Source organism: Nothoprocta perdicaria, unplaced genomic scaffold (assembly GCF_003342845.1).
Source record: "Nothoprocta perdicaria isolate Ctin4 unplaced genomic scaffold, notPer1 scaffold_35, whole genome shotgun sequence".
Taxonomy (NCBI): domain Eukaryota; kingdom Metazoa; phylum Chordata; class Aves; order Tinamiformes; family Tinamidae; genus Nothoprocta; species Nothoprocta perdicaria.
Genome location: NW_020455588.1, coordinates 4925922 through 4998010, shown reverse-complemented (window position 1 = coordinate 4998010; position 72089 = coordinate 4925922).

Here is a 72089-nt window from a genome sequence, read left to right as displayed (position 1 = left end):
AAGTATGATTTTGTCAGTAGGAAAAAGGAGCAGGCTTGCTATCTGGTGTTAACTTTGATTATATGACTGCTTGCTCTAGTTTTTGTGCATTATATATCACATCATCATTTCAGATCAAGTATTGCTCTGCTGATTACTTCCATTATTTCGAAAGCAAATTCGTAGCTCTATGCAGACTACTTTGTTGTGCTCTTTTTGTCTTTTTTCTTTAACAGAATTTAGTTTCAGGCTGCCATCATTCAATCTGAAAATGGAGAGATACTGTATTTCCAATAAAAGTAATTAACATGTTCATTTATAGAGAAAAATGAGTAAAAGACTGGAATGAAAATAAGACCTTCAGCTTCTTGTGAATGTTATTCTTTTGATTTAGAGAGCCATCATCTTCACTAGTTTCAGTCAGTAAACAGTCAATTACAGTGTATACATGTACAAATTCCATATAAGAGGGAAGATATTCTCCAGCTTTGGAAAGGTTGGGAATGGTCGAGCACTTCTTTATACTAGAGTGTAAAGACGAGTTGCCAAAGATAATGTTGTTAATGGATGACAGCAGGGCCAGCCTGTGGCTGACTTCTGCAAGAAATGGAAAGGAGAAGAAACATATATAAAAAGTTTTATTTTAACCTCCTTAATCATTATAAGGAAGGGAAGGCTGAGATTAGTGGGGGCACAGTCTCTCCTGTCTCTTCAACACAGAGGCCGTTTCCTGATTGCAGTATTTCTCAGTTACCCAAAAGGCAAGGAAGGAGTGAGAGCTCCTTGCTCTTCCTCTTTGTATTGGCTGGCCACTCTGCCTGCCTGCTGAGGCTTCTGGGCTAAAATTGAAAAAAAGTAAAAGGAGTCTGGAAATCCAGCTGGAGAAGGATAACTGTCTAGAATTTGGCTAAAACTTTTATCTGCTAAACCATCCAAAGGTTTGAAATTAGTTCATCATAGACACTACACATTGTGCGATCTGCCTTTGCTTAGAAACTCTTGAAATTACTTTAACAGTGTACACGATGCTCTCTTGCTAGTTGTGTCATTACAAGATAAATCTATTTAGCAAATTTATAAAAATATTATACTGTGAAGTGATAAGGATTAGCATTCACCTGTAATCCAGGAATACAACATACATGTGCGTTACCCACATGCACTGAAGATGATATACATGTGTACCCTGGAATCTCAATCATGATATTTAAGCTTGGAAGTCATTTCAGGCAGGCAGGAAGAAGCCTGTGGAAGAAAAATCAGGGGTAATTTGGGAGATCTAGAAACAGGTGGGATAAATCATAATAGATTTGTGTTCTTGGCCCAAAATTTATTTCAGGATTGGGAGAAAGACATTTTAAAGCTGTCGGTTTGAGATGTTGTTTTCCTTTTTCAGACAGAATTTTATATAATTTCCTTATGTGTTTTTCTTTTACTTTTTTTTTTTTTTTTTTGTCTTTCAATCAAGGAGCAATCCAATGAATTAAGTATTATCAAGGTCAAGAAATATTAGTCACTTAAAGGCATAGCTAATACAAGCAACCTGATTTGTTCTAAATTAATGGTTAAGATGAATATGTTATTTTATCTTGAAATGTGCACATCTCTAAATGCAAAGCTCTAGGAGACAATTTGTAGGAGCAGCTAACTTTTCATGCAGCAGCATGTATAAATGGTTTAGTGCCCTGACTGCAGGCACTACACGGTTTTCATAATGTGATTAGCAACCACCCATTTTTCCTGGCAATAATAATTGTTGTCATTGTATGTGTCTGGTCATGTTCAAATCTTTGACAAACTAAAGTGAATAGGAACACAAAATCTTTGTGATTATAGCAGGTGGTTTTATTCAGGACCATCTAGCTTATAGTTTGTATGAAGGTAAGTAACATGAATACATTCCAAAAATGTCACCCTGAAAGACAGACAAACACAGTCATCTCACATTGAATCTGCCCAGTGGACGTATGCTGAGATTACTATTGTACAGCTTCTCTAATTGCCAGGTTCATTTCTATTATGAAAAGCTTTACAGATTTTCAGGTCGGGAGGAACTGCTATAGTCAGCTAGTCACACAGGTGAATACAAATAACTTAATCAAATAATTTCCAAAGCAAATCTCAAACATCTGGCTGAACTGAAATGTATTTTCTTAGAAAAGTATTCCCAGCTTGAAGGCATGAACAAGATGATAGTAGACTTGATTAGCACATAGTGCTTCCCATTTATGAAACTTGAAAAAAAGAAAAAAATGATAAAAAGAAAAAAGAGACTTGCTAATTTAATTTTAGTGGAAAAAAAAAAATAAAGATCATTGCCTCAATTTGCATCTAGCCAAATTCCTAGCACTTGCAATTAGCAAGTCTCTTTTTTCTTTTTTCTTTCTTTCTTTCTTTTTTTTTTTTTTTTAGAGGGGGTGGTCAATAACGACACATAGATATCAGCTCAAAGCAGGATCCTGAGTCTATGTCACAAGTTGCAGTGCTTTCATAAAGAGTAAAGACTGTCAAATCCAGTTAGTCGCTGCTGCTCTTTTGAAGCACTCCAGCTGTGTGACAGCCTGGAAGAAGCCCTCAGTTTGAGGGTAGCCAGGAGAACTGAACTTCTCTGTCCACTTGTTCAAGATGTGTGGACCTAGCTGGAGAGTCTGAAGGGAGGCCTCAGGGCTGCAGGTAAAATTAACCTTTCTCCAGCAAATACAAAAACAATTAAATTGTTGGTTTCTTTTCTCATCTGACAGCCTGCAGCTATGGAAGCCCTGACTGCTCAGCCTGAGTACTATGGCTAATGTTCCTAGGACTTCTGGGACCATGGAAGGCACCTTGGGAACTCTGGAGTTGCTTGCCATAACAGAATAAATCATCTTCCAAGAGAAAAATTCAAGGCAAGTTTCTCTCTATATCACACAGTATGTAACTACATTAATCGTCTCTTTCAAGTGGATTATGTAATGCTAATTAGCTTGTTCTTTTATGCTTGAAGCACATATTACCTGCAAAAAAAGATGGTTTAGTAATACCTAAATTCAATTGTTGCTAATGATGCAGGAGACAGAAAAGAACTGGGCCTTTTCTTCCTAATTTTCGGTATCCTGCCATATAACATGTAAAGATGAGTGGAAAAGAATGAATACTTTAGTGATTATCTCCAGAGAAGGGGAGTTACTCAGTAGATTATGTTCTTCAGTGAGTCTAAATAATGACGAAATCTAGCGAATTATAATTGTTTTCAGTGGATTGACCTTAAGTCCACTAAGGTATTGAAAGTTCCGTTGAGTATAGATAGGCTTCATTGAATACAGGAAATTTGGATCAAGAGAATTTTTTCAAAAGTTCACAGCTGCTGAAATAGGTTAAAAATTAAATCAGCATATAATCTCTTTTTTTTTTTTTGGAAAAGTCATTAGCACAATTTATTATATGCATTTTAGCATAATAATACTAAACTTATTTTTTTTCCCCTTTTGTGTTTCACACAAATTAGGAAAGAAAACCACTGGATTCGGTAAAGGCGGTCATTTACTTCACATTTTACAATACCCAGAAGCATTACTCCAAAGACTGTTATACTACACCAATCAAGAAATATATCTTTCACAAAATCGTTCCCAAGCTGTTTTTCCTTTTGAGACCTTAACATTTTAAAATTAAGCCATCTGTGTTTTTGAAACTCTTGTATCCTCCTCTTCCTTAGTTCATAAAAATGCTGATCTTGAAGAAAATTTCAATACTGTGTTCTGAATAACCTGAATTACTTAACCCAAAAGTTTCTGAATTCAGAAAAAAATTTCCTACACCTATATAACACACTTGTTTTGTTTGACAGTTCTGCTGTCTATTTAAAGCTACATATAGATTGCATAATGGGAATTTATATAGAGGTTTTATGTTCACATAAGGAACATTCAGCTTGTTATGTATGACTTCTGACAACCTACCTTGATCTCAGGTAGAGGCTTTCACCAGAGAGAGAGCAAAAAAAGGTCAACAATTTAATGTGATTGCTGTCCACTTAGACTGAGTCTTGGCACATTTTTGAAGTGTTTCAGAAGGAAATAAAGGACAGGAGAAGTGTACCATTTTCCTTGTAATGTTATTCTTGGATGCTGCTTAGGTGTTATCTACATTTAAAGTGGCTCTGGGTTGCCAAGATAAATAGTCATCTCTTTAACATTTCATTATTTCATTACATCCTCATGTCAGACTACAGAATTCCATGGCAGGCACTCTAGTGATTTGACATAAATAATGTGAAGTGACACAGAGCAGTACGAGACCAATTGTTACAGGCAATGGGTAATGAATTCTGAAAAATGAACCAAACTTGTGTTTGAAGTGTGCTTTGCCCATTCCTTATGCTTAGCCTCAGCACTGACAAGCAAAAAAGTGGTGGTAGTTTGCATAATGTTTTTGGTGTTTTACATTATATAAAAGAAGTTAAGTCACTGTAATGAAATTGAATCCATATGTTTTAAAATCTGGACCATAATTTTATCTTTCATAATTTCATCCTCCATGATAATCAACATACAAGAAACTAGAAGTAATGTAGACTTTGCAAAGAAATAACTGGGAGATTATCTGCTTCATTTAAATTAAAAATAAAATAGAAAATATAGGAAAGCCTACTATTTGTAGGCATTGTGAAAGATTTCCTGGTTGCAATGCATAGTAGTTGCAGAGCAATGTCATTTGAATTCAGACTAAATGTTGTTCATAAAGCAAACATTCTTGTAGCAGAGGGTTAGTATTGACTTCGCAGTGTAGCTCTAAAGGCTACACTTGATTTTAACAATTTGTGTATTTGTGTATTTACTAGTACATCATTTTCCATTTTGATAAAATTTATTAAAACTGATTGCCAGTATCTACACAAGCTGATACCTTACAATTTAGAAAGAGCTGTCTGGATATCTTAGTATGCTCCTGAAACATTATGTTATAGTAACTAATAAACTCCTCTCTTCAGGGCCATACCACTCCAGCTATCTAATTCTGCTTTTATGTTAGTTTCAAGGATAGTGCGGAACTCCTCAGAATACTTGGATATTTTTGGTTAAATCTTCAGAAGGACAAATAAGTCAAATCCCCAGAAGTACAGATAAGCCTTATACTTCTTTTGAATTTAATTTTTTTATGATTGCCAAAATCAAACCATTTGCTGAAGTTACCCATTGTGCATCCAAAGCCACACTAAAGCATTTTCTAGGTATTAAACTTTGATGGAAATTATGTTTTTTTGAATGTAAGAGGCAAGTCAATGTTTTACTTACAGGAAGGGAAGCATGTTGCTTGGTCGGTCTTATTTAAAAGTGGCCAGGTAGTAGAATATTTATTTAATAAAAAAATCTAGGTATTTTGGAATTTAATAATAAGTATGTTCTAATATTCTGAACACAGAACCATAAATGAACAACAGAAGATTTAATTTTATTTATGAAAAAAGAAAAGAAGGCTACAGCGGTGGAACTGTAGTGTTATTATGGAAATATGTTTTTTGGTTTTGTTTGTTTGATTTCACAAAAGGTCAGGGCTAATAAAAAGAAGTGATTTTTTTGTCATATCAATGAATGCATATATTCTGAAGTTTAGAATGAATAGAAATTGTCATGATACAAGCTTCTGAAGAAAAAAAATAATTGAGACCATCTCTAAGAAATGACTAGCTATATCAAAAGCATAGGAGCTGCTGCTAATGAGATGTTTTAATTACCTTGTATGTGTTGGAAAAACAAATAACATGAATCCCTAGGCTAAAACGCATGCCTAATATTAGAAGAAGATTACTCTAATGGCAAAGACGAGCAACCTAAAGCCAAGAAATGTCAAAGTTGAGTGTGTTCAACTTACTATATTACTTTACAATATAGTTTCAGTTGCAATTCTGTGTACTTATTTTCCCTTTGTAGGATAAATGTTTATTTACCACAGTATAGCAGGAGATTGGAAGACCAAGAAATTAGTTTATGCTTACTTAGGTAATAGTTTTCAAAAGCTTAAATTTTAAGACCATAAGAATACATGATGGATCAGTTTTAATCTAATTAGAAAACATATTCTAAATTGTGTTTAATTATAGTAATATAATCAGGCATGTAATTGTTATGTCTAAATAGAGCTAAATCCTAAGAATTAGCTTGTTTACACATCTGTTTACCATAAAAAGGTGGTTATGTATAAAGTCTTAAAAGAAAATACCTGAAGGATGAATACTCAGAACTACTATATGCAAACGCATAAGTGTTTCCAAGTCAGGTTTTGTATGCATTTGTGCTGCAAAAACAAGACATCCTGAATAAAGGTTTAAGTAATATTTTCCTTGATCTATGTAGGATTGTTAAGAAATAGCTTGTTGCATAGTTCACAGGGTGATGCATTAAATTGTATCATCTTGTTTATATTTAAACAATGACCAACACTAAATGTGTAAGTCAGGAAACATGTAAGAAAAGGAACCTCACACTTCTGAATATCTTTATCACTAGTGGCTGTAATACAGAGAAGGAAACCTAAGGAAACACCTAAGGAAACTCGAAATCCACAAATCCGTTGGCCCTGATGGGATGCACCCCAGGGTGTTGCGGGAACTGGAGGATGTCATAGCCAAGGCAAGCCAAGCCAGGGCTCACCATCATTTTTGGAAGGTCCTGGAGAATGGGGGAGGTGCCGGAGGACTGGAAGAAAGCCAACGTCACTCAAAAAAGGCAACAAGGAAGACCGGGGCAAATACAGGCCAGTGAGCCTCACCTCCATCCCTGGAAAAGTGATGGAACAGCTCATCCTGGCTGCTGTCTCCAGACATGTGAAGGAGAAGGTGCTCAGGAGTAGCCAGCATGGATTCACCAAGGGGAAATCATGCTTGAGTAACCTGATCGCCTTCTATGATGGAGTAACTGGCTGGATAGATGAGGGCAGAGCAGTGGATGTCGTCTACCTGGACTTGAGCAAAGCTTTTGACACCATCTCTCACAACATTCTCCTGGGCAAGGTTTGGAAGTGTGGGATAGATGAGTGGACGGTGAGCTGGATTAAAAATTGGCGCAATGGCCGGGCTCAGAGAGTGGTAATCAGTAGCGCGGAGACCAGTTGGAGACCTGTGGTTAGCAGTGTTCCCCCCAGTGTTCCCCCAGGGGTCAGTCCTCGGTCTGGTCCTGTTCAACTTATTAACAATGTAGATGAAGGGATGTTTGAAGTTTGCTCATGATATGAAACTGGGAGGAGTAGCTGATAGCCCTGAGGGCTGTGCTGCCATCCAGAGACTGGACAGATTGGACAACTGGGCGGTGAGAAATCTCATGAAGTTCAACAAGGGCAAGTGCAAGGTCCTACACTTGGGAAGGAATAACCCCGGACACCAGGACAGGCTGAGGACTGACCTTCTGGAGAGCAGCCCTGCAGAGAAGGACTTGGGTGTCATGGTAGATGACAAGTTGACCATGAGGCAGCAGTGTGCCCCGGTGGTCAAGAAGGCCAATGGGGTCCAGGGGCACATTAAGAAGAGCGTCTCCAGCAGGTCGAGGGAGATGATCGTCCCGCTACTCACAGCCCTGGTGAGGCCACATCTGGAGTACTGTGTCCAGTTCTGGGCTCCTCAGTACAAAAGGGATGCGGAGTTGCTGGAGAGAGTCCAGTCCAGGGCTACGAGGATGATCAGGGGCCTGGAACATCTGCCCTGTGAGCAAAGGCTGAGGGAGCTGGGCCTGTTCAGCCTGGAGAAGAGAAGGCTGAGGGGGGACCTGATCAGTGTCTATAAATACCTCAAGGGATAGAATGAGGAGGATGGGGCGGTTTCTTTTCAGTGGTGGCCAGCGATAGGACTAGAGGAAACGGCCACAAACTGGAGCACTGGAAGCTCCACAGGAACTTTAGAAAAAAATTCTTAATGGTGAGGGTGACAGAGCCCTGGAACAGGTTGCCCAGAGAGGCTGTGGAGTCTTCTTCTTTGGGGATCTTCAAAACCCGCTTGGATGCAGCCCTGTGCCACATGCTCTAGGATCTAGGTGCGTGTGTAGAAGGGTTGGACTAGATGACCTCTGATGCCCCTTCCAACCTTAAGCACTCTATGATTCTGTTATTCTATATGGAGATGAGAGAGATGATGAAGAAATTTCTCTCTGATTGTTAAGCAAATGTATAATATATTAATGTAGATATTGATAGGACAACCGATTTCCCCCAAACAGCAAAAAAGAAACAAATTTAAGTCTTTGAAATCTGCTATTTCCTCATTCAATCTATGGTTGGGGACAGTGAAAATAGGACTGCATGTTCTGGACACAAAAGAATAAATGAGGTGGTGGAGTCTATTCAAAAATGTAGTTGGACATGACAGTTCTTTCAGAAGTACCAAGAATCCTGAAAAATATTAAGCAATGCTTAAAACCAACAAAACATTGAAAAAGGCTGAAAAATAATCAGTGGGCAGTTTCTTGTGCTTATAGAGAGATTTATTTGCAAGCAAGGTAGTCTAAAAGTTATCTCCTGTGTTCCCAGAAATTCAAGACTTGAATATTACCTGAAAGAAGAAGCTGAGTTTACTGGTTTTTTAAATGTAACATAAGATTTAGAAACTGTAATATGATTTACTTCGTCTTTGTGCTGAAGTCTGATAAATATACCAAGACAAATCTTTCATTCATACAAAAAGAAAAAAAAAAGCATTAATTCCTTTTAATTAATTTCTTGTGAATCTTTTGTGCTGTCATATGTACAGGATGAGTATCTCCCATTACCTCTCTAGAATTACCTTGCAGCTGGTGAACCACTCCTGGTGGGTTCATTTTTATGAGACTCACCACATCTCATAGGCACATTTCTAAGAATGTTGTGTTTCCTGGGCTTCAGCCTGTAGAGATTTTGCTGCAGACATTTGAATTCCACCAATATGCTGCCATGGCACCTTCATTTAGCCTGTAGCTAAACTCAGGGCTCAAGCATCTTATCTAAGTTCTCATTTTTCACTCAGAGTACGGGTATTGTAGTACTTGACAGGTTAAAACTAAAGAAAAAATTAATGACAATGAAATTTTCAGAACAGAAATTAATGTTCTCATTAAAAAAGCAGGAACTACAATTTGTCCTAGCTAAAATTCTGGGTTGTCCTCCAAGGTAGCCCAAATGTGGCACTTTTCATAGTAAGGAACATGAATAATTCTTATCACATGTTGAATTGAAAGAGCAGATCCCAATATCTTCTATGCTTGATAGCTGCTGTGGTTTGCACATCCAGGAACTGGCCTTATTCATGCAAAATGAACCTTTTGAAAACTACTGTAATCAAACCAAAAATTTGCTGAGCTTTTATGAAAATTACTACTTGTTCCTTGCTACTTGTTCCTTCTTTCCTTATTCATGAGATGTAATTTTTATACATCTTTTCGAAGAGCAGACAGACGAATCCAATAAAATAGGATTTATTTTAATATCAGACTATTACAGCAAGAACAAGAATTTCCACTTCTCTGTTTTTGTTCTCAGGGCATGTGAGTCAGTCCATGTTTCTTTTGTAGATTTATTTTACTTCAGTAAAATGTGTCAGCTGTGAGATTTCTGACAAATTCAGAGAAACACTTCTTATGGGTACTTACAGAAAGAAGGGAGGATTTGTGCTGAGTCTAGTTTGAAGTAGGGAGCATCAAGGTATGAATTATCTCTATGTAGCTCCTTATGCATTTGATGTCTATTTGAAAAGTAAGGTTGGTAAATGAAAATCATTTTAGATAAATATCAGCTAGCTAATCTAGTTGACTCCAAGAATCTGCCTGAATGTAGTTGTGGCTGAAGCAACTTATTGTATCTGCAGTGTATTCAAGCAGTTTAATTTTTGTTGCTCAAAGACTCTGTCATACCCCAGGGATGTGCTGGAATGGTTTCATTGTAATCAGAGGCTCTGTGCACATGAAGGATTTGTTAAACTCGTTCTGATCAGCTCATTAAAAGCTTGAATGCTGTTTGAAAGCCTTCTATACTGATTGGATTTCACTGAAAAATTCTAATTCATGGTAATAAGCATAGAGTAAAAGTTACAATGGGAATGGAGAACAAATAATATCCGTTTTCCTAGAATTTATATTCTCTGAACAGTACAGGCTCTGTTGTGATGTGACCCAACAGTGCAGTAGTAACAAAAAGATTGACTATATTTTGTCATTTATGTCCCAGGTATACCTTTTTATATACATTTATATAAAAGAAACAACAAAAGAGCATATTCTTTCTCAGAATTTTCAGGGCTCTTGATAAAATGTTGTAAACCTATACCCTCTTTCCTCATTAAAGCATCTGATTTTCAGCATTTTGCTTTAGGCTGAGCTTTCTTAGTAATAGTGAAATGCCTTACTTGACTATTCCATTGCAAATGGCTTCATTCCATTAGAAGAATGGGGCATAAAAGATGCACTGTTGGTGATCTTGCTAGTACCTTGTATCTAAGGAGTGATGCAATTTCCTAAAGAAATGCCATGAAGTTTGCTTTTCTGGTGGCCTGACTTGTTTTCTTCATTTTCAATGTTGTGAGGCAAATAAGGTTTCGACAAATTAAATGAACAGGAGAAAAAGAAATGGCTCACTGTGTTAAGCTGTGTATCTGTATCCAAAAATGCAAATAAAACATCCAAGCTTCCCTTTCAAGGTTTTATGTAGTGAAGTCATTCATTTGCTTATAGAAGAATATAAGCATGACTCTACAGGGTCAGACAGAAGGCCCATGTGCCAAGTGCTATGGCCCCAGAGGCCAGGGCCTTTGGAAGATGGTGAAAACAAAGCAAGCCTGCAGTAATATGTCTTTGGCATACACTTCTAACCTCCATAAATTAACAATACTGGGACTTCCTGAACCAGAGGTGGTGACTTTGCATGTGTTTATAAATTATATGCATAATCAAGAAAATATTTTACTGTCTGAGCTTTTCATAATCTTCTGATAATAGAAGATGATAGGTGACCTTTTAAGACTTCTCGGATGCTCAGTTGCTGTTGATGTCAACAGATTGCAAGGGCATAGAGGTCCTCTTACGACTTGTTTAGGGCATTATAGGACAGGGCTTTTGCGTAATTCACTTTTTTTCAGAGTATCTCCTTCTTCTCATGCCATTCTGCCTGAATACAAAAGATTTGAATATACCAATGAGTTTTAAGCAGATATACCGATTTGCCTCTTTTGCCTTTTTCTTCCCCCTGCACTGTAAAAATGTCCTAGGAACATCCAACACTTTAAATGTTCAACTGTATCTGAACAACTTAAGACATAAAATTTTGCAGAGAAACTATTTGGCTCAGTGCCTGTTTAAATAATAAAAAGGCATTTAGCCAAAGGATTTGTCTATATAATTTTGTTTCTTTCATTTTATTTCAATTATAACATTTTTCTATTAGGCAAACTTTCTCTTTGCTTGAGTTCCTCTCAATAGTTCAAATTCCCATGTCTAGCTCAAACAAAGTAAATTAATATACACAAAGTGGCTTTCCTTTCTCACTTGGTAGATTCTGTCATGCTGTTGGGCAGTGGAGTATATTAGCTCACCTTGTTTTCCATAGATTATAAACATTATGCAGTTATCCATTCTGAGAGAGGTACAGAACTAACATTTCCAAAGACATCGCATTGGCCCATCAAAACCATTCCTAATGTTTTTGACAATTTAGTGAAAGTATTAGCTGAATTACTTTGTTGCAAGACATCTTGGAGGATGAAATTAAAAATATATTTTATAAATGTATTTATAAATTACATTTTTATTAATCTTTTATTTTTTCCAATCAATGTGATTTAGTCAAAAATCAAAAGTTTTATGAGGTAAAATCTCTCGTCTGTTTCAATGCTCATTATCATAACATTAAAATTATATTGCTACAGTTTCTTTTTGATAAATGCTCTTTGATACATATATACTTATTTGATTTATACTCACTTATATTAATTGCTTACATGGGACTAACATTGTGATATATAGAAGCCTAAACAAAAAGAGTTTTATTATTAAATATCATATATAGTATTTGACACTTTTCTACATGAAATTTCAAAATTCAAATTTTTGAACTGTGTGTGAAACCTCCAAAGAAAGGATTTAATTTTCCAATCAGAATCCCCTATGAGCATCACACTGTACATGCAAACCTCATGTACAGTGAGGTGACAGTTCCCATTGTGAAGATGATTTTTATGACTCCTGCTTCTATGCTGTAGTATTTGAATTTACAGAAGATGCAGAAGACCTGAATCATTTTTTTATTTGCAGAGGTCAGACAATCTGGGTTTCACTTCATTCTACAGAAACAACTTCTATATTATCAGGCATGACTAGATCCAACGAGGATAGAGAATTGCCTATTATTTTCTGCATAATCTGGAGAAGCAAATATAATCCCTCTGAAAAGAGAAAGGAGGGGGAAAAATCTTTCTGGCCTTTTTTCTTGTGTCTCTGACCTTCAGACTGTAAATTAATGTGTTGCTGTCTGTGCTAGAGCCTGAAACAACATACTAGAGTGCCACAACAAGGATGAACTTCCTCTATTTATCTTATTGAAATATTGACTATGAGGTCTTGCTTTGACCCAGGTCTGATTTGGCGCTGGGAATGCTGCCAGAGAAAGAAGCGCAGCCATAGGCACCTCCTGTTTCGGTCACACGCTGCTGCCCGGAGCTGCCTAGTGGTCACTAGGACCAGGAATTCTTACATTCCCCCCAGCATTTCTCACTGCAGCAAATCTCTTGGGGGTCAAACCAGGCTTAAAAGTGTCCTCTCCGCCTGAAGCACAGCACAGCACCTCTAGCAGTCACGAGCTTGCCTTGCTGTTCAGACGATGCAAGTTTCACTAGGAGAACGACCTGCCTGCTCCCGTGCAAAAGAAGTATCTCACTGGAGAAGCAGCATCACTCATAAACCCCCACATCACATTTGTTTATTTGGAGAGGTTTTTGCTAGGATTTTCAGTGCAATGTCATCTGAATATGCTGAGTCTTTTTGTTGGATTGCTCCCTTTCTGCCAGTTAGCCTAGCTAAAACAACAAATATATATCTATAGAAATGATAAAATGTGCAGTGAAGTGAGCCTTTGTGTACTTGATAAAATATGTGAGGGCTGAGTTATATCTGATGAACAGCATTACAGCATTACATTCACTTTCTTATATATACTTATACATCCAAAGCTCACTTTTACAATGTTAATGAAAGCTTTTAAAAGATCCAGGCTCACATACAGTAATATTTGACACTGCTTTCTGTTTTGCAAACAGATGACTGATCAACCACAGATAAAATACACTTATTTTTTTGTTTTCTCTAATTCCCTGTGGATTGTTCTTGAAGGTGGTTATAACCCAAAGATTTCAATACAATTCTGAATTGACCTTTTTTTTCTTTCTTTTCTCTTTATCTTCCTTTTTTTTTTCTTTTCTCTCTATCTTTCCTTCCATCTTTTTCTCACTTTTATTTTTTTATTTTTTTTTTTAATGCTCTTTTGGAAAATAAAACTCCATATGCCATGGCTTCCTGGCATACCTAATTCTCCACAGGAATTTATGCCTGAAACTTAAAGTCCATATTTTTCTGATCTAACTGCAAAACGTTCTTCAAACTGGATAGCTAGGACAAGCTTCTAGAAAGGTTCCTCAAATACTGGGGAGAAAAACAAAGTGCAATTATGAGCAAGAGAGAGGCTCTTTCTTTGCAGGTAATGTCTAAAGACATAAAATCTTAAAAACCAATTCCTAAATATGACTGGACAAACAATACACTCGTAAGTCATAGAAATATCGCTGTGAAAGAACTGTTGTGGAAAAATATAGGTACATATTCCACAGAAAAAAACTATAAATCTACCTAACAGTGAAAGCAGGATTGCAGGATATTTTAGGATGGATAGTGAAAAGGATAAGGAGCAAAAAGAATGCAAAATAGCACCTAACATCTAGCACACTTGTGCAAATGTACTGCTTTGCTTCAGAAGGAGAAGTCTCTCCTCAGGATGATTTCCTCCTTCAAGTGCTACCATGCAATTATTTTAAAAATCATGTGCTGATGTTTATTAAGAGGTAGACTGATGACATGGGCAAGGTCATGTGAGCCTAGGAGCTTCAGCAGATCGTGATCATGTTGTAATACTGTTGCATGTAAGGACAAGCTATGCAGTGATTGTTTTGTGTGATTGTTTCCACTCTATTTTAATTTTGCTCCTGCCCTTACTAAGATGAGTCACCAACTGAAGTATGGGGCATCTATGTCTAGTCCATCTTTTTGCAGTGATTGTTAACAGGACTTAGACCAGCCTGAAAATATTACTCACTTTCTTAAGTAGTCCATTTATGAATTCTTCCTTATGAAAGGAAAAAGGACATCTGCTCATTTTATCCTGACAGGTAAGTGAGTACCGCTGGAGGTCCATTTTTTTTCAGAACCACTTTCATGTACAATCAGTTCCTTTTATTTCAAGGATAATGTGGTGTATCTTTTGGCTTGTAAGAGAATGAATGAAGTAGCTTTCAAGGAAATAAATACAGCAGCAGAATTGCTGTTGACAAGGAGGACTGTTCATGAGCCTGCTGCACTGTACACAGGTATGTGTGTTGCACTAGAGGGAGAATTTCTCAGGAGAAAACTGCAAGATTAACTAACTAAAGTAGCTGGCTAATATGTAATTGCTTAGGAAAAGCGGCTTAGAATTATGTTGGCTGTGTATATCAGAAAATGTCAAATAGCAGGAAATCAGCATACAGTTCACTTACCCTTTCCTAAAATTAGCATTTCTTTTGTCACTTAAAACATAGTAGAGCTCTCGAGAATTCTAGTCATGAGTTCCTCAGTTCCACTAATGCTGGTTTTCTTCTTCAATGAAAGAATGAAATATGATTTAAATACCTTGAATTTCAGGACCTGATCCTCTTTTCATAAGAGTTATGGAAAGAACATTGTCATGGCCTGGGATATTCCTTCAGTTTAAACTTATACAGCAGAAATGAGGGCAGCGTGGTCATGGTGAGGCCATTTTCTTTGCATATCTGGAACTTATCTGAAGATAAGTTGTAAGGTGCAAATAATGATCCTTTCTTTAATAATTCAGAAGCAGTTCTCCATTCATCTGCAGTGGATCCCTGGTCTGCTGTAGTGACCTGCTATTTTACCTCTCATGAGAGATACGAGAATGAGAAAGGTTTCCCCTGTTTCAGAAACTTCAGCCTGTCTGTCTGCTTTGTTCTCCTAAATCCTGTACTAGTTTTTACCTTCTTGGGAACTTTCTGTGACTGCTTTCCTCCCCTAGCTTCCAAATCTTCTCCCTGTCCTTTGAAATTCTAGTCCTCTAAAGAGGAAACAATAAAACAGTAGTAGGTGTTTGCCTGATATCCCATAAGAATTCTCAGTTAGGCCCTTCCTCCCTCATAGAGTATACTGAGTCTACTTTTAGAATAAGATTAGTAAAATTCAGATATCAGATATGACTTAAAGTTATGGAAAGTAATCATTCCTTTCCTCTCCAGTGATTCATCATGGCTTCATTGATGTAGTCTCCATTGTATGAATTTTCATCAATTTTCATCCATAGACACACACACAAACAAATTATTTTAACTATAGCAGGAGCCAAAATCCAGTCTAAATAGACTTTACTTAGAGCAGAATTTGATGGGGGTGTAACAGAATGAATCATTGTTCTCCCAGGATCCTGGGGCCAAACTTAGCCACCTAAGGACCAGCAGGACTGAACTGACAGCAGGAGATCCCCCTGGTTTGCTATTTCTTCCACCTGCCTCAAACTCTTTTGCCTTGGCAATGGCTAACATTGCCTGGGGGCACTGAATGTCTTGGATATTTCCTCTGACCTGAAATCTGTGAACAGAGGGCTGGCTGAATGGTTTTGTCACTGGTTTGTCAATGCAGCAGAGAGTCTTTATGGGGAAGTTGCAAATCTGCCTGAATGCTGAATAGCTGTCTATATGTTTTTAAAGGATTAAAGTCTGGAGTCTGAAATGTGGGGAACATTATTTTCAATAGGCCCAGCAACAGCTAAACAATTATTATGTTAAAAGACATCATATTATTTGGCAGCTTACTGCTAAAATTGATCTGCAAAGTATGCGATAGAGGTGCAGAGGTTGAGGTTATTTTTATTTAGTTTGACCTCTATTCTCTCAGGGGTTATGGCAGTTAAAAGGGCATCTTCTTGAAATACAGGATTCCAAACCTGATTTCCCATAACTCAACGTGTAGAAAAATCTGCCAGGTTTAATGAATGTGTATTATTCCTTAGCCATCCTTGTATTCAGGATTTGACAGCACACAATGTGAGTGTTAAAAAAAAAAGAGTCACTTATCTTTTAAAATTCAAATATGTGTTTATTTTGTTTTTGAGATTGAATAACATGCAGATTTCTTAATCAGATGTTAAATTCCATTTAATTAAGGTTAATTTAATTAAAGCAGTTGAAATAACCGCTTTCTAGGGGGGAGAGATGTAAATCAAAGAGGCAGTCTGTATATATGCTTAGAAGAAGAAAGGAAAGAGCTACTGTTAAAGCAAAATCTTCTGCCCTTTGAGTGTGCCACATTGAGAAGGTATCTTGAATTTTCTTTCCACAAGTTTTGATTGTATGAAATATACTGTTTCAGATCTTGTATTTTCAACTGTTTTCCTTGTTTTCAGCATTCAGTTATCACAAGCCAATATTATTCCCTTTTATGGAATAAAAAGCCTGAAACCCTGGCCACCTGCAGTTCAAGAAAAAGGTCAGGTTTCCTGATGGCTGTTACCTGCTTGGGCTTTGACCAGCTCTGTGTTTGAGTGTACATTCTGAAATCTAGATAAGATTTTTTTTTGGAAGCCTACAGCAATCTCCAACAGCATGTTGAAGCTGGGCAGAGAAACAGTTGACTGCACTGCACACTACTAAAAACGGTGGGAGAGCGCAGCTTGTTTATTCTTGATGCTCCTGGTGCTGCCACTGGCGCCTGAAAAGCACTTGCTGTCTGCTGTTGTTGCCATTTTGCAGAGTTGAACAGTGTCACTCATTTTGTTGTTCTATACCAGAAAAAGACCACTCTTCATTCTGGAAGGTGAAGCATAAAAGCAGAAGGTCACTGAACATTAGCCATGACTCCGTAGGATGGAAATCTCTTAGCGGCATGGAAGGAATGAAAGAAAAAACTAGAACATTTGTGACAGAAAGGTATTTGTGTTCCTTTTAAGACAGAAAATATGCTCATCTCAGTGTGTTACATATGCTAACATGTGGGACATTTGGGCCTGGAACATCTGCCCTATGAGCAAAGGCTGAAGGAGCTGGGCCTGTGCAGCCTGGAGAAGAGAAGGCTGAGGGGGGACCTGATCAGTGTCTATAAACACCTCAAGGGAGGCAGTGAGGAGGAGGGGGTGGCCTCTTTTCAGTGGTGGCCRGMRATAGGACWWGAGGAAAYGGCCACAAGCTGAGGCACCAAAAGTTCCACAGGAACTTGAGAAAACACTTTTTGACAGTGAGGGTGACAGAACCCTGGCACAGGTTGCCCAGAGAGGTTGTGGAGTCTCCTTCTTTGGAGATATTTAAAACCCCCTTGGACGCAGCCCTGTGCCCCGTGCTCTAGGTGACCCTGCGTGAGCAGGGTGTTTGGACTAGATGACCTCTGAGGTCCCTTCCAACTTTAAACATTCTGTGATTCTATGATTTTTGTTTCTGCTTTTCCTTGTTAAAGCAAGCAATGACCAAAAGGAAAAGTTCAAAGGAAGAGCATATTTGTGCATGACACACTGTAGACTACTGAAGAACAATGGAAGTAAGCCATGGTTCTGACAAAATCAGGGTCCAGATGGGTTCTATCTGATGTATTGCAGTCTTGTAAATTTACTGGCCACAAATGAGATCACTTAAAATGCTGAATCTGGCTTTTATGAAAATTTCTCATGAAATCATAGATAAATTCAGAAAGATGCCATGCACAAAGGAGGACTTTTAGACAGGAATTAATTTGTGTATTACTCTTTTGTTGAAATGTGTTGACTGATTTGTTTTCAAGGAATTGATCTTTATAAAAAAATCTATCCATTCTTTTGCAGGCTAACAGTCATGTTTCAAACTAGAACTTATTTTTCATTGGACTTAATTTTTCTTTGGAAATAGATGGGATTGTATCATCTACCAGTATAGATTAGGGGTCAGCCTGCTGGAAAGCAGCTCGATGGAGAGGGACCTGGGAGTCTTGGTTGACACCAAGTTAACCATGAGGCAGCAGTGCCCTCATGGCCAAGAAGGCCCATGGGATGCTGGCTGCATCAGGAGGAGTGTTACCAGGAGGGCGAGGAAAGGGATCTTGCCCCTCTCCTCAGATCTGGGGAGGCTGCACCTGAAATATTGTGTGCAATTCTGGGCTTCCCAGGACAAGAAGGACGTGGAGCTCCTAGAGAGGGTCCAGCGGAGAGCGACGAAGATGATTAAGGGACTGGAACATCTCTTGTATGAGGAGAGACTGAGTGAGCTGGGTCTGTTTTCCCTGAAGAAGACAGGGTTGAGAGAGGATCTGATTAATATGTACAAATAGGGAATGTAGGGAGGAAGGGGCCAAACTCTTCTCAGTGCTGGCCAATCACAGGACAAGGGGTAATGGGTGTGAACTGCAACACAGGCAGTTCCATCTCCATGTGAGGAAGAACTTCTTTCCTGTGAGGGTGACAGAGCCCTGGCACAGGCTGCCCAGGGAGGCTGCGGAGTCTCCTTCTCTGGAGGTCTTCAAAACCCGCCTGGATGCCACCGTGTGCCCTGTGCTCTGGGTGTCCCTGCTGGAGCAGGAAGGTTCGACTCGGTAATCCCTAAAGGTCCCTTCCAACCTTAACCATTCTGTGATTCTGTGATCTTCTTTGCAGCATTGTTTTGAAATGTAGAATATGAATGGTAAAATAGTAAGATGAGTAGTTAGATGGACTATAAATAAAGACTGAGAAGATGCAGATTTAGAGTGTGCAATCCCTAGGGAAGATAATATGATATTTATGTATTTTAGAACTTCGTTCATTTGATTATTCTAGAATGAACTGAGTTTGGGAATTTAGGACTCTATGTTACTTAGAAATGCATTGTCTGTTGTGCTGCTCTTTATAATGAAGTATTTTATTTTTCAGCTCTTTAGATTGCTAAAATTTATCACTTATCATCATGAGGTTGATAATGCTTAATTGTCATATAGAAAATATTACTAGGATTTGTAGAACGAGTTCAAATTTTTATGTCTTCCTTGAATTTCTTGAATGAATTTATTCTATTTGTATGTGTTTTTGAAACAAAAACTACCAGTCTTGCTGATAGATCAATATACTTAATATATTATATATATATATAGATATAGATATAGATCAATATAAATCTCATCAGTGAAGCTTCTGACACATACACACACAAGGATACATATGCCATCATGTCATAGCGTTACCAGAACTGAACTGAACACTGCTATCGCTAACATTATTCCTGGACCTACTGAGAACAGAGGTAGAGCCAGGGTCTTAAATAACCTCAGAAAGACACTACACATAAGTGAAGTGCTGATCCCAACAAGATGTTGTGCAGCTGATATTCCGTGATAATTGCATTGTCAAAATCATCTTAGCATTTTTGCCTTATTGGGAATAAGCTAAGCCAAGGCTGAATCCCATGTTTTCTTCTTCTTTTTTTTTTTTTTCCTTTTTTTTCCTTTTTTTTTATTTTCTGTTGAAATATATAACTTGAAATGGCCTAGAAAACTGACCTGAAAGTCTTTTGAAAAGAGGATTCTTGATTATGTGGTTACCAATCAAAAGATCTGTGGTGCTCGCAACTCCTCCTGATAGAGTTCATTTAATTTGTACTTTTGTATTACATTATTTTCTTATTTTTTACTTTATTTGATACTTTTTCTCCACCTTCATCTGCCTATAAAGAAAGAATGCCAAGAAGGAAACATTTATCTGAACAGTTTACAAGAAGACCCTAGTGGAGTTCAATTTGAGTTTTGGCTAGGGGCCTAGAGAGGTAAGGTGGCCTTGTACTTTTCAGATGTTGATTGGATTGACAAACAAGGGTTCAGTTCCCTGTTCCATCACATAAATCCTGTGTGACCATGGGCAAATTGCTTAGAATCCTTTTGTGTTTCACTTCCTATTATGAAAGATGTAGTTTGTAGTAATTCCTTGCCTCACGAAGATATTGCGAGGGTAAATACATCAATAATAGTGAAGCATACAAATATTCTAGTAATAGAGGTCATACAGTACCATAGTTATTTTCTTCAAAATGTTAAATCCATTTTAAGCCAACAACCCCCTTGTCTCTGCTCCTTTTTCCACAGATGTCTGCACAAGATATCTCGATCTATCCTATCTGTCAGAGATGCCCTTCCAAAATGGTTTGCCATGAAACCTTTTTCTCATTCTGATTTCTCCCAAAGCCTAGTTCTCATTTACAAACCTGCAGAAAAAGAATACTGAGAAACAATAAAAGGAAGCCTATAGACAATGAAATACTGTATGAAGTTATGACAGGAATGTCAAGGTCAGCCATGTCTTTGGTCTCAGAAGATGATGTTCAATCACTTTTAATTTATCTCTGCTGAGAAACTGGCTCACTAGGTTACTGTAGAATTTTAACTCTTTTTAGGGTAATAAAACTATCACACACTAAAAAAATGTATCTTTTTCCTTTTTTTCTTTCAAACTCTTCTTGTCCTAGTATGAAACACTTCATAGTCTCCCCTCACTTTCTCATCTTTTTAAACCAGAAACATCTTACCTGGATTCAAATAGATACCTATACACATTTTGCCCACAGATGTCTACTTTGCTTTTCAAGATACCCTACAAAATTGCCATTTATAATAATTCCCTCTCTCTACTTTCAGACTATGTGTCACAATTAAATATTTTTATGTTTTGGAGGTTTCTTAGCTTTTTTTCTCATGCTTCTGTGGTAGGCCTTTATGAGGCCTTTTTGGAGCATCCTAGACACTTTTTTTCCAAAATTCTAAAGCAGATCAGTAATGCATGTAGTCTTTTTCCCATCTGTTTTATCCTTTAAAGTACTTCGGTTCTAGACCAGTACTTTGTAAATTTTGTCCTGAGGATATGTTGCAAAAGAATAGTGCAGATATAGTAATGATCCTATTTTCCCTTTGTAGTTTTTCCTCTCTTTTGTTCTCTACTCCACCTCTTCTGTTAAGTCCTGTCCATGCTGCAGACTTTTGGAGAAGACATCTATAATAGCCTCTCTCTTTTGTGAAGTCCTTATTTTATAAAGCATACCTTCAGGCATGTTCAAATGGTTCCTGAGCTGCTTGCCATGGGGATGTAATTAGTCCTAATTTCCTGAGTTTAAATTATGTATGCATAGTAATCTCTCATTGGAGAAATATAATTTGTAAACCAGAGAAGTGACTAGAATTCATTTAGAGCAGATAAAAAGTATGTTCTATCCTTGAGTGTCATAAATACTGATAAATAATGATGTATCCTATGAGCAGAATGAGGCAGATTGCACCTGTTATTTGATGTTGTACCTACCAACTGGTAACCAGAGGTTTACCAGAGTGCGGACTTTGCTAATCTTATCAAGATCCCTTATTTGGTAGGTAGAGATCCTTTTTGGTAATATACTTGCTTACTACACATAAATGAACCCCAAAATGTAGGCAGGCTCAGATGGTCTGCAGACATACCTGGCGAGCCAAAAATATCCAACCACTGACTGTGAACTGAACTATTTTGACTTCTCTGCACTGGAACTTACCTGTTTTATGTGTTATGTCTATTTCTGCTCTAATTAAAGTGAGTTGAATTTGGAATAATTTTGCTGACCACACACAGGAACTGCTTTGTGACCTTTCCACACATATGATCATTATCAGAAAAGGAGTCTACATCTCTTATTCAGCTACATTATTTACTGTGAATTATGTGATTAGCTGTAGTCTTAAAGGAAATAATATCCTTTCCAGTACTGAAAAGTAAATGTGAAATAAAACCCACAAACTTGCGGAATAATTATTCACAGTCACACTTATAATTAACAATGATGGAAAGGCTTTACTTAATATTATTACTGATAAGTGAAAGACTTAAGGCAAAAGTAATTATGAGATGACAGAAATAGAGTTATTGGTGGCCAACGTGAGAGTGAACAGATCTGATTTTATATGTTATACGAAAAAGAGGATGTAGAAAAGTTTTGAGGGCACTTAAATTTAAATTATGTAGGATGACTGAGTTCCTAAAATATTTCAAATTGAATTGCTAATGAGTTGCCACAGGAAAATCTGGAGTAAAGGGAGAGAGAAAAGCCCCCATAGCACTATAGGACAAGCTTATGAATGAAGTGTGAGTAAAGATAAACCACTCCTCTGTATTGATGTACTGTACTAAGTTTAAATGACATTACCTCAAGCACAGCTTGTAACCAGTGTGCAGGTGGGCACATTACAAAAATGTTTTCAATCATTTCTAAGGAGGAAAAAAAACTGTAAAAATTCCATAGAATTAATTTTAAATAGGATCATGGTATCCCCTAATGCGTAGAAAGTCACAGCAGCTGCTTAAACTGATCTGAAAAAGGTGCAGGTGTAGGTGAGCACAATTTGCACACACATATGCTTGACATTTAGGTGCTGGAGCTTAGCAAGTCAAGGGAATAGATGGAGCCTTAACAGGGCTTCAGGGATAGTGTAATTAATAGAGGTGGGTGGGAGTGACAAGTTTGGCGTTAGAATGTGGGTTAAGATTAAATCTAAAAAGAGAAAGACATGCTCTGGTGGAAGAAACTGCATGGAAGAAAGAGAAATGGGCAAGGATGTATGAAGGACAAGCCAGGGCAGCCACCAAGGATGGCCAAGATGTGGTAACGGGGTCCATGTGCCCCTGGTGTTGTTGCACATTATTTCCATGCAGCTCTTGGTGAACCTCTAGGCTGAATTGTTCATCTAAATACCAATAGTGATCCCGTGCAACATATAAAACAAAGAATGAAAGACCATGGTATTAACATCAAGCTGGGATTCGGAGAGGATTCCCTGTGACAGGGAGGATCAGCTAAAAGAATCAGTTAATTCCAAAATGTCATTACTGGCAACTAGCATTTGGTGGTGTATAAAACACACCAAAAATGATCAGCCTCTTTCAATAAATTCATATGAAATATAGTTCCACTTTAAAAAGCTACAGTTTCAGTGAGATCTTTGTTTGCTAAAATGTGCAATTTATGTAGTTCTAAATTCATACTTCCTGTCTTCAGAGAGCTTTTCTTTTATTCATATTTTTGCCCTCAAGCCTTTAGCCCCCCAAAATGATTTTTTTTTAGACTCCAGTCTTTCCTTTGTATGCAGCTGAAGAGCGTTAGAACAAGAGGAATCAGATTCTGAATGGAGCTTCTGGAGTTACAAATAACATTTACTAACAAGCTATATCTATTATAAAAATGTACACAGGAAGAATAATTCCAATCACTTGTTATACAGCTACAGCCAAAAGGTGAAATGAATTTGTACGTATAGTAAAGATGTAATAACTTGGTTCTAGTATCTTCATTTGTGTAGATTTCTATCTTTCTTGTCAATATTTGGATCTCATGGAAGTGCATAAAGGCACCATCAGGAATTGGCTGCACATTTCAAACCTTTGCATGTGATGCTCAAAAACAATATTACTCATTGTCTATTACTTTTCCTTTAAAATTGTTGAATGTTTTTCTGTAAGAACAAACTGCTGCCCTGGAATAAACTATAAAGATTTGGGCTGTCCTTGAAAAAGCAGTAACTCTCTTCTCGAGGGTGCAATGGAGCCTGTGCAAAGATATCATACTACCTTTGAAATGGCTAGTATTCAGTGTAATGAAGTATCATAGAAGAATACTGTTTTGAAAGCTGGAAACAAAGCCTGTCATGATAATATGGCTCACTTTCAGTTTTGCAGCTAAATTCCTTGAAAAGATTTCAGCAACTGCTGTAGAGCTGAAGCAGCTCATCAACGGCCTCCAAAAGTGATTGGGAATGAAAATGTGAAATTTAAATACATCCATATATACTTTACTGAACTGGAAAAGAATAACAAATAGAATTAATATTAAAAAAATGTATTTTAAAAGTATCTTTTTTTTTTAAGGGTATGTGAGGGAAAGCTTACAAAGTTGCTGAAATCAAAACATCTAGCGAAATGCTTTCTTATTGAAAACATTTTGTTCAATTCTTACTTTTTTTCTGAGTGGAATATATGGACATTTCATTATAGAAATACTTTTGAGAGAAAGCTTTTTTTTATATATATATATAATTGAAGGTTAGAAGACAGAAATCAGTATAAAATATTTCAATTTCATGAAATGGTGGTATTTCAGTGGCCTTAAACCCACCATTTGAGACCATTTGAGACGAGACCTTGAAGAAAATGGTCCAGCATTTTGGATATTATTATGATCCTGCTTTTTGGGATCTCTTTGCTCTGAAAGAATTTGCATTTGTATTTGTATACTCTTTGCCAAGAGTATTTCTTGACAAATCACTTATTTTCTCCGTACTTATTTCGAAATAAGAAAAAAGTACTTTCTAGTTTGCAGAAATGTATTGAAGATGAATTAAGGACAGTGAGTACTCAAATACAAGGTTTCTGAGTCATGCTAAACACAGTATGATACAAATTAGAGTGTGATCTGGAGATTTTTAACACACACTGCAGTTTTAAGACTCAAATTGCTTGGACATAGTTGAAGCACAGTCCATATGACTACTAGCAGCCACCCTTTACTGATATCTACAGTTTCTGTATGATTACAATTCTATTAGAATGAAAATAAGATGTATATGTGATTTTCTTATCTATGAAGCCTGTAGAATTATTAAATTTAAATTATAATTAATATGAGTAAAATGGAATTGGTAATTAATGTTAGGCCCTGTGTTCGTCATTTTAATCTGTTTGAAATTGTGCATAAATTGCATTCAAGGTCCAGATCTGAGATCTTAATTTTGACAGATCTCAGCTGGGAGTTATCAGGGGTATAAGAATTTTACTATTCAGGCTCTTACAGTGTATTTTAACTTACTTATTTGTGTTATCAAAATGAAGTTAATCTAAATAAAGTGTGATTTATAAATACAGGTGCTAAATATAGAAACTACAATTAGTGTGATAAAAATCTAGCTTGTGGGACTTTAATTTTTCAGTCTAGAAGTGGTGATTAATGGAGTTTACATAGAGTGAAAACTCCATCAAACATTAAATCAGTGCACAGTCCCTATAGCAGTTAGTTTGATTTTTTTACTGGTACTTTAACCACTGTCAAAGAATATTGTTCTGAATCAAGATTACATTATTGTGACTTCTCATGTAGTGCAAATCCACTGGGTGAAGACTTCCTTTGCCGTATGTCAAATTTTTGTAATTTTTTTTTACTTTCAGAAATAAATGTTTTGCTTGAAATATCTTCTTAGCAGAGCTGATGAAATAATACAAATGTTTATATTACTATTAGCAAGGTAGCTTCTGGAGGAGATAATTTAGTCTTCACTGACATAGCTAAATATGATTTGACGCCTCTTGCTGTCATCTATGTTTCATATTTTACAGAGTCTTTTTAGCCTACTATCTCTTAGTGTGCCTCTCCAGAAGGTCTGGCTATGTTTTAAGTATAAGGATAAATAAATAACCTTCCAGATTTGTTTTCTCGTTCTATTGATAATTCTTTATAGTTGTCTATTTCTAACAGAGATGTACAGACATTGTGTGTCTGTATTGGACTTCACAGTTTGAAAAGGAGAGTATTGGATGATATGCTAGGATCATTTTCATTCCTGTTTCCCATGACTTTCTATTTTTATTTCTTCTCATAAAAGGGAGGAAAATATCCTTTAAATTTGCTCTTTAGAATTAATTTGATTGATAATATAAATTATAACAAGTGAAAGAGAGTCTTGTGGGGTATTTATGAAGGTAAAAATCTCCTGTCTTACAGTTATTCCCAAGATTTAGGAAAAAAAAAAAAAAGCCAAAAATATTCAAGCTTTACTTTAACACATGCTTGAGTTAGTACCATGTCATCAAACTCTGGCTTAGTTACATTGTTTCAGTACAACACAATAAAATAGAATACATTAAGTTTTAAATACTCTACTGTTAATGTTTATGATCATTTCCACATGTTTTATTAAACCCATGAATAATATGCCAGCAGGTGCTACCCAACTATTGGTCCAGATAATTGATTTCTAAATTTAATCTTCCTACTTTTGTTATCAGTTTGTACCGTGAACAAAAGTATTCTGCCAAATTGCAATTTTGTAGCTAATGTCACCTCCACTTTCTGGTAATGCCATAAATTGCTCCAGTCTTTATTATTCAAGCTCAGCAACAGAATTCCCTGATGATATTTTGTAGTGTCTCCACTTGCCCATGCAATATGCAGTAAAATTGTATAATGTGCTTTGTGTAGTGGAGCTTCTGTGAAATTTCAGAATATACAAATTGAATTTGATGATAATTGTAAATTTTGTACTTTTGTGAAATTGTTCTGCCAGGCTGTTGTTTGAAAGCTTTATATACATATTTAAAGTTAAGAATAAAGCTTGAGCATGTGTGCACTCTCATGGTTTTAGTAGGCAGTTATCACTTAATAACTGAACTTACTAATATTATTACTAATTCAACTTTAAATTTCTGCAGTATTGTAATACCTATCTAAAATGATCTCTTCATTTATGCCCTTCATTTATGGAATATACTGTTTATTTTTGTTTATATAAAACTAGTTAGCAAGAGGCCCAAAATTTACAATGGATTTTTTTGCTCTTCTACTTGGATAAACAGGAATTAAGATAGCAGTGGTGTATATTGATGTCTTTTCCTGGAAAAACATTGAAATTGATAACAAAAAATAAAGTATAATCAGTAGAAATTCCAAACCCCATCCTCAACCTTATACCAGAAATTACCATTTAGGTGTAATGGTGGCTAATGTAAGTTATGAAGAACTAGGAAAATGTCTTTTTGGATGTAAAGCAAATTTTACTTGATTTGTGGCTTTGCCACTAATCTATCTGAGACCTCCAATTATGGGAAAGGTGTTGGCTTTCATAGCCAGAAGGGACGGATAAAAGCTGGAATATGGTAGAAGGGAGGGTCCTTCAAGAAAATCACGTCCCGCTGGTAGCACATTTGGAGAGTGGAAAACATGACCTGACCTGGCCTCAAGACTTTTATTCAACATGTATTCAGCATACAGATGTGAGGTGCAAGCAGCTGAGAGGAGATAGAAGCAGTATCCAAATAAACAAATGCCAATGCTATAGAAATACCACTTTCAGAGAGATGTGAGCAGGAAGGGTCTGTGGGCAAGAGTAAGAGAGCAGTCTTGAAAGTGCAGCTCCATTATGCTCGGAGCCAGCTGAGGGTTGTGACTTGGGGGATATGAGGATTGCAATGATGCAGCAGTGTGGGGGTAATGGGATGCCTTCAGCTGAAGCAGACTTGTCTCATGGGCTGCAAAATGCAAAGAGTTCTTAGCCCTTTTGTGAGGTGGTGGAAAACGTACCTCCAAGGAGAAAATCCATACTTCTTGCACTTCAGAAGGGTTACCAAGAGGCAAAACCTCCTGGCAAACCCTGTTTTCTTTTAAAAGGGGGGATTTTGAGCTCTAATCCTTTGTTCTACCGTGCTGAAAAGTATAAAAGTCACAAAAACACGCTGAATGATCAAATAGAATCTGGACTGAATTGAGTGGTGAGGATTTTTTTTTTTTTTATTAAAGAATATTCTTTAAAACTGATTCTTTAAAACTGTCAGGCTTCTCCCCTCCCCCTAAGTAAATAATGTTAAGCTATAATAAAAACTCTGTCTTTTAAAATGTAGCACTCTTACAGATGTGCATAATAAATTATTCCTGACTGCACGCTATCCCTAGATTATTTAAAACATATGCCTGCGCTGGAGTTGATATTTTCTTTGGAGTGGACACAATTCTTGCAGACAGCCATGGTTGCAAAGTGCATGTTTGATGCGTAAGTTGTATTATCTTTGCATGAAGCATACAGAATATTTAAAAATAAAGTCCAGATATGAGCAATATCTTTCAAGTCTTGGATATGAGATAGTTGCAGATAGTTGCTTTATAAAAAAGCAACAACAATCCTGCTCTCCAGTCATCATCCTTCTTAGATGTCCTTGTATTCTTGTCAAGAAGATATTAAGTATCTGCTTTGCAGACAAAGAGAAAAAGTAAATCACTATGCAAGTATTCTCTCTACCAAAAGAGGTTTTTTAGATCTAGATGGTTTAAAAGCTATACAATTAATATTCTTTTCTGTTTGGTTTGGCAAGCTACAGTCTGCAAGTATTTGTGATATAAAAATAAATAGGAGAGAGAAATAGTAAGAAAGCAATCATGCAGGATACCAAATGATATCTGGAAGGGTTGAGACCAGAGGGAATTGAAGGTGCTCAGCACTTTCACTGATTGCTCATAGGCTAAACAAAATGTTTAACACAAAGACTGCTGATGTATTTAATTTTCATGGTTTTCTGCCCTTCTTCATCATGACCATGATAATCCATGAGTCCTTTACATTTTGTGGGTTTTGAGGTTTTGGGGACTTCATTTTACAAATCCCTTAATATATTCAACTTTTGATAATTTTGCTACATGTCCCAAGGTGATCTTTTTCAGCAGTCAAAAGTAGTTTGCCAGATGCAGGTCAATTGGTTTCTTTTGCCAACCCTAGAAAACAGAGCCTGTCTTACAATTTTGTTGTTGTTGTTAAAAACAAAATATGAATTATAGGGTAGATATAAGTGATCTTATATTGCCCTTTTCTCTGGATTAAGTTTGTCTTTTGAAATATTTATAGAAAATGAAGTTGTACTGTATTGTGTCACATTTATATAAATTTGCCCCTTCTAAATAAATGGTCAGTGTTTTCTAACATCTACATTTCTTATCAGCCACAAAATGCAGACACAGAGACATGTTTCTGCAGCAGGCAACAGCCCATTTTAAATGAGAATATGGCGTAATATAATTCATGCATGTCAAACTGTACGTACTGTGATATTTGTCCAATGAGCTTTTCAAAGTGTAAAGATCAGCATAGGCCAGTGTTTTAATCATCCAGTTAACTCTCTACTGGATGGATCATATCTGTATTATTCTTGGCATAAATACTGTATGCAGAAACTGATGGTTTTGACAACTCTGATATTTGAACAGCTCTGACATGGGCCTCAATCTACCCCAGACCCCGCCTTTTTCTGTCTTTCATTCACCTCTTTGCTTGATGTTTGGCAAGTTAGCGATATATAATTTGTGGGTTTTGTAGATGATTATTTAGTAAAAAAGTTTGCTAGTAAATAATAAAATTTTGTATATAAGAGGTTAGTTTTTGATAGGAATCTGAACAGCTAAATCTCCAGAAATACCTCTTTTCACCCTTTGGTCTGAGTCTTCTCAGATCACTGTTTGAGGACTCACTCCTGCAGAGTAACTGGTGATTTCTGAAAGGTTCTAAGCACTTCAGCTTTTACCAAAGCTCCTTGCAAAACAATGATAATACATTAGAAGAATTTGTCAGATGTCCCCAAAGTACTTCTAAACAAAACTAAGTTCATAACTAGCCCCAAACAATAGGTAGTTAAGATTCTCAACTTATCTTTATGGTCTCTCACTATGAATAAGCTCATTTATTGGAAGATCACTTAATTTTTACCAGTTTGCTTCCATCTAGAGATGTACATTTTACTGTGGCAATAGTATTGGCACTTGGAAATTGCAAGTTTCACACAAAGCTCATGATTGTTCATCTTCTGGGAAATCAAAATGCATAAATAAAATAGTTTAAACTTATGTTTTAGAAAAGTATTGGCTTTTCAATTTAATCATATTTTCCTGTCAGTAGTCTGCCTTTGTCCAGAAATGCGTTTTAGTAAAACTACCTTTGTTATTCGGATTCACACTGTCTTTTAGGAATCTATCTGGAAGCATAAAACTCATTAAAACTCCGTTTAGGCAGTTGTGTTTCATTGACACCAACACATTTAGACCAGCCCATCTAAAGAGGACCATATCGAAATGGCTGTCTTCCAGTATTTTCTGAACTGTATTCTTTTACAGGATTATCACTTGTGAAAGACTATTTTATTAACTAAAAGACCATTTTATTGCACTCTTCTGCAGCAATATCCATCCTCAGGTTGGTTCTGCCTCATATGGTCTGTAGAAGAGCTTTCTCTTTCTACATTGTAAGACAGAAAGAGAGGTCCCATATGCATTGCCCCATGAATTTAGGTTTTTTGTGCGTCTCATCTAGAGGTTAGAAATAGTTTTTAAGATGTTAACTTTTCAATTTTTCTGTTTTTTTTTGTCAATATTTTTATCTAGCCTTATTCTGTGGTTTCATCTTAACTTGTTTTTTAATAAGACATTAAAATGACATTTTTAACGTCTTTTAATGAGAAAATTATTATCCATAGTTCAAATTTAAATCTCTTCTGTCACGATATAAATATTTCTCTAGCAGTTCTGTCCCTAAAAGCTGTTTGTCTGAAATGCCTTGGACTTTGGGTAAAAACTAGCAGCTGCAGCTGGAATGTATTCCTCTCTCCAACCACCCTCCCTCCCCTCCCAGTGCTTCCCCCTGCATTCCCCTCCCCCAAAAGAAAGAGTTTTCGCACACAGTTTGATCAATATTTGAAAATAGTAATTTAACTTGGAACCTGGAAATATTTTACAGGAAAGAGTCTTGGTTTGTTAGTCTTACTTAAATTTTCTCTGAAATACTGACTCCTCTAGAAAGTCATCTCTAAAGGCTGTGTAAAAGGAGGACATAAATTTTGGTCCTAAGAGTCTCTAGGAAGTTATTAGGCCAAATGCACAGTAGAAGCACCTCAGCATTTAAAAAATGCTCTGAAGCATCCATAGCCTGGATAAAATGTACTTTAGAGTTTTAAGATTTTATTACTCTCTAAGCAAACATGTTATTCTACAAACAGATGAGTTAAAAATTAACATGGTAGTACTTATGGAAGAACATTGATTTTTGGCAAGCAACCTTCTTCAGACTGATCCAGCAAACGTTTTTAATAGTTGTAGGAAATCCTTATATAAGTCAGTCTTTTTTTTTTTTTTTTTTTTTTTTTTCTTTCTCCATTTGTTGGTAATTACAGAGATAAATATTTTCTCATCTCTATAAATATAAGACTGGTATCACAAAAAATTCCTAAAGAATTTGCTTCTAAGACTCTTTTTGCTCGTTTGCTTGTTTTGTTTTTTTTGATAAAGGATAGGAGGGCAACGAGGAGGCCCAAAAGGGTAGTGAGCAAAAGACCTCCTTTAAAGAGAATTATAGTTTTCTAATAAAGGTTAAGATTTCTGAGATTTAAGATTCTGATTTCTAAGATTTAAGATTTTAAAATTTCTGGATCATGCGTTAATCTGAAACTAGACTCATACAAGGCACAATGGAGACCTTCAAAATCTATTCATATAGCGCTTTTACATAAAAATACACTAAGGATCTTGTTATATTTACACAAAAGGAGTTTTAAAATCTCATTTTTTAAATTTGCAGTCAAAACTGGTATGTGTTAAATCAGTGACATTGTCATGATAGTGGTTAGAAGCCTTAAGAATAACTCGTTCTACTTTGACATTGCATGAACAATATTTTAAATATTCTAGATAACTGATTGCTGAAGTTACAAAGGATGCAGCCAGAGCTCTCATGTTCAATTTTATTGTTATATGTAGTAGGTTTGAATTTTCAACATGGTTTGAAAATTGTATCATATTTTGAGTGTGTCAAGCAGTTCTAGCATGAACACTTACGTGCAAGAACTTCACCTTCTCTGTTTGCATGATTCACTCATTCAAATGTTAATAACCCCAAAGTATGGTTGAAGTAAATTCACTTTTAACAATAAGTACCTGTAAAGTGTATTGCAGGTGTTATGCAGGATGACTCTTGTTTGTCACTGCTATTTCATATGCCTCTAAGTCATCTGTTTATGCAATTACTAATAAAGTCCCATCTGCTAAATCACAGAGGAATGTATCCTTGAAGCTTCTTCCTCCTACAAGCTTGAGTAGCTCAGTCTGGAGTTTGAGACCAGTGGCTGGAGCAATGTGTGAAAGTCTATAAGCCAGTAAAAAATATAAAAAAGTGACTTGACATGAATAACAATAATAGGAACAAATCTATTTTCATTTTGACTTGCATTTTAAACATGGTAAGACCAAAGACACCCTGCATCACATGTGAGCAATGCAGTTAAAACTGACACTTTCAGTGGAACTCACATTACCTATGTAGGTGCTAGCAGGTTGGAATAATCTTTCCCGTCAAAGACTGATGCCAAAAGGTGCTTTTAGTTGTTTATGTCTTTTTCAGATCCCATACGAAACGCAGTTTTATATAGACTAACTATGGCATGAAGAAAAGGACACATTAAAAGCGTCATGAAATTCTTAAAGGGTGTGACTTTTGTCTTTCATAGTGTAGAAGGGTCACAGTCCAGGTTTGACTTTGTTTTGCAGTATGTAATCTCCAATGTGGAAGAACATGAAAATTCTTTTAGAAACATTTGAGTGCTGTAGAAAACTCCTGCACTTTTGCATCCAAACAGGATGAACAGTAAGCCACTCAACCATGGTCCTGATAGAAACACAGGGAAATCCATCTGCTGAAAACAAAGGGAAACAGTTTTTTTCTACTTCTGATTTTGTGGATGAAGAGTTTCTTTTTACTTTTTTTATGTCAGAATTTAGCCACCACACTTTTACACTGTTGACTGTCAGTTTTAAAAGCATTGTAATTCTAATGTTTTGTTTTTAAATAGCTATTTCTTAGAAAAATCACCACAAAGAAATGTTGATAATTGAGTCATTCAAGTAACATAATTGAAAAGTTGAAGAGGTTTTTTTTCCTTTCTTCTTTTTTTTTTTTTTTTTTTTTTTTTTATAAAGGCTTATATCCGGCTTTTTAAAGCTTTAGGAAGTGGGAGAACAATCCAGGTTTATTGATCTTTAGATTCTGTCTGAAAAAGATTTTATTCCAGGAATGGAATTTTAGTCTGAGCCTCTGTTCATAAAATATTCTAGTAAAAGTGATATTTATATGTCAAGGTCAAATTTTTTCCACTATGTTTTTGCACTTGACATATGGTGTAGATTATTCACACATCAGAACTCTGTTAAGAATTGTGGTAATGGTCTAGGTTAAATGCAAAAAGGGCAAAAAGTTCTCAGAAAAATCCTAGAAATCTGTGTAGAACATCGTGTATCTCTATAACAGGCCCTAGATATAACAGGATCTAGATGATCTAGAAGACTTTCTGATCTAGACAAAGACTATCTATGGCATCTGAGCATCCAGAGTTCCCATGTACTGTGATCAACACTAATGTTCAGGAAGTGAGACAAATACGTATACAATACAATATATTTTTTTTTAATTCTGATTTACAGAATGGGAATAGATGTAGGAAAGAGAGATTGCATTTTAGATGGAATATCAGTGAGTAAGCTATCTGGTAAAAGTCACTTTAATTAGTTTAATTGGAAAATTCTGATATGAATTCCCTCTTATTTATAAAATTACTCATTATTTTTCCTTATAATAGTCTTGTGCAAATCATCAAAAATAAATCTGTTTAACAACAGAAAGTAAAACTATTAAGCATGAAGAAAAAATCTCTCATTCCTTTGTGCCTTGGTTTATTTTATTTGATATTGTTTATGTGTTTTCAACACCACATGTGAATCTCTCATTTAAAGATGTTTTAAAAGAAATATAATTTATGTATTTTAGTACTGTTAAAATTTCATAATTTTATCCACATTCAAAGGAAGTTTTAGCCCAATAGTGTAACCCAATAGTTTGCAGGAATTTCTTTGGAGATGTTTCAGCCATTCATTTCTAAGGGTACTTGGAGACTCTTAAATTCAAAGGCTGTTTGTTTGCCATGCATATTCACTTACCCTACGCCTTAAACTCTCGTAAAATTCTTGTTGCAAAGGATAAATGAATGCAATGTGCAGGGGTAAGAAACAGCTCAATCATTATTTTAAAAGAGGAGAGGATAAAAAAAGGGGAAAAGCTTTGGCACTGTGAAGCAAATTTTTGGAGCTACATGGATCAGGGTACTATAATAAGATACTTTTTACCTTCCTGTGATCAGGGTTTTGTCTTGGTTCCAGATTAGCTATACTAATGCAGTCCCCAGAAAAGGCCAGGTGATTTTTTCTCTTATCTTTTCAGTATATGAATGCAAACTGAAGAGTCATGTTTACCCTAAAATTTTATTATTTTATTTTATTTTATTTTATTTTATTTTATTTTATTTTATTTTATTTTATTTTATTTTATTTTATTTTATTTTATTTTATTTTATTTTAACCTCCCAGATAAAAGGGATCCTTGGTACACAGCTGCTATTAATGGTATTGGCTCCAACAAGCCCTCCATCAGCATCCTTCACTATTTCATGAATCCTCTGTACCAAGAATTCTAGAGGCACAAGATATTATCCAAGGTCTCTGATTACTGGCAAGAATAATATGAGTTTGAAAAGTTTGAAAAGGATGAAGTCCCATGTATTTTAATGGGAAAGGTAAACAGAAGTGTAGAAATGATTGTTGAACCAGCTGTGCTATATTGGATCCTAAGCCTTTTAAATGAACCATTCATATTTAGTAGATGCCTTCTGCTATATCTTTCTTCTTCTTTTTTTTTTTTTTTTTTTTTTTTTTTTTCACCATCATCTTTGAATCTTCTATTCACTCTGGTTAGAAACATTAGAGAGAAATTTATTCAAATTTTAGGAAATCAGGTTAATTCTATGTGCATTAAGGAAAGGTGGACTAAAACAAAAGAATGCAAACGTGTCCATGGCTTTTAGATTTTATTTGGAAATTTCAGTTTAAACCTCCAAGACGTTACTTTTTTCCTGTGGTCTGTAGGTTTCTGATACATGGTTACTTTTGACAGTGAATTTTCTCCTGATTGAAATTCTTGCTTCTTCCTCTACGTTAATTCTCTTTCTGGGAGGGTGGCCATCAGACTTAACTTGTAAACTTCTCTTCACAGACTAGATATAAAAAGGTAGGACAGGTACATGAGTATTAAAAAATGTCTTTTCCCTAAAATAATGACAGTGAGGCTGGGTAAGGTAGGTGTGCCTATGGATAAAAGGAGTGATTTATATCACAGGTGAAGTCACAGCCACACTGTCTACTTTATCCAGCTCATCTGAAAATATAATGATATCCAGACAACTTTATACAGTGTTTGTCTGTGAATACCTGTGAAGTACAGAAAGAATCATTTTAGTTTTCTTTTAGCAAATATTAGGATCACACACACATAGGATTTTTTGTCTGGAACAGAGAACATCAATAGATTAATAACTTTTGATACTGAGAAAAACAAATTTTTCATTATCAACAGTTAAAAGATTTTGGAAATTATGAAAAACTGGACAGATTCCATATTGCTTACATTTTCTGGTCTCTCCAACAGAGATTTATGAAGATATACAGGAGAAATCTTGATTTTGCTTGAATTAGAATCAGAACTTCTACAGAAATATTTGGGGCCATTATTTCTGTCTGTAGCATCTGTACGGACCTACAATCAGCCTCTGTAAATTTAGCTGTAAAATAAGGATAAAAACCTCACCCTATTTATCTTTGCTTTTAATTAGTCATTAAGTTAGTGATTTAAGTTAGCATTATGAAAATAACAGACAAGAAACACTTTTGAATCTAAAACTTTCTTGTTTGTATCTTATTGCTGAAAAAAGAGACCTCCACTAGGCAGAAAAAAAAACCAAAAAAATCCTCTTGAAACAAGAAATTCAAAAACACCTGGAGGAAATATGTCAATTTGTTATAATGTATACTTTCCCCTTGAAACACTATTAAATGTTCAAAAGGTTTCCATGCAGGTGTGAGAATATGACTATATAAAAAATGATTATCTATGTCCTAGAACTGGCATATGAAACATGGGACACTGGGGATCTCCTGGAAAGAGCTTGCACATTTTATTGAATTACAGAATAAGAAAGTACATAAAGACCTTATTATTTTTTGGTGCATAAGTCTGTTGCCTGTAGGGACCCAATATATTAATTACCTATGCTGTTTTTGAGAATTATTTTTTTACAAAACAGTCATATTGTATGTGTTAAAGAAGTCTTTTTTATGCTTTCTTTTTTTGTTTTGTGCACCATTTAAATATAATAAAAAAGTATCCAATTACATCAAGGAGAAAAGTCCTAATAACTCAGAATAGAGTGTCTTTCATAGGAAACATGTTTTAACTCTACCCATTTATACAACATAAAATTCATCCAGAAAGGTACTTCATTATGAAAAGAATGGCTAGATTTCTTTTGTATGTGCTCATAAGTTAATAAAGACCCTGGACTTTTGAGTCCAAATTCTGTATTATTTGATCCTTTTCACAGCTCACATTCTTTCTCCCTTTCCTTGTTAGCACGGACTTTTTAAATGTATACTATCAAAACCTAGACTACATGTCTGACATAAAACTTCTGCTTTTCTCAACTGTGATTAAGCAATAATTTATTATGATTGAGCTGTTTACATAAAGACAGGCAGACTTGCTGTTGATCTCAGTGCATGCAGAACTTTCTCTTGATTATCCAGCTGGGCTGGATATATGTCAGAGTCCTAAGGAAGCGTATTTCATCTTATTCTTAGAGATTGTCATAAAGAAAAGTAGGGAATTTCCTGCAAAGGTTTGCTATTCGAACACATTTCTGAAAAATATAAATCTCTTTCTTGCTCAGGTTCACCTAAGGGCAAGTTTTTTAAAGCCCATTTTCTCTTAAATTGAGTATGTACTCAATTGAGTATGAACTGTGATTCTGTGAGTTGCCTCCTATGAACGTGTTCACTGCTAGAACACAAGGACAATTGAATCAGGGGTACATGTAGAAAATAAAAGATCCATTTAAATCAGTGACACTTCTTACTCTAGGTTTTGCCACTGTTCATTTGATTTAGCAGATTAGCATTCCTATGATTGTTCTCACCAATGACACAAATTACATGTATATATTGTTCACTAAAAATAGTTTCAAATTTCATTGGCAAAAATGCTGTATCTAGGTGATCTGTTAATTTATTCTTTTGCCAAATAAGACTTTCTTATTTTTGTTGGTTATCAACATTCTCCAACTCGTCAATCTTGCATCATCCTTACAGACCAGAATTTTTCATTAAAAGAGAAAAAAAAATTCTTTATGAACATTTCCTTTCTGAATGTAGGACTGTATTTCTTGATCCTCTGTTCCATTATTGTTATCCCAATCTCATATTGACTACACCTGTGTACTTTTTTTTTGTTGGCGCACAGCGTAAAATGTCATTTTAGATTATCTTTACTTTAGTCTTCAGGGGGATTATTCTATAAGACAGGCTTGCAATGACCAAGTTGACCTTTTGAATTTTCAAAAATACACATTCTTTAGTGTTGTTCTTTTGTATTTGACAGACCTGGAAGACAAGTTAAACTTTGTATTAACAGCTATAGGGAGAAACAAAATAAGTGTGATGGCTTATAATTATAACCTTTTCTAAAGTAAATTTTTTTTTTGCAGAAAAGTCAGTTCAGCAAACAAAGAGTGGAAGAAAATACACACAAGCAACCACCTTTGAATGAAGAAAACAACTGATAATGGTAGGAAAATATAATACTCATAAATTAGAGTCATATGGCTCCTGCTTAATCAAAAGGGGAAAATAAAAATATTTTAAAGGATTTTTTTTCACTAATCTTTCTCTGAAGTAACAGGATATCATTGACAACCTCCTTCAAAAGAGAACTGAAATTTCTGTTACATTTTCCAGTGTCCTTTTCCTGTTGGAAAGGCACAGAACAAATGAGGCTGCAGCACATGGCTTGAGTAGTCTATTGAAGGCAAAGTGTGCATGGGATGACACATGATGTTGAATTTAGGGATACTTAAGGAGCTTCAATATTTTCCTAAATAATGGTACTTTCCTCAATTGAAGTCATAATCAGCATAATGCTGGCCTTATCTTTCAATATTAATGCCTGTACTTTTTTGTTTTCCTTTTTCCTAAAGGTATTAATGTACCTTTATGTACCTTTAGGTAAAGACCTTTACAGTTATCTCTTAGCTAACTGGTGATGAGGCTAAATGTCTTGCAGGAGGGAGAGAAAATAATCAAGAATCAGCTCTCATACTTGTTTTGATGATGTTCTGATTTTCAGTGTTTTTTTTCATTTGTTTTTAATGTTTAAGATAAATAGTAATATAATATTATCCAGCTATATATTGAGTTAAGACAAACTTTATACACTATGTTCATACAGTCTTAAGAGGCTTGCCCATTTGTAGGAGAGAACATGAACTGTATAAGGATGGCATAATAAATGTTAAAATAAGATGAAATATGTCAGGGTTAATGCATTACAAACTCAGAGCCTTGAGAGCTTTGTCCAGCTTAACTTTTTCAAATGGTTTGCTAAACTTTCAGAGATGCAACAATAAAGAAGCCCTATCAAATCCTTATTAAATCCTGTAAACCTTGGGATTGATTAGTCTAGCTGAAAGTATTCCAAGAGACACCTATTTTTTTTCTCCTCCAGTCCCTGAGATCTGATTTCACACTGATAGATTCCTGTAGCATCCTTAAGCCAACTGCATACACCACTTCCTTACTTAAAACAAGCTGGATACAGGAGCTTGTGTTTATTTAGCTATTGATCAAGGAAATATCAATGGGAAAGGCAAACGGCATGATTTCCAAAATGTACGATGTAAGTAGTGAGAGTGGAAGTCCCCACCACTGGTGGGAGTCCCCACTAAAAGCGGGGAGTGGTTGGGGATAGCAGTGGCATGTTTTTTCTTTTTGGCTTGGTTAAATGAGATACCAGCAGGACAGGTTTGTAAGAAGACTTCTAGCTTTACAACATTTTCAAAGTTAAGATGAAAGCCATTTGACCATTTTTTTCTGGGAGATGTTTACACCTATTTTGCACAACCGTAAATGTGTTTGAAGCAAGAAACAGGCACTCACCACAGGTTTTAGGGCTGGATTGAAACTAAAGAAAGTATTACCCAACTCCTCTATGAAGTTTAATGGCCAGGCTGAGCACAGCCTCATAAACCCTTCCACTTGTCCCCCTACAGATGGTCTGGGATTTCCATTTCCTATTTTCCTTTTACCTTTAAAAGATCCACTCAAACTAGCCTTTATAATGTATTGCTTTTGCAAATCTGGGGCCATATTTGTGGGAGACTAATAAAACAGGCTGAATTGGCTTGCACAGCCAGATAACATCTTTTCTCAAAGCTGTTTGCCCATACTATGCTTTTCTGTAACCTTTCAATTTACAAATCCCAGGATCAATTCTTGATATGCACAGCACCTAGGGAGATGAGTATAGCTGAGGTTTTCAATCACAGCTCTGAAGTTTATTGTGCAGTTACATGCAACTGCAAAAATAGAGAACCATCAGCTGTCCCTTCTTGAAAGGAAGGAGGTATAGCATTTCATCGTTTCCAAAGTGCAGCAAAGAAAATGGTACTCAGTTCACTTACTTATTCTGCAGTAATGCTGTATTAAATGAATGTGCCATAGTATAGCAGTAAGATGCTATAAAGAGGCATCTATCTGAAATTTTAAGAGAAAGTAAAATCATCGTATTGTAGAACAATATACGTTGGAAAGCACTTCTAAAGTTTAAATGACTGACTTGCAATGCTCAACTACTGCATGAACAATGAAACCAATGCAAGAAAAATTATCTAGCTGTCATTGAATTAACACCAAAGCAATGCAAGACAAATTAGCTCGCTATTAGTGATTGAATCCACGCAATGGTTGATAGTCCAGGTTGTCCTAGCTCACTCATTTTTTATGCCTCTGTTTACTTCAGGAAAAGAGTATGCCAGCTGTTCTGCAAAGCTAACTTCTTCAAGACAAAATGAGGTGAGTTCTGGAATTAAGAAATCTCTCTGTCTGTGAAAAAGAGAACAGAGAGCTGAGTGACTGATCCGGTTGCAGCTGCTGAGGTCTCATGCTGGGAAAGTGGCATTTTCTAGGGAAACAAGGAACCAAACCATTTGACCTTTTAAAGGTCACTTTTAATGTCAGTAAGAAATCAGTTGGAAGCCAGGACAGCCGTGAAGGACTGAAGTAATATTCTTCCTACAACAGCACTTCAAAGTTAACAGACAGCCATGTTTTTTCCTGACATGTAGGTCCATGGAAAGAGTATAACCCTTTCTCAAGTGCAAGGATAATGATGAAGAATCCAAAGCAAAGAAGCAAAGGGCTGCAAATCCAGCACATATTTGACCACCAAAATTAAGTAACTAATGAAAATTGCATTAAAATGTTTACAAATTCAGAATTTTTCTACTGTGCTAGATATTTTTCATTCTAAAACTCCAAATTTAAGCGGTATGAGTACACATTGATAAAGTCTCTTGTATTTCTCCCTCCTGCTTGTTCCGCTATTTGGAAATCCAAGGGGAGACCACTTGAAGGCACAGCCATCTGCTCTTCTGAACGCATTAATTTCAATCGTGTATTTTGGTAAGTTACGATACACCACTTTTCATTTTAAAGGGAAAAGTCTATGGTTCATTTTGCTATGACAGGAACCAAAATAAAGTGCAAAGTCCATTTGGCCTCCTTTTAGAGGTCTTTCAAAACTAATGTTTCATGTTTGTCTGATGTTCAGTTTCTCATTGACTGTGTGACAGCTTCTCATGAAAATATCCCCTGTTTAATCTTATTTTCTTCCTAAGAATTCTCTTTAAATGAAAAAGATAAGGTCTCCATTACTTTCTATCAAACTCCACTTCAAAGGGTAAGCTACGACGTGATGACTATACCTTTTCAAGCAATTAACAAAGGATGGGTTGAACGTTAGAGGAGGAGAGTTGGCCCTTATATTAAATATAAAAGCATGTGAACTCATCAGTGTCCCATTCCTTTGTGTTCTTTGATCTAAAGCTTCTTGAAACATACCTTGTATCTTTGTGCAAAAGAAATATAAAAATACTATAGACAGAAAAGTCTAAGCCCTAAATAACACCAATACCATCTTGGAATCTTTTTAACTGCCTTTTTTTTTTCCAGTTCCTGAGCTACTCTTGTTGGAACTTTTTCTAGACTAAGTGATATTGAACTGAATAACTTTAGTACTTTATTGACATATCTAAGACATTAAAAAAAGTTCCCCTCTTGCTGTTTAGTTGTAAGACACTGACCATTGCCTCACTTGCTTCTCAATTATGTATAGACTCAACACGTTTCAGGTTTATTGCATATTTTTCTTTGTCTTTCTTTGTTTAGTCTTTAATGCCCTGTCATTCTATAGTTTTAGAGACATTATCAGCTTCAAGAATCAAGTCTGCATTTTTTGCAGTATAATAAAGGATTAAACAAACATTTAACTGTTAGTCAGACAAAAACGCATTATGTTGCGATATGCCATTTCAGCTTGTATTACACTGTGAGTTTGTGACTACAATCTGAATGCAGAATAGGCAAGACATATGTCTAAGTTTATATATAAGGCTAATGCTTTGTTTCGCATACTTTCTCCCTGAAGCTGTGACACAGACAAGCTACACTGCATTTAATCTGTTTTCAGGGATATTTTTTAATGTTGTTTGTTTATTTCTTCTGTTTTCTTTTGTCTTTTGTGCTGTGGCAGTGATGGTCACTGTGTTATTGCATTTCTGGGCAAGAGGAATCATATAATTCAAAATCTAGTAGCTAACCTAGGGCTGCATATAGTTGCAGCTTTGAAATGACAGTGCATCTTTAAGAATTAAACATTCAGTCACAGCATGTTGCAGTAAACTCACTGAAACTTAATATCTTCAGAGAGACTTTTCAAAGCGGGCATTTAACCGAACTCATGTAATGACACTTAATTGGATATTTTTTTGCCGGTTTCAGTCAATTGAAGTCATTATTAATGTGGAGCACAAATGGAGCTGAATTTGAAGAGGCACTCATTGAAACTCTCCTCATAATGCCAATAGAGCATAGTGCAATCACTGTAGCTCCTGTGGCCGCTAATCTGGATCTGATTAATTGTAAAGACTGATAAAAAATGTCTTGTTTCAGAGTGGCATGTGGCCTTGATTCAGTGCTTACAGTTGACTGAAAAAAAAACAATTCTCAAACCTCAGAAGAACACAATGCAAATAGAGCATCAGCCTTACAATAAGCAGCGGAGAGCTGACTTGTGAAAGGTAAGCTTCAGCTTTCATAGAGATCATAGAATCATAGAACCATAGAATCATAGAATGTCGAAGGTTGGAAGGGGCCTCAGAGGTCATCGAGTCCAACCCCCCTGCTCACACAGGGTCACCTAGAGCACGTGGCACAGGGCTGCATCCAAGCGGGTTTTAAAGATCTCCAAAGAAGGAGACTCCACAACCTCTCTGGGATAAGCATCCAAGTGTTTCCCTTTGCATTTCGGTGAGGGAAAAAAGAAGCCACCGTGGCTTTAAAAGTTCTTTTTAAAAACTCCAGGGCCAGCACAATTTGCTACTAATTGTACCTGATCTAATTTATCTAACTCCTTCACATCCTCACCTATTTTTTTTTTTTGTTGTTGCATGTATCCATGGCTATGCTTTCATAACAGGCACTTTGCCCGCAGGTGGGATGGAAGGACATTAGGTACCATCATACCAGTGCTGGTTCTTTGACAAGTGACAGGTGGCTTGTTTCTTTCCCCCAGGGGTGGGATAATTTATCTCACCAATGAGTTCAGCCTCTGGCTGCCTCGAAACTGAGGGCCTTGAATGTTAACTTGTATTGTGGCTAGGGATGCATAACAAGCCTATCTCTGGAACCAGCACGCTGACCAGGAGGATATCACGTATCCTGCCTGCAGAACAAAATGCCTGAATATGTGCTTAGCTGCTGCCTACTGATATAGCTGGAAGAAAACTCATTTGTGCTTGTGATATGTAAAGTATGTGATAGGACTCATTTGACATATCCTAAATAACTGTGTGTGCGTATTCCTAATACATTCATTATTCCTAATACATTCAATTCATTGATTCCTAGTATGGCCTATGTTACATTTGAATTCAAACTTAGTATGTATATCAGAAATGTGAAAGTAATAATAATAATAACAACAATAATAAAGCTATTAAGAGCAAATATATAAATCCTTTTTACATCTCAGGATAGAGTTCATACAATTAGGATTTAGAGACAGCTTCTACTCAGACCTGTGGTGATGCCTTGCAATACATAAACAATCATGATTTTTACTGTTTATAATCACGGGTGATATTAAATTGACATCTACAAATCATCTTTGCATATATTATAGTTCCATCATTTTGTTAAAAATAGCATATTACTATTTTAAGAAAGGTTTTCTGGATGCTACAGGGAATCATTTGAGGTGGGGTTGAGAAGAAAAAATCTTTCATAAATACTCGTTAACATTAAAGCTTTCTTTTAGGGTATTTATGGCAATGTTGAGATGTTTTTGGCCTGTTGCTAAAATTTATTTCAGCTTGCACTTCCTGCTAATGCAGTAATAAGTTCCTGGTTATTTTGATGAGAAAATATCCATAGAGAAATATGGTACAATGCATTGTATTCATGCAGGTAATGACAGTGCATCCAATAGGAATATTCCCCAAAATGACCATGAGGCAGGTTCAGACGAGAAATAAAGTGCAGAATGTAAATGGGGGATTAACTGCTAGACAAAGACTTCTAGAGGCATTAGGGATGATCTTAAGACTACTTATGCTATAGCTCAGACTGGGCTTTTTTACTGGATCAGGTTGGCTGATCTGTGATATACTGGGGACAAGTCAAATAACATAGTAGTTTTTGCTGGCCTTAAACCTTGTAAATGAAAGAGGAAAAAAAAATATATTTGCTCTGATATGTATCTCATAATGAAGACTTAAATGTAGTTGTCAGTGCATGAACAATATTTTTAGGGCAGGAAATAAGAAAAAATATTTGGTCTTGGTTTAAAAGGAAATTCTCTGAACAGGGAGGAGCATTTAAATAAACTGTTTTTTTTTTTTAGGGGAAGTTGTGATTTTTCAATCAGAAGAAGCCTTGTAATGGAGCCTTTTAATAGAGAAAAAGTCTCGGTGTGTGCTTACTTCAATTGTTGTTGTTTCTTTCTGTCTTCATGAAGAAAATTATCAAACATTTTGCAAACAATTCCAATTTTTTGGCATTATTTATCAAAAAAAAAAAAAAAAAAAAAAAAAAAAAAAAAAAAAAGCCCTGTTTGCCTTCATGTTAGACAAGTAGAAGATGACTCTCCATTCCCTTAAGCACTTTTGAATCCTTTGAACTGTTGCTGTTCATGAGTAATTGAAACTGGCTTCCACTGAAGATTTTAAAGAAAGAATGTGTTGTTATAATGTAATTTGAATACTAATACCTAAATTTCTCCTAAAATTAATGAAAATTAAAATTTATAATGCAGAATCATTATTAACAAGATTTTCTTCTAAATAATTATAGAATAGTCCATTCTTTCTTCAAACAAAAAAAAAAAAAAAAAAAAGAAGGGTTTTCTTTCTTTGTTTTGTTTTGGCATTAGGGAAGCAAAAGTGGTGAATCGAATATATGGTAAAAATGTAATGAGTATATTTAGCCACTGAGTAATAAATCTTAATTTTAATCAATAGAGTAAAAGCTTTTCTAGCACATGCAAGCAAGATGCTTTCATACTATTCTTGGCTGCCAAGAAAGTAAAGAGCAACTAAAATTTATGATATGATCTGTAGCTGTATGAGTGCAGATGTGCACAAATATTTTTCCAAAGAGAAAGCTTCTCCAGCTTTGTTTCCATGAATAAGAAATAATACAATTTGTAAAAAGTCTTTATAGAGCTGGCTATTTGTCTGCTGAGTAATAAACATGAAATGTTTCAGCCCAAATCTTGGTGTTTATCTGTCCCCCGTCCTTTTCAGTCTGAAAATTCATGAAATCAGTTAAGTCATCCTTTCATTAAGTACAAGCAAGGTTTTTTTCTGAACAGTAAGTGTACTGTTTGTTCCATGTAGTTACTACAGATTATGAATAAGTACCTGTTTAACCTGCCAGAAGATCTTCTTTGGAGGTAAAGGATGCATTCTCTGACAAGGAGTCAAAGCTTACCAGGTTGGCTGGCTGAACTCAAAACAAAGTTTCCCCTCTGAGCTTTGCTTTTTCATATACTTATGAAATCTGAGTGATGCCTTTGATTTCTTTAAGATCTTTTGGATATACGTTTAAAACTCACCACCATTTTTTTGGCTGAGCAATTTGAGATTTTGCCCTTATAGACACTGTTTGGAAGGTCAACTTTATTATACTATTTATTATTAGTTACATTATTTCTTGAACAGGTTTAGTTACATTATTTCTTGAACAGGTTTACTTAAAGCATATCTGGATTTTCAAAGAAGGATTTAGACTGATGAATGAATGTCACTTAAGAGATCTACCATACATAATATTTATGTTAAACCACTATAAACCACTGTGAATGAAATAAGTCAATGGGCAAGCTACTTACCACTGAAGGAGTAGTCAGTTCACAGAAGTGTCGTACTGCAGCAGATAATAAATAACATACTTGATGGCAATTTATTTTATCACAACGTGGGAGGCAGAAGGAAGAGAGAGGTTTGACCTTGTTTGATTAGAAGATAGTGAAAAATCCTGTCCTTATATGTGCATCTTCAGAACAAAACTAAAGTGATCATAGCTTGTACTCTGTCTGGTTTCTGAATCAAAAATAGCACTGTTCAGAGCTTTGTAAGCTGCCATTACTTCTGAATAGAACTTCACTCCTGTCTAATGAGAATTTTTTAAAATTTAGTAAATATTACATCCTTCAAAAGACTCTAATTTATTCCATCTGATTCTATCTGATAGGAATTCCTTTTTTTTTCATGTATAAAAGCTGGATGGAGAAAATTCTGTGGTTTTCTAGTGTCAAAGGCAAGCTACTTCACTTGGAGTTTTTGAATATGCAGAATTGGAGGTTAAATTCATAATTCAGCACGGATGATGTCAGATATCCAGATCCAGCCAAATTCTGTTATTCTGAGAATGGTTCACCACAGGAATCTCATTTTCACTGCTCATATCTTGTTGAGACTCTTTTTTTTTTTTTTGATCTGCAATACCATTGCGGGGCAGTGATGTTTTTAAAAAAGCTTTTTGGAAAGTCACCACCTCAATTTGCTTAGTTTCAAAAATGGATATTAGGGTGTCCACATATTTTTATGTCCATTACCCTTGTTTTGTAATTACATTCATGAAGAGAAGGTAAGTTCTGAGAACACCAGTAACTTTGTCCTATCTTGGGCCATAGCCTATTACCATTTTTACTTAGTGAATGAAATAGCATTGATATATGTGTGTCCCAGCAATGCAAAAGGAGTTACCATTTTATGTGGTGCATTGGTGGATAAGGAAAGACAAGGTAATTGCCAAATACAGTAAAGCAGAGCTTTAACTCCTGAGAATCAAGGAGAAAAATCAATAGTTTGAGTCCAACTATATGATTTTAGAGCAGTTAAAAATCCTGTCTACTATAATTAATACAATATTTGCATGAGAAATCAAATGCATATTGGTAAAGGAACTGTAGTGCTAAAATTCCCATGGCAACGTTGACATGGTCACACTGTACTTAGGGTTTGTAGTATTTTGGATTACTAGCCATACTCTGAAATGCTTTCCTGCAGAATATACAGCATATTTATTATATCAGAATTAGTCTTTGCAAGGAAATGCTAACATATTAATTTCCTGATTGCTGTATATTTTAAATTCATAACTTCATTTCTGTGTTAATCTTAGATATTCATGAAATTTCTAAGAAGAGAATGGAGTGATGAAAGAAGACAATTATCAAAAGAAAAAAAGTAAAACTGAATTTAATACATTCTTCATTTCAAAACTGTGAGTAAACAAACTACCCGGAAAATGGAAGAAACATGCAGATAGCAGTGCCAGTGTAGGTGACTCAGGTATCTACTTGTCTGTGCCCTATCTGTTAGGTGCTCATATGATTAATTTTATAGGTTCACTGTAGATTTTAATATTTTTTTAAATTCTATATTTCTTCTGTAATTAACATTACAAGGAATTTCTATTACAATATTGCTAATGTAAAGCCTATGACTGTATCATATGATTATCAGAGTCTGGAATCCCATAACATCTTCTTGGGTTAACACAAAAGCTTGTTCCTCTGACTTTCAACTCCTGCTTCACTGTTGGCAGTGATTCAAGCACAAAAGACTTCATGTATCAGCTGCTTTGCATCTCTCCTAATCATTGCAAATTAAAAAAAAAAATAAAAGCCATTATGGTAATTTATTAAACCCAAATTCCTTTCATAAATGATAAGATCCATAATCATAATTTAGAACTGAAAGGATTGAAATCCACTTTTTTGTTCATTTGTTGGCTTGTTTTGTTTTGTTTTTGTTCTTTTTTCTGTTTGTTTGTTTTGGGCTGCAGAATTATTTAGTATGTCATAATAAATCAAGCCTCTGCTGCATCCAGTACAGGATCCTTTCTCTAGTAAACATTCAATGATAATGTGAAAGAAACCCTATAACAGATGAGGTTGTTAATCAAAATGTATTTTTCTCGTTTATGGACATTCTGCCCTGAAAGTCTTTTTCCTCTTTTTCTTTTTTTCTGATAGATGTTGCGTTTAGTCCTTTTCTAAATGTGGGACTTACTTAGAAAGGTAGATTCCATAACCTGTGACAACGTTTATCCACTCATACTGATTGAAACTTATACAGAGGTTGTTGCGTCAGATGCTTGGCCTCAAGATATATAAATCATTGCAGCATGTCAAACTATATCTGCAAAATGAGGACATGACATCTTTTGTCTTTAATATCCTGCAGATCATTACATTGCATCTGGCAGGACTGCACTATTTGCAATTTACACAATGACCTGTTCGTTGGGTGGAAACCTATTTACTCAACACCTGTTTTCAAATTGGTTGCAGTGCTTTGCTGTACCTTTCATTGTACTGATAGCTCTAGATAATGGAGCTGATTTTCCTCCTGGTTTTGTCCTGAATGCCTAGGCTTAGCAATAAATAAATAAATAAATAAATAAATGCTTTTTTTTTTTTTTTTTAAACAAGGTATATGTCTCACCATAGGATTTCTTTATATAACCATGAAGATTGTGTCAAAGTGACTCTTTCCTCCTGCAGTTTGTGTGTGCTCCATGATGAACAGTTATGCTCAATGAGTGCCACCTCAATTCAGGCAGGAAACAAAAAATAGAAGGTATCTAGAATTAATCCAAGTAATCTCTGTATCAGCTTCAGCTGTGTTCATCTGCTTCTTTTGGCATTAGTTGTATTAGTTGTTAGATAGCAAACTATATGATGCTTGTGAAAGTGGAGGGTGGATGATTCAGGTAAGCATCTTACACGAAGCAACTTTGCAGATTTTTCTTTCTATCTTCCATTTTTTTTCAACTTAAACATAAATCTACCTCAGTTCTTTGCCTTCAGCATGGCAGCAATGCTATTTATATCTGTCTTAGACTTGGTAGTGGCTTGTGGTAGATGGTATCTATGATCTAAATACTGTGAATTGGTGATCTTCAAAAGGCATGCATTGGGGAATTTAAATGTGGAGAAATACAAAAATCTTTAAAATTGAGAGCAGACAATGCTACAGTGCTGAAAACTCAGTGTTGCCACTTTGGGAGGAGACAGAGCTGACTGACTTAAGACTCGGAGAAAACTCAGCAAAGCAGTTGGCAATATTGTTGTGATATCGTGCATCAGCTCCAGTGGAGTGATCATGTTTCCCTGTGTTGCCTGCCGTGGAGACAATGTGCTGCCAGGAGTGTGCCGAGCTCTGCGGGGAGGTGTCGTGTTCCCAAAGAGGCCTGAAATCTCTTGAAACATTTCGTTTCTGCCATGGGGAACTTGGTTTGTTTTGTGCCAGTTTGTGCAAGTCCTTGAGACAGTGAACTGGCTGATGTGTATGTCCTCAAGGGTCTTTGAGAGGACCCCACTGGTAGCACTTGGGAGCTGGTGAGCAGGATAAGGCAGGTTCTGGGGTTACTGCTTCCCTATCTCTTCGCAGTTCATCATGGAGGTGAGCAGCAGCTTCCATAGCTTGCTCATAGCTCATGCGTCTTAGCTGTCCATCACACACCTCCCCTTGTAACGTCACCTGCTGAACACTGCCTGTGACTTTTCTAAATCCTAAGAACTGCCTTGGTCTGCCCAAGATAATCTTCAAAATAAGCGTGTATTCTCTGTTTTACTCTGGAAGCTTATTTAGAGGCCAGAAACCTCTAACTTGTGCATCTGCAGCTCAGCCACTAGATTCAGGAGCTCAGCTCATCACAAAAGCAGTTCTCTAAGAGCTTTAAGTATCAGTGCTGCTATCTAACATCAGCCCAAATTTGTGCATTTCCCTCTAATTGCCCGTTACTCTGTTGCAAATGGATGTTTCAAAATGCCAGCTCACATTCACATTATGTGTATGGCTATATCCACAGTTTATCTAAAACATGGGTTGTTTCAAATTGCCTACCTTTCAGTTTCCATCCGCATCGTTAGTGAGATTGCATGCTATTTCATAAATTAACTACAGTTTCTAACCTGCTGATTCATTTGCAAGGGTGAAAGGTGAATGTTCAATGATTTCCACCACAGTTAACATAAACATTGACCTGATCGACTGCAGTGCTCCCTCTGTGCCATAACATAGCCACAGATTTATCATTCCTGCCTTCGCTTTGCTCCAGGCGCCTGATTAAAAAGCCCAGACCAATGTCTGCTTTTATCTGCTTGCTTTGATTTTCACTTTGGAGCACTTTAGCAGGACTGTACTCATGCCTCCCTGCTGCTCACATGCTTTGTGGCATTTATTGTTTGAGTTTTCCTCTCAGTGTGGCACCGAGGTCTAACTGCATAATATACCTTCTGCATGCAAGGATAATCCGCATCTTCCTCATCGTTCTCCTACACTAGGTATGGTTTCTATAATGTTGCGGATATAATAGGAAAGAAAGCAATCACAAAAGTCCCTGGGATTTTTAAGTTGCCTCAGAAGACTAATAAAATTCACCATATGTTTCTTCTATCTGCTGTGAAGCAGGCTTCACTTCTTAAATCCGTGCGAGGAGCTGAAGGCTTAGCATGATGATGTCATCTAGACGAATAGTTAACTCGAGCTATTGCTATAAATCATGGCTTACTATTGGTCTATTTAAAACCACATGGGGCATAGCACTAGCTCAAGAACATTTATTAGGAAAAATGACTTTTGGGAAGTAAGGACATATTGAATTTGCACATCACTTAGAAAAAAAAAAAGATGAAACTACTTGGTATTCCTTAAAATGCAGGCACTTTCAAGTAAATCATAGTGTTTTGTGTCAATCTCATTATCAACACGATACTTCTGAGAAAAAAAGGAGGATAGAGTTCAATGGCTAGCAAATGAAGGACTTTGTTTAAAAATGGATGTATGGCACTGCTTATTTTCAAGCTTTGCACGGACTTTTTAGGTCCATGCAATTTAATTTAATATTACTACAAAAATCTGATTATCCATCAATGCCAGGGTCTTTAGTTTTGAAGAGTTTGCTATGACACCGCTCATAGAACACAAACTTTCAAGTCTGATAAATTCATTTGCTGGAGCAAAGCCAACTCTGTAAAGATTGATACAATATAAAATATAGAATCATTTAAAATATTTTTTTTTAGTTATAAAAAGTGGTTCCATCTAAAGCCTGGAAGCAATATTAAATAACATTACTCCCTCTCCTGAGTGGAAAAAGACTATAAAGGCATTCAGCAGTTACGTGAGTTTAAGAGGAAAGAGTAATAGCATCCAGCAATAAAAAGAGGATAAAATGGCTGTATCACCACTAGTAATCCTCATTCTTCAAAGGCTGCAGTAAGTTGATAAACAGTAGTGATCAGATTTTTTTTTTCTTTATGCACAACACAATATTTATGATTCATTCTAAAGCTTTCTGTGAAATGTTCACCTTTTATATATATGACCCAAGTAGCAAAATGGAAGGTGATCTGGACATTAGGCAATGCTTCCAGAATGTTCATTTTGTTTCTCCAGATCCACAGAAATCACATGAGTTTTGACGTTACTAAAAATGGTAGCAAGGTCAGGCCATCAGTTAGTGATTTCAAAAATCAATACATTGAAAATAAGTGTATTTTTAATTCATTCCAAAATATATAGCTATTTTTCCTCCATTAAGGTCACATAATAGCTAAAACAAAATTAACACTGTCCTAATAAGGTGCTTTTTTTGTGATTCCTAACATAAATTAACAGACACCTACATTAAGACACCTTTTTATTCTATTAGGCAATCATGTGCTTAAAATTGATAGTCCTGAAGAGTACAATTCCTTATTTATCATCAGATCTTTTATTACACTGGAAAATTTATCAAACTTTGACTATCTTAGAAAAAAACGTATTCCTATCCATTAGTTCTTTGTTTGCCATAGCCCTAATAGCTGAAGACAAGATATGTTATATGTGAGAAATACTTGAACTTAGTAGGCAAAGGCATAATAAGATGCTATGACTGGAAATTGAAATTAGGTAAAAAATGAAAAAATAATTAATCTGTTGGAACAGGCAACTGATGACTGTAGTACAGACTCTGATAGTCAGAGGTTTAAATCACAAGTAGATGTCTTCCTAAATTCTATGCTCTAATTCAACCACACATTTCATGCTAGAATTTTTGGATGTTATGAGGGTGATCCAATAAGATTATAATGATTACATGAGTATAATGACCCAGTCTGGTCTTTATTAAACATTTCTAACTAAATAAAATGAGTTGTCATAAAATACTTTGGTTAATAAAGTCCGATTTTCATAACAGCAAAAATTGACTTAAGTTTTATTCTTGCTATGTTGGAACAGCTTCTCAGATGGTATAGATTAGCAGAGCTTCACTTTTCAGCAGACTCTCAGTTATATGCGTATATACCAGCTGAGGAACATCCCTGTGTAGAGATAAAAGGAAACTCTCCTTGGCCTCATACAGCAGACTAGGTGTGAGAAGAGTCATTGCAATAGTAACAGAATGGCTATGGAGGCTCAAGTAGTTGTCAAAATATTTTTGAGCATTTTTGTATATTTGTGTAAATTGTGTATTTGTTTAAACTGAAATATCTATGATGGAATTCTGATTATCAAGCCATGCTGTGAGTAGTCATAATGTAGCTGAAAATTGGGAATGTTTTTGCCCACTGAACAAATTCTTTTTTTTCACAAAGAATGCCAGTAATTTTAAGTCTATTTTTTTTTTCCTTGACTGCCTTTAGCAGCATTTCCTTTAGCACGTATCTTGGCTCCAAGCTGACTTCATTTCCCTTCTTTTTTTACCCTCTTCCTTCTGCCTTTCCAGACATCAAAAAAATGATAGATTCTGAAGGAAAAGGACCTACTGAATGTAGAGTATCAAGGAAATTTATTCCTGAAGTTCTTCACCTGGCTGGATATAAGCAGTAATACTTTAACTATTCTTCTGACTAGAAATAAAATGTGACTGTAGGTATTTCCGATGTTCATATTTCATTGTACAGATTTCTGTCCATGCCATGGGGACCTTAAGTGTGACTTAAAGCCCTGTCTGATCTTTACATTTCCTAAATTTTAACAGTCACTTCCACAAGTAAAATTCTTTAAAGTAGCAACATATTGTTCCTTAATGTATGATAAGCCTGATCTGACAGTCTGGTGAGAGTGATGATCCAAGTTCGATATTTATGATCAGCTCAGTGCTCTACAACTTAGTGTGTTCAGAGTGTGGTGGAGGGGCAGGCTGCATGGAGAAGAGGGAAGAGCTTCAGTCATGCTAAAGGGGTTTGAAACTGTTTCATATTCTTGGCATATGCCACAGGAGTCTTAGAAACTATTACATCACTAAAAGAGTGTTATAATACTGTAGCTGGATAGAAACATGATGAATTGCCAAATAATTATCATACCAAGGTAATAAGGCCTGAACTCTGAAGATAGCTCTTAAATGACAAAATGTGGTACGTGTTACTTAATGGGTAGCAACAGATTGAGCTTTATGTTCTGCTTTACACTGAGTTCAGCAAAAGAGATATAATTGTTATTGTCTGGAATGGAGCAGTGCTTTTAAAGTTAAGTGGTCGAATCACCAAGACTTCATATTTAAAGCATTCAATTTTGTAACACTTGCTATTTCCAATGAGCTAAACAGAATAATAGCATAAAATGGCCTCATCTGGGTACTATGGCCAAGCTCTAGCCCAGGCAGTATTTCAAAACAAAAGATGTCAAGAAAACCCAACAAGCTTGTTTTGAGCTCTCAAATTCCCACTCACTTGCTTTTCTTGTTTCCTGAATAAAATAGGAAACTGCAAATAGCTTTTGGACTTTTGTTTCAGATGAACTGGAGAGGACATTTATGTCTCCACATAATGACAAGCAGTTGTTCCAGAGAAGATGCAGGAAAAAAAAAAAAAAAAAAAAAAAAAAAAAAAAAAAAAAAAAAAGGAAAGTCAAGTACAGTAAGCATAAAAATACTGTTTATCCTTTCCAAGTCATTAAGACTTCTACTGTATAGAAGTAAGCGCTATAAGAAAGAGAATTAATCTGATATTTTTTCATGAAGGGAAATGGTGGGTAATGGAGAGTACCAGATTTGTGTCCTTTCTTCCCTCTCCTTGAGAATATAAAGGAAACATGTTTTACATGCTTTCAACAGTATCACGAGCATGGTGTCTGTTCAGCGGATCCACAGATAGCTCTGATATCTGAGTAATACAGGAAAATGCATCTCAGTAATAATCAATAATGTAAATTATTCTGATTTTCAAAGGGAAACATTTCACATCAGTTGAAAATATCAAAGCCATTCTGTTGCCAACGGGGGTCGGCAAGCCTCGTCTGCTAGCTGGACTGACCTGGGGTTGTCCTCACGCCAGGGCCCTAGAGCACAGACACTAATATGGGGGATGCGGCAAAATGGCGTTTATTGCGGAGTTCAGTCTGCCTAAATACTCCAGTAGAATGCGGAAACTCACCTACTGCCCAATCAGGAGACTAATTTCTACTTTTCGCCTTGTATGGCATGGGGTTATCAGTAAACTGCATAAATTAATTATGCTCCTACCTCCCATGACATTGCGAGATCTTCTGAGCGCCATGCCCTATGCTCTATGCCCTATGCTATACTATATCATCTACTTTCGCTAAGCTCTCTACCTTATTAAGCCCTTAAAACACAAAAACTCCTACACCATTCATCTTGACATTTTCCAAAAAAATTTTTCCTATTTTTTTTTTCATGGATATTTTCAATATTTTACATCTCAATACTCTTTTGGGATGAAAACAAATGTTGAAATTTTAGGATAGAAATTCCATTCTCTAAACATCTTAACTGAATTTGATATGGATACACAGTCCTTGCAGTTGTAAATGTTAATAGTGGGAGTAATATCATCAGAAATGTCTGTTCTAGGAACATTGTTCCTCTTAAATAACAAGTAGTTATTGAGTAACCATACATATTATCATACATAATTTGATATTGCAGAATAAGAGTCTAAATTTCTTTTACTTTTCTCCTTCAATTTCATTTCATGAAGGACAGTCTGCTAGGTAAGATGAAGAGAATATATGACACAAATGTTATGATCTACTACTTTCTGTGTTGATATTTCAGTAAAATGCATTGCCTGTTAGTAGCGGAAATTGGTTTATCCATGACCTAATATTTTTGTATAGTCAGTATGCCTAATTTCTGCTTTTTCTATTGTCTAGCTCTGTAGGATAGAGCAGCTCAGGAGAACCTGTGTTTGAAAAGAAGCCTTTAGGATTTCTCCCAGCCTTTGATATTGAGTCTGTCTGAGGGAAATTCTCAATACTTAGGCGGTGTGAAATTCTAGTCACTTTGCCCTATTTGACAATTAGGTCCAACAGCTGCAGATGCAGTACCGCTGGTGGTGTGCACAAACTCACTTTGCACTTCTTAGTCTGCCACATAACCAGGGAAGATCTAATCTGAAGTTTTACTATGCAATTAAGAAACTGTATTGATAGTTCCAAATAACTGATATAATGACATTTTTGTAGCAGATAAACAGTCAATATAGTGTTCTCATAGCTGATCAGAAGAGCTAAGTGTATTGCCTGGGATAGCCTCACAAACCTCTCCCATGCATCCATGTATCTGTATGCAGCCTCCATCACAAATTATGCCATTCTATTCTGTTTGCTTCTTTTAGGCTGCACTCACTGCTGGAAACTCTTTTGTATGTTCTACTCAACCTTAATTTATTTACTTTTTGTTCAGAGTTGCCATATTAATCTTCAGTTGATCATAATCATAGAATCATTATGGTTGGAAAGACTGATGAAAAGTTACTGTCTTGATTCACCTCCTCTGTTGAGCCTGTTTACTTTTGCACTGTGCAATTCATGAGGGGCAGTTGCCTGAATCACTCTCCAGCTAAGGAAAATCTCTATTCAATCTTAGTATACAGTCAGCCTCTCAGGAAAGCCAACATAAAACTTCATACACTTAAGGAAATATCATGAAGATTTAAAGCCAGATCTTCTAGCCCTAACCATGACACCATATCAGAGGAAGCACGCAAACTATTAAAAAAAAAAAAAAAAAAAATCCTCCCTAGAGCCTGGAATAATATCTGTAGGACTAACTAGCTAGAAACTTCCCTAAGGGGATGAAAGAGAACAGCATGGTACCTAGCAACATTCAAGCTGGCTGAACAGTAGGGTGCATCACCAAGCTCTGCTGCTCTTAATGTACACAAGCATCTCAGAAGAGCCAAAAGAAGGGACTTAGACAATAGCAAGCTCAGAGGGAAAAACAGAGATGTAGCTCTCTGAATCAGGTAAAGCAATAAACCGGGCTCTGATTTGGGGGCCATTGGAGCACATCTATAGATGATTCCATAGGTAGAATTATTTATTTTGCATGACATTGAGGGATAAAAAAGTGTATCTCAGTTAACGTTATAAACAGAAAGCCGTTATTTTATATTAATTTAGGAATTCACGACAGTGCAATGGCTGATACACAAAGAAATGACAGATAATTTGACAGTAATTTCTCTAGAACATGTTTCTTGTGCCTTGTAGAAATAAGGGGAAAGGAAAATATTTTTCACATTGTACATGTCATATTTTCTTAGAACACGGATTATGATCTGAGAACAGGAAGACATAAGACAGATTTGGAATGATGTAGGAGATTTTATCAGTCAGAAAGAAGAGACAGTTAAAGAAGCTAAAGAGCAAAGAAAACAGAATAGAACTGCTCTATGTGCAATAAGAACTACCGCATGTTTTGTAGGAACATGATTTGGAAGTTATTTTAGTGTCACTGACATTTTCATTATAAACGCCTGTTTCCAGTGCTTCATAACTCAGCAACAGGCTTTTTTGCTCTAGGCTAAAGCAGTAGAAGAGGTCTCAGTCTGGCTAAAAAATTTTTTGGTGTGTTTGCTTGTATGTGTGCAAAATGCAAAAAAGAAAGAAGAATGAAGCATACAAAGAGATTGGGAAAGGTGCACCTTCTTTATAAGGTGCTTTTTTTAAAAAAATTAATGATCATTCTTATTATTTAAAAACAAATAGATTGCATGATCATTACGATGAATCTAGTTTATTTACATTATGAAGATTAAGGGATTCAAACAAGATGGACTGTTATGATAGGCTTTAACAGAGAGTGATGCTATATGTAGGATATATCTGCATCTGTAGTTTTCCAATGTTTTGATTTTTAGACTTCTAAAATGTTTTGCATTATGTTACAGATTCCCCTAAAAACTTTTTGTATTACTTTGTACTGTACATAAACTTGCTTTTTGTAGTCATTTCTCACAGAGCGCAGTTGGAATAAACTGATGGACACAGAGACCCATAAACCATCTGATGAAAGCTATATACACACTAGGTCACTCTGACCATGATGTATAGAGAAATCTCTGATGTGTATGGACATTTGAACCAGCTTTAAAATAACAGGAACCTGTTCAGGCAAGAGCAGAAATCAGGATGGACTACCTTACCCTACTGAAAAGATCAAGATAAAAAAAAGTCCAGCTTAAAAAGTCATCTTTAACAAGTGGAACTTCTTAAGAGTTTCTCTTTTTTTGAGTGCACCAACATGGTTTGACTTAATGATTGAGTTCTCTGCCCCTAGAAAAAGTAAGTTTTAAATTCTGTTTAGTACCCTACATTTTCTCATTTAGTCATTTTCAATGACTAACTGCAAGTGGCTCTATCAAAGTCACTGAAACTATTAAGCTATAGGCAGATTTATCAGAAGATGGATCTATAGCATCTACCTGGCTATATGTGCATCTTCATGCGCAAGGAAAGCCCAGCCTACAAATGTGCATCAGATTTAGTGCATACTTTCAGAGTTACATGCATTGTAAGTCAGAGAACAGCAACTGTTAGGTGCAAAGGAGCAATAGTCTCTGCATTCTCTTTCTCTGTTGGACAAGGCAGTTGAACAACTGTTTTGATTGAGCTGTCAGATGTCCAGATAAATGAGTCAATGAGGGGGGGAGAAGGAAAGAAAGAAAAAAATGCTTAGGAAACATACGCTTAGACTAATTCTAATTCTGGCTAAACTTACACTATTGAAAGCTTATGCCCCCATAGGAATGGGAATGTGTGTATTCATTCTCTAACCTCTTACAAGCAATTTTGGCTCCTATCATTTTTAAGATGGAAAAAAAAAGTATCTTATGATATAATAAAGGAAAATCAATGATTTTATGTAGAACTCATTGATGGGTAGAAAATCATATTAGTAAGCTGAATGACTTGATATCAGGAAAATATACACAGTGGAGGATGACAGTGCAGTTAGCAATAATATCTCTCTGAGAAGATGATTACCAGTGTTTCGTCATGAATATTTTTCACACAAACAAGGTGCATTCGGCAGAATAAGACTTTGCAAAGGAGTGTACACTAATAAATAGAAAACATGAGTTTTCTTGTGTTCAAAACAGACAAAAGGAAATTTGTATTTGTTTAATTGGTTTATCCAGTTTTACAAGGAACAACTCAATCTTACAGGTAGCCCGCTGGTAATCTGTCTAGCCAGCAAACTAAGTACAACCTCAGCCAAACCTCAACAGTGTTCTTGCAGAAAAAGAAAAAAGGGGGGAGGGGGAAAAAAGGTAATTTTCTTCCTAATTCCACTGCATGTTTCTGAGTATTTTAGAAGAAAATGAAAGGATGAAAGGATGAGTTTAAAGAAACCTTTGAAAATTGTACAGTTTGGAGTATGTTGAGTCAAGAAAATACATGGAGTTGTGGAATCGAAGTGTTTCTCTATACTTTGGACTCTGAAAATAGTTCTTCCTAAACTGGGTACACATGTTAGGCAGAACTTCAAGTAAGGTTAAATGTCTGGAGGCAATTTTGTTTATAAACTGATATATTTCCAGGTGTAAGTCTTGTAGGCAGGCTGTGACTATCACCATCTATTTCCAAAGAGAAGGATCAAAAATGCTTTTGTCGTTTTTTGAACTATGCTAGGTAAGGAGGGAGTTGTCTTGGTCTGCAAATCTTCTCTCCCTCTCGCCAGCGCTTCAGGTTCATCTCATTGCAATGGGAGTCAGAGTTCCAGGTTTGTCAGGTTACACCAATTATTTTTTCCTCTCACAGTCTGTCCCTTGGCTATTAGATCAAAGTGCTCCTACAAGCCACACTTCTGACAACAGTTTAAACAGCAGACTGACCCGGGAAGTGAGAGAGGCAGTCTTTCAGGTGGGTAAAGCCCAAGTCATTTCACTGTTATTAACAGCTGTAATAGCACTAGCCGATATGGATCCCAGATGTATTTTGGGGAAGACACAACTGTATTGCTTGTGTTGACTACAAATATACAGCCTGGAAGCGAAAGAGAGCCAAAGGAAAAAGAAACAAGAAGTAGAGGAAGGAAGGGAAAAGGTGGAAGGAGGGAAGAAAGGAAGCTATCTGGTTCCTTATAGGCTCAGGATTTTTCACTTCACTTTTTTTTTTCTTCTCTTCTTGCTGTTCTCTTTAATCTCATGCTTTCTGGTTTTTCAATTTCTCTCCTAGATGAACTCTTTGTCCATGTACACATAAGTTCTGAATCATAAAATAAAAGTTCTTCCTCTAATTGACATCAAAAGCAGTTAGCTTAATGCAACGTTCTGCAGCTTTTTCTGCAGAAAATCTATGTAATCCTATTTTGATCAGGATCAGAATTTAACCATCTTTTCCAATGGAATTACCACTCAAAACCTGTGCAACAGAAGTGTCTGCTATCTGGCCGTGTGAGCAGAACAGAAGATATCAGAACTGCTTTCTCTGTTGCTTGAAGAGATGATACAAGGTAGCCACAGCCAAAGCATATAGGAAGTATTAATTTAATGTAATGTCCTACAGCAGGTGTATTTATAATGCAAGGCAGTATTTAATCAGTTTGGCAACATATCATGAGCCATTAAATCAGTATTTTTGCAGCAACAGAATTTTTAATGAGAAATGTTTTCTTAAACTCTTGTATGTCATTATGTAGCAATTTTGAGTAGCAAAGAACTGATTGTGATGACTTTGCTAAAATGTTTTAAATTCCGATGTAATCCTCGAGGCAGCCTAGCTTGCCTCATCTGAAGCAGCTTTTTGGATTCAGAGGCTTAGCTGTAGAATGAAACTACTACATGAAAGCCACACTAAACATCTCTAATCAGCCACAGTTTATAATTAGGCAAGCAACTAATCACATAGGTATCTTTGTGTTGTTTCTCTCCACTGGCCCGTAAGCCTCTGTGGAAGCTTGTTGTATTTATTGGGTAGTAAATCAACATTAACGTGCTTCAAGCAACAACATGTTTTCTAATTCTCTGTTACAATTTCAAAGCAAATGCCTTTTCAAGTAATACAATTCCCTGATACACTCCTATGGCAGTGGGCATGGCTTGCCAACTGAATGTTAAAAGCAAACGCTCTCTGACTAGCAGAGAACTAGAGAACTTTTTTCTTCTTCTCCATTTCCCTACTAGTTGAAGTTAACATTAAGAGGATTCTGTGCTTCAAAAAGTGAATGATAGGCATTTTATCAATAGTCAAAATATGCAATTTTCCTATAAGGAGCCAAAGATGGCTAAGTGACAGTAGATAATAGACTTGACTTGAACATACTTTAAAGTGATATGGAGCTATCAAAAAGAATGTTGATAATTTTTTTGGGGGGGGGAGGGGTCAGAGGAGAGCTATGTGCATGATGAAAGGATTGCAACACATATCTTATAATGAAAGGCTCCAGTAGGTTCATTTATTTATTTTATCAAAGAGGAGATCAAGATCAAGACAAGAATTAATCACAGTCCCAGAGCAGGTACTTGTAAGAGGAACCACATTTTGAAATAGGCGAATTAGCAAATGGCGAGCAACAATTAAGGAAAGGTGACAAACTGAGACTAATTTTGAAGCAGAGCTTGAACTTGCATATTTCAATATAGAAAGAGTGCATGAAAGTCTAGCTAAATATCTCTGCTTCTGAAGTAAACAAAAGTCAGGCTGAAAGAAGGTGGAATTAGCTAATAGGGAGCATAGCTAACTATTGGAACAGCTATAGTACGTTCTCCATCCTGGGAAAGATGCCATCTGTTTCTAGAGTATATTTCCAAATAAAATTTAAATCATGAAGAACCTTGTTGTTTGTAATATTAAAAAAAATTCAGATTAACTGATCACAGCACTGCTTTGTGGCCTTATGGTAAAGTTGGAAATTTAACCACATGTGCTTGTTACCCCCCCTTTTTTTTTTGCCCTTGTTCTATTCTCTTTTCTCTGCTAAGTGCAATACACTTTTTATTCTCTTGCTTCAGATTATCTCCTGAACATGAAAGAACTATAAGCATGTGAACGTCTAATTTAATTTACTTCACTATCCATGCAGAATTAGATGCATCCTTTTTAAGACAGAGCCAACATTTTCCTAAGACTCTGCAGCATCTAGTACACGGAAGCATGTATCCTCAGTGGATTGGTTGGACACTGCCATAGTACAAACCAAAGAAAAATAATACATTTTTTTAAATGTGAAGATTTAGAATGGACTATTTAGAATTAACATTTGCCTTACAGCATCTGGCTGAAATTTAAAATCCAATGACAGATTTCTTTCATAATAGAAGGACATGGATTTGCTTCAATTAATTTAAGTCTTTTAAATAGATGTTCAGATTTTTTTTGCTGAAAATATAATTTTCAAATGGCCATATTCATAAGCAATTAGCAAGAAACAGTGATACAGGAATTCGATGGAGCTACAAAGATGAGCAAGAACAAATGTGATAAATGAGTCATGGATGTGGTGCAAAATGAAGACCAAATCCTTCTTCTCACAGAAGAAATAAGAAAAGGCTCCACTTGTGCTATTTTCATATGTTTGTACTCTTGAAGACAGGCCAAAATCAAAGTCCTCTAAAAATAATTATAAATACAAAAAACAGATGCATTGGGGAATATTTCTAACAATGATTAGGAAACGGAGAAGTTACACCTGAATCTGTTTATGTATTTTCTTACTCTTAAGATAGCAGAGAAAGAAACATCCTCATCAGTCCTTTACAAGACTGTCTGACATAAAAAAAAAAAAAAAAAAAAGTCTTTTCTATTGTTATATTAGATACAAGTAGTTTTAGAGAGATGACCAAACTGACATAGCACAAATGGAGATAGACAGAACAATCCTGAAAAGAAAGGAAAATGATAGAGACAAAGGGAATCAGGAAAAAAAAAATCCCTATCAGTATCACAGGTGATTCATGAATGCTGCTGAACAAAACTGTTTTAATGGCCCAAGAAACTGCTCTGTAAGATATTCCATAGTAGAAGGAAACTGAATTTATGCCTCAAAGATATTCATACAAATATCACACATTGCTAATCACACCTCATTTCTCTTAACTTTCACAGAAATATATCTCTAATAAGCATTGAATATGTCTTTGTGCCAACTTCACATTTGTACTGACAGTCCTTTTTTTTTTCAGAATTGAAAATGAGGTCTATTTGAAAGATGTATTTTCCTAACGTATCTGTCATGGTGGGCATGAAGTCTAACAGATAATGAAAAATGAGTAGTTGTAGCTGGTTGTGAAATATCTATCAGACAGAAAAGGAACCCAATTTTTGAAATTTTCCTTCTCTTTGGTGGAGAGGACAAGTCAGCTAATGGTATTTTCTTTGCAAATGCTTCTTCTGCTCTAGTTCTGTGTCTTGAAATGGCAGAAGGACTAGGAGTGTAATATGCCAGCTAACATGATGACTAATCTAAAAATACCATATTATTTTTTGAAGGTGGAAAGTGATATTTACAAAACATTTTATGTCACATGCAGAGGATAAGGAGTGTGGGGAAAAAGGCAGGGAAGCCTCATTCATCACAATTTTCTCTTGATCAGCATTTGCTTCAAAGTTTTGTTGCCAAATCAGTACTGGACAAGGCTAGGCCAGTAAACTGGTTGTGACTTGACAGAAAGATGGGAGAATTTCTGTCCAAAGCCTTGTCATTAAGGGTAAAATAGGGCTCCTAAGGATAACAGCAGTAAGAGTAGCACTTTGATAGACACAGGTTTCCAATTTGGCAATCAGCTCTGATTTCTCTTCTGCTGAACAGCTAACAATGCAGACCTGATGTGGTTTAAGTGAAGGCATTACTTTAAATTGTCATGCATAACGGAGCACTCCCACGAACCAGCTGGCCCCAAACCACCTCTGGGATTTGTTAAGATCATAAATATTTTCAGTGATGAAAAAAAAGTATGGACTAGCTGGTCCACTGATGTGGCACCTCCTCTTTTCTGTAGTTTCCTCTGAAAAGAGAATGTACTCCTAAAGTGTTAAGCATGTACAATCTTAAGTTAGTGTGACACTTTGTAATTACATGAGAAAAAATCTTTTTTTATAATGATGCATTTAAAAAAAAAATTATTCAAACTTCCCACATATTAATTATTATTTTTCTCAAGAGCACTCATATGAATAATTCAGAAAAGGGGAAAAAAAAAAAAAAAAAGGTACTTTAGCATTTTCATAACCCTTTAGTAACTCCCTGGCAGTGAAAATCTTGATTTGTTTTTGTTAAATAAAAGCTGTGTAATAAGGAGAAAGTCAAGTAATTCTGATCTTATTCAAAGTGTTCTTAGTTTCTTGTTATTATGCTAAAATTCCAGGAATACAGCTGAAGAGAAACAATGCTTTATAATTTGTCTATTTACCTTCTTTGAAGTTTTTTCCTCTCATTCTTTTAGCTTAAAATTTAGTGTTAGCTTAGAATAACGAAACAAGTTATTGGACAGAATTGGATTTTCCATTGCTTCATTTTCTTACTATGTTAAAGAGAATTTATTATACCCTAAAGGCCATGTATTTTGTACGGCTTTGTGTAATAAAGCTACTTTATACACATATTTTCACATGTGGAAAAAATGTACATTTATAATACATCTGCATAAATGTGCTGCATATAAACCTAATCTCAATAGAATAGATTATATTTTTTATGAATCCTTTATATTCAAAATGTCTCAGTGACACAGTAATGAGTCACACGGCAGTAGTGGAAAACAGGAGTGGCCATCATTTCCAAAAGATTTCACATATAGTTTCTGAAAAATAGGCCTATTTGAGTGAAGAAGTCTATGCTGAGCACAGAAATGAAGTATCTTGACACAGCCGGCGTTATTCATCGGTTGTCTGGTTATTTTTTTTATATATAAAAAAAAAAAAAGCCAGGCATAAGTCAGTTAAACTATAGCTAATAACCAAGGTGCAAAAGCTTAATCAGAAATTATTGTCACCTATCAAAACTGTAATGGTCAGTGCTGCACTCAGTGCATCATATCCCACTACTTTTACTGTCTCTTTGGCTTTCTAATAGTAAATGTAATGTTAGAATGTAAGAGTGAAAATGGGAGTGAATCTACCCCAGAAAGGCCAAATTAAATAGGAGTTTTGCCATTTATCAAAGAAAACAAATTGTGAGATAGAGGTCTGGATGCATTTTACCCGCATAGGATAATGCAGTTCTGTGTAGGTCTGAACCCAATGCTGCTACTAGCCATTCTGAAAACACACCAGAAAATTAAGAATACGTATAATGTAAACGTATAAGTATTAATGAGTAGACATTAAACCAGAACAGTGTGGAGCACATGACTATATGGCTAATGAATGTACAGGTGAAGAAGAGGTGGAGTAAAAAATGGCACATTTTCAAGGGTCTTTGAAATTACTTTTGCACCAAGTGGTATCTGCAAACCCAATGAGATGAGCATTTTCTGTCATGCTGATAAATAGTTTTGACAGGTATCTTAGTTGATTTTGCTTGTTAGAGTATTTGCTTAAATTTCAGTAATAAATGGACATATCTTTGTAGTGTGTAGGCAAAAAAAAAAATCTTAGGAGTAATTTTCATGTCACTGTTTTAGAAGGGGGATTATGTCAGTATCTTGTGGTCAACCAAAAGGAGCTCTGAATTCGAAACAAAGCTAATAAAAAAGCTAGGAAAAGCACTCTAAATGTCTTTCAACTATTTAATTTTTCTCAGTTCTATACTGATAGAAACTAAAAATAATATAAACTTTTTTTCTTTTTAAGTAAGCATTGAAATGCTTTAAAATTATCTTTATTTCATTTACAAAGGGAGGAGGAGGTAAGGCATTCAAGGAGGCAGACCTGCAATAGAAGTACAAAAGAGGACCATTAACTTTGGACTCAGGAAGTGCTGTTCCACCAGTTCTTGGAAAAAGCTTCCACAATGGAAAGTATATCAGCTTTAACCACCCCTACTAAACATTGTGCACACAGTATGTGCAAAATGCACTGTGTGTTCAACTAATATGAGAATTTGCAAGCCTTTAATAGACCTTACTTGAAACTAGGTTTTGCATGTGCAAATGTGGAGTTTGCATATACAGAATTTCAGTCACAGTAATTTTTAGAAAGTTAAGTCCTTAAGGGACTAATTTATACACTCAGAACTGCTCAGTATAAAGCTTATGAAAAGTGCTTATACTGTCTTGCAGTTGGTACTGGAACAAAGAGAGAAATATCTTAATATTCATAAAACAAAATGTTTGCATTATAAGACCCCCTAAAACAAACATTTCTTTGACATCTGCTGAACAGATGATAATAGAAATGGTACTCTTGTGCTTTCCATTAGTACTAATCTTGAACTTGCTATAAAGTGAGATGCAAGGTAGCTGTTCATGGTTTGCAGAAGGTGAAAAAGAAGAGGAATATGCAGACCTAAAGAAAAAGTGTCCTTATTAAAGAGTTTTGAGGACTCGGTATTTTAAACAAGATGTAAAGATTCTATGCTTGGCAAGATAAGCTAATAATTTTTCTTCTTTCAGCATTAGTATTACATACCTGCAGGATAGGTTGAAAGCAAACTGCATTGGTTAAAATAAAAGACAAAACTGGACTTTGTTGCTGCAGAGGAATAATAGTCTTATAGAGAAAAGATGCCTAGATAAATAAGAACAATTTATTTACACTGACGCTTTGGTTCTTCATCTGATTATGAAAAGATACTGATTTCAAAATGAAAAACTTCTATCTCTGTATCTATGGCAATATAAATCATTCCCTTATGGGTGTAATAATGCTGAGCAATGATAAAGTCATACAAACACATAATGAATACAAATGAAAGGTAATAGTTAGCTAAATAATTTGTGCTACATAGATGTATGAAACACTAATTTAAAAACTCACAGCATCCAAAGGGAATATCAATGAGAAATAACCTAGAGCAAGAAAGAATCAATTTGATGAATTGGGCTATATTAAAGATGTTCTACAACTTTTTCTTTTTTTCCCTCAGCAATAGAAGAGATAGGACTTTCATGTTAAGAGAGTAATATTTTTATCCTCAGAAAAATGAAAAATTAGAGCCTTTTCCTTGAGGAGGAAATTTTACATTAAAAACTATTGCTTCCTTTAGAGACATTTTAAACAGAAAGCCTTTCAAACTCAGCTAGGGGAGGAAAATAAAGAAGTTCACGTTACTTGGATAACTAGAGGGGAAAAAAGAAAAGATGAAACACATCTTGATATTCCTTTTGTTTAGTGACAGTAGTCACTTGATAGGGCTTGGCTTTTATGTAAAATAATATGTTGAGTAATTCAGTATGTTATAGGTCACTTAAAAATGTAGTGAGCTTTCTTAGTTTAAGTATGTATAGTGAGCAGTCAAATTCACCGTTGCTCCTCAGCTATGATATGAATTGCTTATATTTTATCATAATAAATATGAGACAGTGAGCTGCCTGAAATCCACAAACAAAAATTTATTGCATTTGAGTGTGTATCTCATCAAAGTCAATATGCTATTTCAGATGAGTTTCAATGGCTTTGTGACTTGTCCTCTTGATATTAATGATTTGCCATCACCATGAAAAACAACAACAACAACAACAAAAAGTGCAGTGGTGGAGATCACAGTAGGTCACAGAATCTTCATGGTTGGAATGAACCTCTAGAGATCATCTAGTCCAACCTTCCTGCTCCAACAGGCACACCCAGAGGTGGCACAGGGTGGCATCCAGGTGGGTTTGGAAGACCTCCAGAGAAGGAGACTCCACAACCTCCCTGGGCAGCCTGTTCCAGGGCTCTGTCATGCTCACAGGAAAGAAGTTCCTCCTCACCTGGAGATGGAACTGCCTGTGTTTCAGCTTATGGCCATTTCCCCTTGTCCTATCACTGGCCACCACCGAGAAGGGCATGGCCCCTTCTTCCCTACGTTCTCCCTTCACGAACTTATACATGTTAATCATATCGCCTCTCAGCCTTCTCTTCTCCAAGCTAAACAGGCCCAACTAACTCAGTCTCTCCTCATACAAGAGATGTTCCATTCCCTTAATCATCTTAGTTGCTCTCCACTGGACCCTCTCCACTGGACCCTCTCCTTGTCCCTCTTATACTAGGGAGCCCAGACCTGCATACAATACTCCAGGTGCAGCCTCACCAGAGCTGAGGAGAGGGGCAGGATCTCCTCCCTCCACCTGCTGGCAACACCCCTCCTGATGCAGGCTCATATGAGCCTGTTTTAAAGAGCCTAGACTGCAAGCTAATTAGAAATAGGAATGACTTGTGTGTCACTGGGGATTTTTCAAGTTTGAAGCCAATGAAATTAAATAGAAACAGTCTTACTGACTTTGAAATAATCCCTTATAATAATTGTTTTAACACTGTTCCTCTTATGAAAAACTGAGGTCTTCCACCTGGGAATGGAGTAAAGAATTTGCAAAGGGGGAAAAAATATGTAATGTTTGAGGAAAAAAATACATTTGTAAAAGCCAACACCAAAGACTCCTACACATTTCAAAACATAAAAATAGGAAAGACAGGCTTGAAATCTGAACACGTTATATTTGAAAACTGGGATATACATTTTGAAGATTTTCTTCACATGAAGAAATTAGCTTGAAAATATAGTACTTTTACAATTGCTTTCAAGGGAAAAAAAAATTAAATGGCTTTTCTTTCTGGCTCAAGAAGTCTCATGCTTGAGAATGTCAGAAAGTTGTCACATCTATTTTGATGTCTCTGTGCATATTCTATTTCATATTATAGGCACCTACTACTCAAACTTTAAAAAGAACTCTGGTCTAGATTGATTTTGTTTTGAACATTAATTCTTACTTGTTTATTTATTTGTTTGTTGGAAAAAAAAAGTAGAGAAGGCAAAAAATGCATTTAGATTTAGTTAAATCAACTCTATTGTGCTTTTTCTTTCACTATTAAGCATGCCATTTTTCATTTGTTTGGTCTAAATCTAGCTGTTAAAACTTTTCTTTATGAGGGTGTACCTTTATACATACATATATACAGTTGCACATATTTGCATGTTCAAAAATTATACATGCACAGAATGTATGCATATAAATGCATACTTGCAAACATAATGAAATCTAATGCCTTAATCCCATTCTCTTGTATGCATGTGAATGAAAGATATTCTTCTCTTCTGTTGAGATCAACATGAATTCAAACAATATTTGAATAAATACAAGAGTACACAAAAGAATAACTAGATCAAGGATTACAGTTAACTTCTAAAGTTCTTTGCAGAGTTATATTGTTGTTCCTTTGCATTTTTATGTATAAATATATGAATATGTGAATACATATGCTTGTAATACATAGTATATTCAAAAGAACATTTGTCTGCCATGTGAGCGGGGGCTGAAGAGAAAGCACACTACAATCAATGCCAATATCTTCACTAATTTCAACATATTTTCTCCAGGCCTTCAGGCCCTGTTTTGAAGCAGGTGTTTTAAATAAAAGTGAATTGAAAACTAAAATCATAAAAGATCTAATTCATGAGAAGGTGAAGTTCTCTGTCAGTTCTTATTTTATATCATCTCATTCTCCTATTTTGTAATTATGCTGCATCATGTAGTTACGCTATTTGTTCAAATTACCCTTAAATTACAATCAAATATTATTACTGGCACTTACTGCAGTGTGTGATGTATTTAATTGCCATTGTGTCAAACATAAATGATGTTGAATAATGCCACAGAATCAGTAATGTATTGAATATTTGCAGAATAAGGCATTTAGAATTTGATTTGCTGGTCATTAATTTCTTTCTCTTCAGTTCAGAAAAGCAATTAGTTCAGATTATAAACCAGTAGCTTACAAACTCTGGGTCTTAAAAATATAATGCTTTACTATTCACAAAAGAACAACTCCTGTAACACGATGCCTGCTTTTCTAAAGTCAAATGTTTCGTGATTATCCAACTAGAATATAGGCTTTTGTAACTATCAGTTCCAAAGATCTGGAAGTGAAATTTTCAAGGTATGTATGGTCATGGTGTATATTCTACTTCAGAAGAAAATGGAGGAAACCATGGGCAGAAGTTACATATTTGGTTTAGTTACCTTTCCTTCCAGTTCTGTTCTGAGAAGGATGATAAACCTTTACAGAAATCTTCTGCTGTCAATATATGAAAGTAGCTTTCTGAAGGCATTATTTTCAATAGTTTCTGTAGCTATAAACCCTGTTAGTCTGAAAAATAAGTAAAATGTCCTTTTCTGTATTTTTTTCGCCAATAAACATAATCACTGTGTACACAGGTGGGGTAAAATGGTGTGATTCTATAGAAGTCAGTGTTTCATGGATTTATATCAGTTGAGGATTACTGACTTTGTTTTTCCTTCGGGTAATGCAGCTTTCTTAATTTACTTTGTTTTAATCTGCATTCCTCTATTGGTTTTGTTTGCTTTTCTTCTTTCTTTTATATTTTTATCCAGAACTTTTTGTTTGTTTGTTTCTCTTTCATTTCCTATTCTTTCCCTTTTGTCAAATACTCAAAATGCCAGACTATACAATGTCTGTATAGTGCTTTCTTTTTTAAATAGATGGTTTATTATCAGGCTTCCTGGTAGTAAGCTCTGTATTTTGTAAGTAGAGTCTGACTGAATGCAAATTCTCCAGCTGTGTTTATTACTTGGTAGTAGTTTGTTATGTTGTCAGTTTGCCAGCTAGCATAATTTCTGCTTGCTTTTGATATAAAGATAAAATAATTGTTTGTAAATTGTACAAATATATTTGCTATTTCACACTATGAGTTTTCACAGTGAGTTTGAAAAAATGCAATCCTCCCACATTCATACGGTATCCATAAAATACATTCAAATAAACAAACAAAAAAAATGCGTGGAGTGTAAAAGCTTGTTCATGTTTTGCAATAATGTAAATCAGGAGAGTAGAGTAAAAGTGATAATGAGGGTTATAACCATGACTTACTGCTTACTGTCAGATTAGACACATCATCAGATATAAAAAAATGATCCAATTTTCTTCACATACTCTCTTTATTTATTTCATAGCTAATGCTGAAGTCTTCTAGGTGTGGTTCAATTTATGTTCCTACAGGAAGAAACTAATGAAGACTTTCTACATGTTTGACTACTTGACCTTCTTTTTGTGTTACTGTTGGTATATTTTGCTTTCCAGACTCCTACATTGCTCTTTCATCCTTTTTTTTTTTTCCATTCCCAGACAGTATCGGTTCAAAGTAGATTCTGCCATTCTCAGTTCTGGCTTACAAAATGATTCCTCAGACCTTCCCAGATGTTACACCTCTCTGCTCTTGCTTTTGTTGGTGTAACTGCTGCTTCTTGATCACATTAAGGCTAGGACAGCAAATGACTACATTTTAAAAATGTTAATTCACTGCAGGTTTGTCTAGAAATTGTGGCAAACTATGCCACAATTGTGGCAAACTATTTTGAATAGATTTTACAGTGCACACTTTTTTTTGTTTGTTTTATCATTTTTCCTCTTATTTCCGTAGCAATTAATATTCTGATTTTTTTTTTTTTTTTTACCAAGAATTTATCAAGTCTAAGCATTTCATGTTTTTAGGGAATGAAGAATGTTGATCTCACAACATCACACAGTTTTACCTCCTTTGTATCTCTGCTGTTATTTCCAGATAAATGCTTAATTACCCGTTAAGAGAGTTTAGTTGCACAAAATATTTGTCCATCAGAAATTATTTTTGGAGATAAAAGACTAATACCAAGAGAAAAAGGCAGGATATGGTCACAGCAGCTGAGCCATCCCTGTGCATGCTGACCTCTTTCCTGACAGTCCTCCGTAGAAAAGACCTTGAAAATGCAATGAAAGTTATAGAGAGATTCCTTCCCAACCTGAATCTCACTACCAATATACTCTAGACTTCAGAAACAAGGCACTTCAGTGAGGTACTAAGCAGACTTCAGTATAACCCACTTCAGTATCTTTGCTGCAGATCTTTCTTTCTTTAAAAACACTGTTATCAGCTAAAACCACAAAATATGGGGATTATTAGAACCAGTAAATTTTAGCATAGGTGGTCCAGTCAGGCCACCTTAAATGAAGGAAATGAAATGTGGAAGTCCATGACCAGAAGGTCCTCCTGTGGCAATTTTTCTTTGCTTTATATTTACATGAATTTATTATAAATTTAGGGAAGTCTTTTTGCGTATGTTATTGTCCTTGCTAGTTAGATGCTGCATTTATTTTTGCAACTTTTCTGGAAAAGATTTCTTTAACATCTTTTTCAGTGGTGTAATCATGTGATTTTGTGCTACTGTTAGCAAGACCTTGAAACCAAAGAACTAAAGTGTGTGTTTGTTTGCTTGTCTATTTGTTTATTTAACATGTCATTTTCCTATCACATGTCTTTGTTCTGTGATATTTTCTATATGTTCTCTGAGACTGCCATAAACCTGATGGGAGGACCCTGGACAGGACAAAATATGCTCATGTCGTAATGTTAAGAGGGAATATAATTTTTTATCTTTTATTCAATATGCTTTAATTCCATATTCTTTTCCTTATATATCCAAAAATTGTATTTCTCTTTTCCAGATAATCACAGAGAGAATTATATAGGATTTACTTATACTAGGACACCTTTAGGATTGAATCCATTTAAACAAACTAGATTGTTGCATAATCCAGCCTCATTCTTCATAGTCTGACAAATGTAAGTTGCCAAGTTTCTGTATTGTTACTCAGTTTATAAAAATATTAAATAGATTTAGACGAAAAATTAATCTCTGAAAAGTACTGCTAGAAAACATCCGGCTCACTGATATCTAACCTTTGGCAGATCTCCAAATGTGGTGAGTTGGCTGTGAATCCATCTTATATGTTCTCCACTGCTTTCTCATAATACAAGCTTTTAAAAGCGTACTTTCTTGTGTTACCCTGTCAAATGCCACGGAGAAGTGCAAATATGCTACAGCAATCTAATTGCTTATATTGGCATGATTTATAACCCTGTCCAGAGAAAGACAACCAATTTGTTTGACAAGACTGGTGTTCCTGGAAACCATGCTGGCTGTTGTTATTATGCCTTTTGTCTTTTATTCTTCAGTCATAAAATCTCTTTTCCATTATTTTGTATAGGATTGGTAGCAGGCTGAAGGATTTATGGTTCCCTAAGGAGAAAGTTTTCAGATACTGAAACAACA